This window comes from Azolla caroliniana, unplaced genomic scaffold (genome assembly GCF_043228905.1).
Source record: "Azolla caroliniana isolate FFs.n. ecotype wild unplaced genomic scaffold, voAzoCaro1.0.p SCAF_14, whole genome shotgun sequence".
In the NCBI taxonomy this organism is placed as follows: domain Eukaryota; kingdom Viridiplantae; phylum Streptophyta; class Polypodiopsida; order Salviniales; family Salviniaceae; genus Azolla; species Azolla caroliniana.
In genome coordinates this window covers 13,280,042-13,352,130 of record NW_028230449.1, presented here as the reverse complement: position 1 = coordinate 13,352,130, position 72,089 = coordinate 13,280,042, and the positions used below count along the sequence as shown (strand labels likewise).

At 44.2% G+C, this 72,089-nt stretch overlaps 3 protein-coding genes across 4 annotated transcripts in view; all 3 read left to right on the top strand.

The window, feature by feature from the left end:
- Positions 1-42,061: 42,061 nt before the first annotated feature.
- LOC147855511 (xyloglucan endotransglucosylase/hydrolase-like) lies at positions 42,062-45,610 on the top strand. The gene is made up of 4 exons (XM_087330675.1): positions 42,062-42,327; positions 43,025-43,125; positions 43,523-43,728; positions 45,080-45,610. The coding sequence occupies exons 1-4, from the start codon at positions 42,105-42,107 to the stop codon at positions 45,474-45,476; spliced, it is 927 nt and encodes a 308-aa protein (XP_087186801.1). The 5' UTR covers positions 42,062-42,104; the 3' UTR covers positions 45,477-45,610.
- Positions 45,611-49,633: 4,023 nt separating this feature from the next.
- On the top strand, positions 49,634-62,059 carry LOC147855510 (Metallopeptidase M24 family protein). Its single transcript, XM_087330158.1, has 16 exons — positions 49,634-49,827; positions 49,950-49,999; positions 52,932-52,992; positions 53,817-53,912; positions 53,996-54,145; positions 55,024-55,155; positions 55,310-55,437; positions 55,646-55,688; positions 55,830-55,913; positions 59,375-59,416; positions 60,078-60,148; positions 60,394-60,447; positions 60,524-60,629; positions 60,702-60,770; positions 61,591-61,734; positions 61,849-62,059. Exons 1-16 carry the CDS (start codon positions 49,708-49,710, stop codon positions 61,936-61,938), a joined length of 1,440 nt encoding a protein of 479 aa, XP_087186284.1. The 5' UTR covers positions 49,634-49,707; the 3' UTR covers positions 61,939-62,059.
- Positions 62,060-71,238: 9,179 nt separating this feature from the next.
- Positions 71,239-72,089, top strand: part of LOC147855509 (uncharacterized) — a 4,698-nt gene continuing 3,847 nt past the window's right edge. For both annotated transcript variants that reach the window (XM_087330123.1, XM_087330122.1), the window contains exon 1: positions 71,239-71,572. The gene's annotated coding sequence lies outside the window, so the exon portion shown is untranslated. The remainder of the gene's footprint in view (positions 71,573-72,089) is intronic.

Here is a 72,089-nt window from a genome sequence, read left to right as displayed (position 1 = left end):
GAGTCAACAGATTATACTCGCACCTATCCGTCGTATGGCTCTTGGATTGACAGATTACACATTGCGTCCTCATAGTGCATTCTAGAGCCGAGTGTCCGGAATTCAAGCAGGTTGTGCACTGTATTGCTTGCCGAAACCGGAGGTCTTCATCGGACGGTAACGCTCGTTGAAGTGCGCCCAGTGTGAGCCAGGAGCTTGTCTTTTCCATCTCTTTCACCCGGTCAATGACCTGGTCGATGGTACTTGTGCGGAAATCAATTACCGTGCAAACCGTGCGTAGGGGTTTCCGGAGCGCGTTTAGGAATATCGTCCGTAATTCCTCCTCCGGGGGTGCACGGGTAAGCTGACTATGCATCCGTTGAAACCGGATGACAAATTGGGGAATGCTCTTCCCTGCCTCTTGTCGGATGGTATAAAATATGCCTACCATTACGGTCTGGTCCACCTCCTTTTGAAAAAAATGCATGAATTTAGCTTTTAAATCTGCAAAGGTGTTGATGGTAGACGGGTCCTGCGTCTGGCGCCATCTTGTTGTTGGTCCCTCCAATGTGACGCCAAATTCCGCTATCTTAGAGCGTTCTTCTTCTGGGGTCAATCGCAAGGACACATGGTTGGCTTCCCATGTCTGTTCAAAGGCGTGCACATGAGCTTCCGCGTTCGGATCATCTCTATATTTGGAGTACTGGAACGGCATGTCGTCGTCCAGTATCGGTGCGCGGGTTGGTAGTGTCGGTGCTCGTTCCGGAATTTTCTCCAGTGTCGGTGGTCTTTCCCGATTTGATTCCGGTGTCGGTTGTTTCTCTTCCTTTGGTGACGGAGGCCTCTCCTCTTCGACTTCCGGTGTCGGAGGTCGTTCTTATTCTGCTGGTTCCGGGGGTTCCTGCGTTAGCACTTCCGGTTCCGGTTCCGGTGTCGGTAAGGTATCTGATCCTTCGTCCTCCGGTCCGCCCGGGGTTTCGTTGCTGCTACGGTAGTTCGTGTGCACGCTGTATTCCCCTTCGGAGTCCGATTCATATGCTGAAAAGGCCTTTGCTTCGCCTTCTCCGTTTGCCAACGCGTGGAGAAGGGATTCGGTTTCCCGGAGGCTGCTTAGGTTGCTACCGTTGTCCGGGTGCAATGTTTGTTGTAACCAGAGGGAGTCCTCCGCTACTCTCCGGATTACGTTGGAAAACGAGCGATCCGCTCTAATTTCCTGCGCCGCTTGCTGGAAAGCCTCGCGTTGTCGCGAAAATACGACGAGGATACGTGAACTTTGCTTGCCGACCGGTTTCCGGTTTGCATACCCGTTCCAGTTCCGGTTTGCATACCGGCCCGTTTCCGGATTGCTTGCCGGTTCCAGTTCCGGTTTCGATTTTGCTTGCCGGCCGGTTCCAGTTCCGGTTTTGCTTGCCCGCCGGTACCGGTTTGCTTGCCGGTTCCGGTTCCGGTTCCGGTTTTGCTTACCGGCCGATTTCCGGCTTTGCTTACCGGCCGATTTCCGGCTTTGCTTGCCAACCGGTTTCCGGCTTTGCTTGCCAACCGGTTTCCGGCTTTGCTTGCCAACCGGTTTCCGGCTTTGCATACCCATTCCAGTTCCGGTTTGCTTGCCGGCCGGTTCCGATTTTGCATACCAACCAATTTCCAGATTGCATACCAGCCCGTTTCCGGATTTGCTTACCGGGCCCGTTTCCAGATTTGCTTACCGGCCGGTTTCCGGTTTTAGGGAATTTGGCCACCATCATCCATCAAGACAAAGTGGTCAAAGTGCTCTTAGCACAAATGAAAAATGAGGGAGCTCAAAGTGTTTATATAGCCAGGGCCTTAACTTTCCTATCTATGTGGGATAGTTCTAATTTCTCTATCTAATCAAACTTCATTTTCTCATAACTTGATATGTATTTCTCCATTTTGTATATAGTAAAATACATTTTGAAGCTCTTGAGTATATCCATCTTTCTATAGTAAGCTACTAATCTAATCTATAATAATTATTTCATTATTTTTTTACATAGTGTGTGAAGATTCACACGACATTCGCCCCCACCAAACCTGCACATCCACCGGTATGTGCCAATTTTGGTGAGGATTCATTTTTGTTTACTATACTTTTTCATCGATGCTTAAGACTGAATCGTCAAAAGCTTCGAATCCAATTTCTATTCTATCTCTTCTCTTGAAGATCTTGATTCTTTTACCGGCAATTGGCAAGGCAAGTGGTGTACCATCTAGTTCTACTAAATGATATGTTGCATTATCTTCCACTTTCTTCACCACATATGGCCCAAACCATCGTTGTGAGAATTTTCGAGCCGTACTATGTTGGTTATCTAGGCTACTATCATAGACTAGCACCCAATCTCCTTCAACGATTTTCCTCGGCCGAAGTCGATGTCGTGTCGTTTATCGAAGTCTTTCTTGTTCTTTAGCCTTGCATTCTTTAGCCGCGCTTTAGCCACCTCTACATCTTCCAAATTCCGCTCTAATTGTCGAATCCTCAATGCTAGAAGATCTTCTCTACATATCTCATCTTGCCATGGCAATGCAAACCATGAAATAATACTTTGTTCTACCGGCATTATTGGCTTTTGTCCGAATATGAGCTCTGCCGGCATGTATCCCGTCACCGTGCTATGAGTAGTCCTGTCAGCCCATAATGCAAATGGCAATAGACGTGGCCATTCTCCTATTTTCCCATGGCAAGCTTTCACTAGAGCCTTCACAATCGGTCCATGTCCACGCTCCACCTTCCCATTTGCTTCCGGATTATACGCCATGGTAAGAGATAATTTGATTCCCATCCTCGAGAAGAATTCTCTAGCTTCATTGGCGTCCAACTCGCCTCTATCAGCCACTATCTTGCCGACGCATCCATATCTGCAAATAACATCTTCAAGAAGGAATCGGCATACCGATGATGTCTCCTTAGTTCTTAATGCTCGCCCTTCAACTTGATTGGTAAGATCCTCTCTCGCGAGCACAAGATACTTCATCTGCCATCGTCCCATTGGCATCATCACTATGTCCACCATCCACTTGTAATGCATAGCCAACGGGTAAGTCGGATGAAGTCCATCTCGATGGCGAATATTCGAAAACATTTGACATTCCTTACATGTTTCCACATAAGCTGCTACATCTTTGTAGATGCCCGGCCACCAATATTTCTCCTTAAGCTTCGCAAACGTAGCCCATATTCCTCGATGGCCTGCAAAAACACTATCATGAAATTCGGACATTAGTTTTTGTTGGTCTTCTAGCTTGCAGACAACTCTCATCGGAGTCCCATTCTTCTTTTTTGCATGCTTCCAAAGAGCTCCATCCTTAAGGAAATACTTGTATGCTTTCTTCCGAATTCGATGGAAGTCTTCCGTCGACCATGATTCATCTTTTTGGAGAGAACTCAAGTATTTCCCGATCTCCACGAATTTGCCTTCGTAGTCCTCTTCTATGAAAGTAATCTGTAGAGCAATCGACGCTCCGATTAACCTTCACCACTCGGCCACAACCGAGTAAGCACGAATCAATGCAGCAGAAAATAGGAACCACAGAGGAAGAACACGAATACACAGGGATTAACGTGGAAAACCCTAGACGGGAAAAACCACGGGAGCACAAGACTCCAAACCAAACACTATGCACAGAGAAGTATACAATGGCGAGCTGCAAGGCGACGACCTTGAGCTCGTTGTCCTCGCCACAGGCGGCGGAAATACACAGAGGCTTCGACCTCCTCGTCTCTCACGCTCTATCTCTCTCTCACGGCTGCTCTCTCTCTTCACTCCTCTTGAGTGGAAAAACAGAAAAATGAGAAGCAACCTAAAAACTGTTTGCCCTAAGTCATATTTATACACATATGACTTTGGGGCTATTTACAACTATAGCCTCAAGGGGCCTTGGCAAACATATTCACAGATATGTCCCCGCATCCGGATCTCGCTCCGGGTACATTCGTCATCCGGCTCCGAAGCCGGGGTCTTCATCATCCGGTTCCGAAACCGAAAACCGGGCTTGTCGACATTCATCTCCGATATCCGACCATCCCATCCGAAAGGGACCGTAATCCCAACAAACTCCCCCTTCACTTCGGCATGGGATGTCTCTCCAATCCAATCCTCTTCCGGCATGCTTCCAGCTTGTCGGGTGTGAGCACCTTGGTCAGCATATCCGACCCGTTCTCGTCCGTGTGGACCTTCGTCAGCACGAACTCCTTGTCTTCTATCCTTTCCCGGATCCAGTGATATCTTCGCTGGATGTGCTTCGTCTGGGAGTGATAGGCCGCATTCTTCGCAAGGTGGATTGCACTCTGACTGTCGCAGTAGAGTCGGTACTCCTCCTGTCGGATACCGAGCTCTCTAATGAAGTCCTTCATCCATATTATTTCCTTGCCGGCTTCAACAGCCGCCATGTACTCCGCCTCCGTGGTTGACAACGCAACCGTCTTCTGCAGCCTCGACTGCCATGAAACAGCTCCCCCTGCATACGTCATCACATACCCAGATGTGGACCGGCTGGTATCTGCATCAGCCGACATATCCGAATCGGTAAAGCCGTCGAGTTCGGGCTTACCGGAGCCGAATCGGAGGCACACGTTTGCCGTGCCCTTCAGGTATCGGAGTATCCACTTGGCCGCGTTCCAATGCTCTTTGCCGGGATTGCTCATGTACCGGCTCACCGCTCCGACTACATATCCTATGTCCGGTCTCGTACACACCATGGCGTACATCAAGCTCCCGATGGCTGAGGCATACGGCACTTTCATCATATCCTCCTTTTCAGCCTTTGTCTTGGGACTTTGCTTGTTGGACAGCTTGCAGTTTGCCGGGAGGGTCGATCCGACCGGTCTTGCTTCCGACATGTTGAACCGTTTAAGCACCTTTGTCACGTACTTTTCCTGTGACAGCCACAACTGCTTCTTGCTCCGGTCCCGGATGATGTGCATCCCTAGTATTTGTCTCGCCGGACCCAGGTCCTTCATTGAGAAGGTTCGGTGAAGAGCCTTCTTCAGCATCCGTATCTTGACCTGGTCCCGTCCGACGATCAACATGTCGTCCACGTACAGGAGGAGTATTAGAAAGTCTCCTCCTTCGAACTTCTTCACAAACACGCAGTGGTCGGACTGCGTTTTGAGGTACCCTTCGTCGGTCATGAAGGAGTCGAACTTCCGGTACCATTGCCGGGGAGCCTGCTTCAGTCCGTAAAGGCTCTTCTTCAACCGGCATACCAGGTGCTCCTTCCCTTTCTTCTCGAATCCTTCCGGTTGCTGCATGTAGATCTCTTCTTCGAGGTCACCGTGAAGGAATGTCGTCTTCACGTCCATCTGTTCTACCTCGAGGTCCATGCTTGCCGCTATGCTCAGCACCGTCCGGATGGAGGTCATCTTCACTACCGGGGCAAATATCTCGTCGAAGTCGACGCCCTTCTTCTGCTGAAACCCCTTCACCACGATCCTGGCTTTGTATCTCGGGGGGTTTCCGGCATCTCCCGGTTTCAGCTTGAACACCCACTTGTTTCGAAGTGCCCGCTTTCCTTTCGGCAACTCCACAAGTTCATATGTGTGGTTCTCATGCAGGGAATCCATCTCGTCCTGCATGGCACTCAACCACCTGCGGCTCTGGGTGTCATGCTTTGCTTCTTCAAAGCTCTCCGGCTCCCCCTCGTCGGTTAGCAACAGGTGCTCTGGTTCCGGAAATCTCCGGGGGGCCCTTCTCTCTCTTAGAGGATATCTCCGTTCCGGAGCTTCGGTAACCGGTTCTTCCGATTCTTCTTCGTCCGAATCCATTTCGGGATCGGGGCCGGTTCCGGTATCATTTTCATCTTCTTCGGCCGGTTCTGTTTCTTCACCGTCTTCGGCCGGATCCTCGAGTGCTAACCGGTCCCTTGCCGGTTGGGACTGCTCCTCGTAGAGTTGATCCTCACCGGTCGACTTGGAGCTCTTCATCTTCTTCTCCGACTCCCAGTCGGCGAGTGTCTTGTTCTCCATGAAGATGATATCACGACTCCGGAATATCTTCTTGTCGACAGGGTCCCATATTCGGTAGCCGAACTCGTCATCGCCGTAACCGAGGAATATGCATGGGCGGGTCTTTGGATCTAGCTTTCCTCTCCGGTCCTTTGCCACATGCACGTATGCGAGACACCCGAACACCTTCAGATGCCGGTAGGATACTTCCCTACCGGTCCACACTCTCTGCGGCGTGTCTCCGCCCAAAGGTACTGAGGGTGATCTGTTTATCACGTATGTCGCCGTCGACATCGCCTCAGCCCAAAACCCCTTGGGTAATTCCGCATGCGCCAGCATACTCCGGACCCTCTCCATTATGGTCCGATTCATCCTCTCGGCCAGCCCGTTCAGTTCTTGCGTCTTCGGCACAGTAAACTCGAGCCGGATTCCCTTCGAGCGACAGTACTCCTGGAACTGCCCCCGGTATTCCCCTCCGTTATCCGCTCGTATCGATTTCAGCTTCTTGCTGGATTCCCTTTCCACTCTCGCGTGGAGTTCTTTGAAGACGCACAACACTTGGTCCTTTGTCTTCAACGGTGCCGTCCACAGCTTCCGGCTGTGATCATCAATGAATGTTACAAAGTACTGGGCTCCGCCATGTGACTTCGTTTCTACCTGACACACATCAGTGTGCACCAACTCCAATGGTGCGCTACGTCTCGTCGGTGGCCTTGAGTGGAAGGAGGTTCGGTTCTGTTTACCGGCCAGGCAATCGGTACACTTCTCCAGGTGTACGTGCTTTACCGGTATCAGGTTGTCTTCGGCAAGCCTCTTCATCCCCTTCTCACTCATGTGGCACAGTCTTTTGTGCCACAGCTCACCGGCAGTGTCGGCTGCCACATTCAGCTCTTCCGGACATAATCGGGCATTCATCAGGTACAGTGTGTTGTCTTTCCGGGCCCGAACCACTATCAGGCTCCCCTTGCTGAACTTCATTACGCCGTTCCGGATGCTACCTGTGTAGCCTTCATCGTCTAGCCTCCCGGCCGAAATCAGGTTCAGTCGGACCTCCGGAACGTGTCGGACATTCTTCAGCAGCATTTTGCATCCGGTCGGGGTTGTCAACCACACGTCTCCTATACCAGCAATCCGGCACGTACCTTCGTTTCCCATCCGAACACAGCCATGCTCACCGGCTGTGTAGGATGAGAAGTATCTTCTCTCCGGGGTCAGGTGGAACGATGCTCCGGAATCGACCACCCAGGTCGTCTCATCGCCGGCAATGTTTAGTTCACCTTCTTCGGTGATGAGCATGATCTCCTCTTCACTTGCCGCGAGTGCCGTCGTTCCTTTCCGGTCCTGCCCTCGCCGATCCGGACCTCTCCGGTGACTTCTTCGAATCGGTGTCATCGGCTCCGTTGTCTTTTCGGTAATGCCGACATATCTTTCGGAAGTGCCCCGGCTTCCCACAGTGGAAGCATGTGGGCCTTCCTCTTGACTGCGACCGGGTCCCCGACTTCTCCCGTCTTTGCGGACTCCGGTTCCACTGTCTTCCCCAATCCGATTCGGTAAACAACATCTTCGGATCGGAGGCCGGTTCTTTATCTCTCCGACGCGCTTCTTCGTTCAGAATACTTGTCTTTACCGTTTGTAGGGACAAGTTATCTTCGGTGCAGGAGGTGCTGAGAGTTACCACCAAGTTTTCCCAGCTTTCCGGCAATGTACACATCAGAATGATGGCTTGCATTGCATCCTCCAGCGGGAACTTGATCGCCGCAAGCTGGTTCACGAATCCCATGAACGTGCTTACGTGTTCCACCATACTCTCGCCGTCCCGGTACTTGAGGTTCACTATCTTCCTCATCAGGGAGGTCCGGTTCAACGCATTCTTCCTCTCGTAGAGGCCCGACAGCTTCCGCCACATCTCATATGCGTTGGTGTCGTTCGCCACGTGTTGTAGAACGCTCACGTCTACGTATTGCCGAATGGTTGCAACGGCTTTCCGGTTCAGAAGCCTCCATTCCGACTCAAGTACCCCCTTCGGTATTTCCGACCTGTCAATCGGTTCGTACAGGTCCCGAACAATCAGGAGATCCTCCATCTTGATCTTCCAGTCGGCATAATTCTGCGCATTCAGCACCATCATCCCCGGCTGCCCGCTGCCGCCGCCTTCCATTTTCTGCAGCAGTCGCTCTGATACCAGTTTGTAGAGCAATCGACGCTCCGATTAACCTTCACCACTCGGCCACAACCGAGTAAGCACGAATCAATGCAGCAGAAAATAGGAACCACAGAGGAAGAACACGAATACACAGGGATTAACGTGGAAAACCCTAGACGGGAAAAACCACGGGAGCACAAGACTCCAAACCAAACACTATGCACAGAGAAGTATACAATGGCGAGCTGCAAGGCGACGACCTTGAGCTCGCTGTCCTCGCCACAGGCGGCGGAAATACACAGAGGCTTCGACCTCCTCGTCTCTCACGCTCTATCTCTCTCTCACGGCTGCTCTCTCTCTTCACTCCTCTTGAGTGGAAAAACAGAAAAATGAGAAGCAACCTAAAAACTGTTTGCCCTAAGTCATATTTATACACATATGACTTTGGGGCTATTTACAACTATAGCCTCAAGGGCCCTTGGCAAACATATTCACAGATATGTCCCCGCATCCGGATCTCGCTCCGGGTACATTCGTCATCCGGCTCCGAAGCCGGGGTCTTCATCATCCGGTTCCGAAACCGAAAACCGGGCTTGTCGGCATTCATCTCCGATATCCGACCATCCCATCCGAAAGGGACCGTAATCCCAACATAATCAACACCCGAGCATAGGAACTTGCAAAGAAATCCAGGCCAACATCATCTTCATCAGAATGTCGATCTTCTTCTCCGTCGTATCTCGCTCGTGATAGCATGTCTGCAACGACATTACGCTTCCCAGCTACATGACGGATCTCCGGATTGAGTGATTTGATATATGCAATCCAACGCAACATGGCAATATCCGGTGTATTACAACCAGATATCATACCCAAATTTGGTAGGCAATCTGTCTCAATTATGACTTCTGCTCCAATAAGGTAATCACGATCAGATTTGATTGCCGAGACGATCCCCCATAACTCCCTCTTCACTTGGGCATACCTTCTTTGCCTGTCACTTAACACTTTCGCGCCAAACCGAATTGCATATCGGTTGCAATCTTCATCTTCTTGGTTGATAACCCATCCAATTCCGATTGGACTAGTATCCACAGTCACGAAAATGGGCTTGCCGTATGAATAGTCCGCTTTCCGTAATGCAGGTGCCTCCATCAATAATTTCTTCAGCCTTCGGATGGCGATTGTATGCTCGCTCGTCCATTCGAACATCCGCTTCTTCTTTAGTAGACCATATAATGGCTCCGCAATGTGGGCGTAGTGTGGAATCCAAATATGATAAAACACGCATGCTCCAAGGAACCTTCGAACCTCCGTTTGGGTTACACATTCTTCTTTCATGTCTTGAATTGCATTCACCTTGGATGGTGAAGGCTTCCGACCGTATGCTCCACACAAGTGACCTACCACCAAGATCTCTGGTTGCCCGAATGCGGATTTTTCTCCCGAAAATGTCAAATTCGCATCTTCGAGCCTTTGGAGCACCTTCTCGCAATCTTTCATATGATCCATGACGAACTTTCTACATCCATCCTTATCTTTTGATTCATCCTTCTCTTCATCCGAACATCCTTTTATCGGAATATCATCTAAGAATGGCATCGTGATATCCGGGATGCAATCCTTCAAGACCTTGTTCATGGCATTCACCATATGAGCCACCGAGTTTGTTGCGCCTTGAGGTAAGGTACACATCCGCACCAACCCGATTGGAGTTCTCATGGTTGTAATGTCACGACTGTCGACCGCCAATTGGAATTGATCGTAGCCAGAGTAAAGATAGCCGATGGAGTAGATGGACCGGCCCGCAAACGCCTCGGCAAATTCATCCACACTCGGACCGATTCCAGCATTCCGAATTGTCACCTTGTTGACGGGTTGAAGATCTTGAATGAATCGCAACGATCCATTCTTCTTTGGCACCGTGAACCACCTATTAGAATAAGGAGCATTCGACGGTTCTAGAATTCCCATCCTCACCTTCTCCTTTAAGAGCTCGATCAACTTCGGTAGGTGTGCTCTCGGAACCGGTATCGGTTTCAAGTTCCAAGGCACATGCGGCACCGTGAAGATCACCATCGGTTCTACCGTCCTTGGATTAGCACACCCGATTTCTTGTGGAAAAAACGCGAAAGCCTTCCCATGTCTTTCAAGCATTCCACGAAACATCCGCTCCTCTTCAGGGAGGAGGAAATCCTCCCTTCCAACTCGTAGCTTTCCCTTCGTCTCTTCAGTGAAGATGTGACCAATTGTATTTGGGTTCCTTAAGCTTGGATCTTTTGCAACTTCCTTCATCTTTTGCCAGCTATCTTCCGGTAGCGGAACTGCAACTGGCTTGATCTTCCTATCCACGGTTTTATATTTTGTGTTGACTTCGACTTCCTCTATCAAGATGCCTCGATGATATTCATCGATGATAGTATACATGTTGACGGAGTTAACCGAAATCACATGTCGATGGTGAGGATAGCTCAAATCCACGACTGCCTCGATTTCGCCGATGGTGTCGTTAAATGAGGCTTCCTCCAGAATATATGACACGAATTCTTCTTCTTCGATTATGCTTTCTTCTTTCAGCACCTCCTCGAAGTCTTGTATCTGACACTTTTCCTTCTTGTTGAGTAGTCTAAGTTTGCATGCGCCGCCAGGTGTGACGCATGTTGCTTCTCCTTGCAATCCACGCACTTTGCTTCCTTGTGGGGACTTATGATTGCTCGGACTATTTGTGCCCCATGCTTCAATAGTTCGCTTTAAAAATCCGAGGATTCGCCTCCAAGGCTATCTCGGTTCCTTTCATGATTAGCTCGAACCGTCAGGAATTGAACGGATCTTTTACTATCAAGACTCTTGACGCGCGCGAAGGCTGCTCCATTATCGAACACCTTGGTCTCCATCCGGGACGATGTTATATATGGTTGTCCTAGGATGACGGGATGTGAAGCCGAGTCTTGCACGAAGAAGTGTTGATCAATCTCTACATCCCCGATCGTGACTTTAACGTTGGGGCAAGCTCCGTACAAGTCCTCCGTAGCCTTCGTCGCCGCTCGAATCTTCCATCCGTGGTTTGTATTAATCGGCCATCTTCCTTTCTTATAGAACTCGGTCGACATGAGGTTGATCTCAGAGCCATGGTCAATCAAAGCGACCACGGTCTCTTTCTTCTCCCCGATCTTCACCGGTGTCTCCGTTGTCGCTCTTGCCCAATGAGGCCGCGAGTAATGGCTATCCGCCACCACTTCTTCTTCTTCCTCCTCTTCCGATCTTGCCATGGTTATGGCACTTGTTTTGACCTCCTCTGTCGAATACAAGTGTATAATGGACGTATTCACACTATCCCTTTGTATAGATCAAGTTTGGGCCATTTGTGTAATTAGCATAAATGGTATTTGCCCTAAGTCGGTCACTATATAAAGTGACCTTGTAACCTCTTTGTAAGGTTGGGTTGTATTATTTGTTTCTATGAAATAGAAAGTCTTTTTGTGCCTCTCTCTCTCTCTCTCTCTCTCTCTCTCTCTCTCTCTCTGTGCAACAACCTTGAAACTGTCATACGCAGGTACTCACCCCAATCGAATGCTGCTTGATCTTCCGCATCGACACGGCCTTGTCTCCAACATCTGGTATCAGAGCTTGCACAGTATTCGGTTCCTCAACCCGTTGTCGGCCGTCGTCTCAGCCTGCACAGCATTCGGTTTCCTGCGTCATTCGAAGAAGAGAGAAGAAGAAGAAAAACGAGGCTTGCATCTCATCGCGTTAGATCATCTTCGCCTGGAGTAAGCCAGCCGGTTGTACTCTGTTCCTTGTGATCGTAACCGCTCGAGGTGAAATCCCCTTGTGCAACATTGACACGATCGTGCTCCACTCGGTTAAACGGCATCCGAAGAGGTCATCAAACGCTGCTCGCCGCTCATTGTAACCACTCGGTGCAGATCGGTCTCAAGACAACAACCCCAATTCGTGCTTCATCCGGCTGATCGACATTCGAGAGGATCAGTTGGATCCGTCTCTCTCGTTGCTGCAGTCACCCGAAGCAGAATCGGTCCAGACAATCGGATTCAATAATCGGTATTTGGCATATATATTCGGAAGCGAACCGGGCTCACTCCGACTCGGCAACATTCGGGAAGACCAGTCGGTTCTGTCCCTCAAGTTACCGGAGTCAATTCGAGCAAGTTCAACAATACATATATCCGAAGCCGAACCGACTCGGGTTCAAATCCGACTAGAACGATATCGGGTGAGCCAACCGGCTGCACTCCAACAAGGTTCGTAGTCAACTCCGAACCGAGCTTCGTCAACCGAAACCAAATTTGATGGCATCAACATCCGGCTCGTCAGAAATGAGTCTACGAAAGTTCGATGGATCGAACTTCAACTTCTGGAAGGAGCAAATGCAGGACTATCTCATAGTCAAGGGGCAAATCGATCCCATCGAAAATGAAGAACCTCCAGAAGGATACAAACCAATTGAGTGGCAGAAGCTGGACAGAATCGTCCGCGCCACGATTCGGATGCACCTATCGGAATCGGTATACTTTACGGTGCAATCGTGTACGACAGCATTCGAACTGTGGAAAACACTGTCGGACACCTACGAAAAGAAGGTCGCTGCAACGAAGATGTTTCTGATCCGGCGCCTCTACAATTTGCGGATGAAAGAATCCGATTCGGTTCAAGCACATCTCAATGAGTACGAAAGCATAAGCTCCCAAATCTCGTCACAGGGGACGGCAATCGAGGATGAACTCAGAGCAATGATACTCATGAGCAGCCTTCCCTCATCATGGGAAACTTTCGTCACAACCGTGTGCAACGCGTCAACCACGGCTGTTAAATACTCCGAAGTCACGAGCGCAATCCTGACCGAAGCAGCTCGGAGAAAGTCTTTCGCCAAAGACTCAACAGACGACGCTTACGTAGTACAAGGTTCGACAGACCGATCGAACATACGAGGAAGAGATTCCTCACGGCCGCCGAACAATCAGCGAAGACGGAGCCAGTCACGGGATAATCGAATCTGCAACTATTGCAAGAAACCCGGACACATCAAAGCCGACTGCCGCACACTCAAGAACAAGAACGACAAGTCTCAGAGATCAAACAAGAAGAGTGGCCGGCATGAGGAGATCAATTACGTCAGCTTCTCAGCTGATGTGCTACCAGACGACCCGAATATACTATCAATCGAAAATCCAGTCGGATCAGAAGTTCTACTCACGACTGAAGAATCGAGCACATGGCTCTTAGATTCGGGCGCGTCATTTCACGTGACTCCTCATCGATCCCAATTTCGGCAATATACGATCCGTCACTCCGACTCAGTTCGAGTCGGCAACTCGCAACACTGTGACATCATTGGAATCGGCACAGTAGAGCTCAACCTTGCAGGTGGCTCTACACTTGTACTTCACAATGTCCGACATGTACCCGAGCTCTCAAGGCCATTGATCTCAGTCGGACAACTAGATGCAGACGGCATTCGTGCCGGTTTCTCTTCGGGAGGGTGGACACTCCACAGGGGGAACTTCCTGCTTGCCAGAGGACCCAAGATACACTCACTGTATCCGTTACATGTTACGCTCAGAGAGGGTAACCTGTTTTTGGTGGATATTCCTGTGTCATCACTATGGCACAGAAGATTAGGACACCTCAGCAAGGCCGGCATTACGCATCTATCTAGAGCCGGATACATCCCTAAACTCTCCTTCTCGGACCATCAATTTTGCGAACATTGCCAGTACGGCAAACAAGCAGCCGCATCACACCCGACATCAGCACCAAGAGAATCGAGACCTCTTGATTTAGTCCACTCGGACATCTGTGGCCCAATGCCGCATCAGTCTCTCGGCGGTGACTCTTACTTCGTCAGTTTTATTGACGATTCGACTCGAAAGGTGTGGGCTTATCCAATTCGCACCAAAGATCGTGTCTTCTCGATCTTCTCCGATTGGCTCGCTATGGTAGAAAATCAAACTGACCGAAAACTGAAATGCTTTCGGACAGACAATGGGGGAGAGTTCAAATCAGAAGAATTTGTCAAATTCTGCCGACAACGCGGCATCCGACGTGAATTTACGGCACCACACAGTCCGGAGCAAAACGGGATTGCCGAACGCATGAATCGGACAATCCAAGAACGGATAGTTTCCATGCTCCAACATTCCGGACTGTTGGATGGCTTCTGGGCAGAGGCTCTACTCACGGCAGTACACATAATCAATATGTCGCCAAGCAGACCTCTAGGACTTCAAATTCCTCAGGAACTATGGATCGGCAGTAAGCCGAATTACGACAAGCTGAGGATCTTCGGATGCGAGGCGTACGCCCTTATTCCGAAAGATGATCGCCGAAAACTTGCACCTCGGTCCAGGAAATGCATTTTCCTTGGATATGGATCCGACGGCGAAATGGGATACCGACTCTGGGACCCCGAACGCAGACAAATCGTTCGAAGTTCGGACGTTGTGTTCAACGAGTCGGCTATGAATCCATCAGTCAAAACACCGATCGAAGTCCGAAGGGTAACATTTTCCGATGTGCCGACCCTTCAAGAAGGCCCCGCTCTTAACACACGGTCAGCTTCACGGGTAGCTGAACCTTACACTACCGACTCGGACAACTCTGACTCGGCACAGCAGAATAATTCGCTTTCGGACCATCCGACCTCGATACCCGATGCGACCAGTCCAATCATACCTCGACGATCCGAGAGACTGTCGCAACCTCCGGAGAGGTATTCTCCTGGAATTTTCTTCACCGACGCCGGCGAACCGACGTCTTACGAAGAAGCATCGACATCTGTTGATTCAGCCACCTGGCATCTGGCGATGGAGTCGGAAATGCACTCCATTCGGGCAAACAAGACTTGGGATCTGGTCGAATTACCTAAGAATCGACGGGCTCTTCCTTGCAAGTGGGTTTATCGACTAAAAGAGACGTCTGATTCGACCACCCCAAAGTACAAGGCCAGATTAGTTGCGAAGGGCTTCCGACAAGAATATGGCGTCGACTTCGACGAGATTTTTTCACTAGTGGTGAAAATGACAACCCTTCGTTTTCTACTCGGCGTAGTGGCAGCCGACAACTTGGAGCTGATTCAGCTAGATGTCAAAACAGCATTCCTCCATGGTGATCTTGAAGAGGAAATCTATATGGAGCAGCCAAAAGGCTTCGTGGCAACTGGCCAAGAACATCTAGTCTGCCGACTTAGGAAGAGTCTATACGGCCTCAAATAGGCACCGCGACAATGGTACAAGAAGTTCGACGACTTCATCCAATCGATCGGCTTCTCAAAAAGCGATGAGGACCATTGTCTTTTTACCAACACAGCTCAAGATGGATCACCCATCTTCCTCATCATTTACGTGGACGACATGCTAATTTCTGGACGCCACGCGGGCGAACTTGCCGATCTCATTCGGCAACTGCGGTTGAAGTTTGCCATGAAGGACCTCGGTCCGGCACGACACATACTTGGCATGAAGATTAGTCGGCATCGCGATCAACGACATCTTTTTTTGTCTCAGACCGACTATATCGGACGTGTCTTGGAACGCTTCAACATGCAATCAGCCAAATCTGCTTCAACCCCGCTCCCCATGAATCTTCGGCTCTCTCAGCGAGACTGCCCGACATCCGGTCCGGAGGGGGAAGATATGAAGTCGGTACCGTATGCACCGGCAGTCGGCTCCCTTATGTACCTGATGGTCGCGACACGGCCTGATATTTCTCATGCCGTAGGAGTCGTTAGCAGATTTATGCACAATCCTGGCCGATCGCATTGGAACGCAGTCAAGCATGTGTTCAAATATCTGGCTGGCACAAAAGACCACGGCATTCTTTTCGGTCCGAACTCAACCTCAGGCGTAGTCGGTTACACCGACTCGGACTTCGCCGGCTGTATAGATAGTCGGAAATCAACAACCGGATACTGCTTCAAATTCGGCAATGGAGCAATTTCGTGGAAGTCGAAACTTCAGGAGTGCACAGCGACCTCAACGACCGAAGCAGAATATGTAGCTGCGTCCGACGCTGCAAAAGAAGCTTTGTGGCTCGGCCGGCTGGCGCACACGTTTCGGCAAGTCGACCATGACTCGGCTCCAGTTGTCTATAGCGACAGTCAAGGTGTTGTTGCCTTGTCGAAAAATCCGGTTCACCACAACGCCTCCAAACATATCGACGTTCGATATCACTTCGTTCGGGACTGCGTCATTTCAGGGAAAATCGGTCTAGAGAAAATATCCACAACCGACAATGTCGCAGATGGAATGACCAAGTGTCTTTCGGCAGACCGCTTTCGGTCCCTTCGGCATCAGATGGGCGTAACAACAAACCAGTCCGGTTAGAGCCGGACACAGCGCAGGATGGTTTCGGACAACCGACATCAGTTCCTTAATGATCGGCTTCAACTCTTCCGACCCGACCAGTCCGGTCTTCTGCCTTCGGACCCTGCCGACTCGAACAAAACTGATATGTCCGAGAACCTAGGTTTATACCTGTAATCTTAGATAACCCATGTATACGCCCATTACGGGGGAGTGTCGAATACAAGTGTATAATGGACATATTCACACTATCCCTTTGTATAGATCAAGTTTGGGCCATTTGTGTAATTAGCATAAATGGTATTTGCCCTAAGTCGGTCACTATATAAAGTGACCTTGTAACCTCTTTGTAAGGTTGGGTTGTATTATTTGTTTCTATGAAATAGAAAGTCTTTTTGTGCCTCTCTCTCTCTCTCTCTCTCTCTCTCTCTCTGTGCAACAACCTTGAAACTGTCATACGCAGGTACTCACCCCAATCGAATGCTGCTTGATCTTCCGCATCGACACGGCCTTGTCTCCAACATCCTCTTCATCAGATTGTTGTCGCTTCCTCTTAATAAGGTCCACGATAGTATCATGGAACTCCTTCTTCGCGATCCCAAGTAGCTCTCTCAAGGTAAGGTCGACATGACTATCTAAAACCTTCTCCTCAAGGACCTTCCGCAAGTTAGTTGTTTGTTCTATGTTCGACCTTAGCTTGTAAGTCGGTGCCGCTCGTTCTTTTCCTTTCTTCGTTGATTCTTCGACTTCCATCCGAGCAGGTTGGCTCGATCCACCGGGCTTCATGTTTGTTTCACCAATCTCTTTTCTTGGGATAGGTTGGGGTGGCCCTTCTTTCCCTCCGTTCCTCGTGTTAGGTCGCTTTGATGTGCCATCTTCTTCACCAGTTCTCTTCCTCTTCTCTTCGACAAGGGCTTCATAGGTGTCACACACAACCTCCGCAAAGCTTGTGTTTTCGTCGATTGGATCTATCCATCCGGTTGCTCGTCGCACGTTTCGGTCAGCAAGTTTTAGATCCTCCGAATTGATTTTTCCTTTTTCTTCGCACTCGAAGACCGTTGGCCAAAACCCAGCTCCTGGCTTGATCATTTTAAGATTCTCTTTTCCAACTCATATCCCAGCCGAAGCGGCATAGTGCATAGCCTCCACGTGCCTTGCATCTTCTTCTTCTACAATCTTTTTGAGCCCACCTCTTCCGAAGTTCACTCGTAGTGGCTTCCGGGTCTCGCTTGAGTGAATCATGTTGCCGTCCAAATAGATGACATTCTTGCAGATCGCATCTTGCAAGTCAACACATTCCCTTCGTGAGTGTTCAAAGCTATCGCACCACACACATCTATACGCTTCTTTTCCCTTGGGCCCGCCCCGACCTAAGTTGCTAGCGATACCGCTTCAAACTTCTTGGAGAGCTCTTCGATTATAGACTCCTCCATTGCTTTCTTGTCGAAATTGTTGATCGGCTTACTAGGCTCAATCATCGTAGGTGCCTTCTTCCACAATTGTGGATTCTCGACCTCAGCTTCCTCTTGCCATTGTCGCCGCTTATCAAAACAGCTGCAAGCCTTCTTCACCGCCGCCCAGTCCGCTACCAAACCATTTGGTTGTGTTTCATCCTCCAAGAAACTACCCAATTCTCGCCGATCTTTCACACCATTGCCTTTAGGAATAGCAAGACTTTATCTCCGTCGAGAACTCGTTGCTCGACACTCGGAAGTCGGTTGTACTTCTGGTCGAATTCGGCATAAATTCCCGATGCACATAGATTCTTCCCTTTCTTCTCGATCCAATTCATTAACGCATGCCGAGTCATCCGCGATGCGTCTTCAAGCATGTATTCAGTGAGAAGAGCCCTTTCGAACTCCGCCCAAGTTGCATGCTCGTTTTGGATCTCCATCACGCGCTCACGGATCCCAGGTTCTACCACACGCTTAAAGCTTGAAATTTGTTTTGGATCATGGACATCTCTTTGTTGCATCTCATTCCGGTAGGTAGCAAGGAAATTTGTGATGTTCTTCCCACCAAATCTTCCAACTGTCTCCACAGTTCGGTCAACAGCTTTGTCGACTAAAGCCTCCCGATCTCTCTCTTTCAGCATGAATTCGACGACGGACACCATGCCTTTCGTCAATTCTTCTCCTTGAGTTCCACTTGTCGAAGCCATCTTCGTACTTGATATCCTCCTACTGCCTCGCTTCACGTCGGGTTCACCAAAGATGTCGCGAAAATACGACGAGGATACGTGAACTTTGAGGCAAGACCCCGGGGCCTCCGACCAGAGGATAATCACATGTGTACGTTTATATTTTTAACAATTAACAAAAAGAAGAAATTTAATCATTTTCATTAACAAAGGAAAAAGAAATTACAATATGTCCCAAGATTGGGATTTAGAAGTTTTAGGTTTACTAAGATTAATAGAAAAGAAAAATTAGGGGGTTTGAGAGATATGGCTTCCGTAGGGAAGATTAGGATTAGGTTATATGAGTATTATGGCTTCCGTAGGGAAAATTAGGGTTTTTGAGTGTTATCGCTTCCCTAAGATAAGAGAGTTGAGAAGGACAAGAAAAATTAAGATAATATGGAGAGTCTATCCTAGTGTAGGAAAAAAAATGGAATAAAAATGGAGTTCTCCCTTGATCATAACTTTTTTCCACTCTTTGTTGCATGGCCTCTACGTTTAGTTGCCTAGCTTTTTCTTTTGGTTGCATGTGACTGTCCACATGACCTTTACTTTTTCCATGCACTCCCTTCTTTAGTTGCTTGCGTCCACATGGCCTTTACTTCAGTTCTCTTCACTTTACTTTAGTTTGTTGCATGATCCAATCTTTCATCCGTCCGCGTCCAACATCATCCGGTAGCCGATTCCATTTTGCTTGCCGGTCGGTTCCGGTTCCGATTTTGCTTGCCGGCCGGTTCCGGTTTGCTTGCCGGTTCCGGTTCCGGTTTCGATTTTGCTTGCCGGCCGGTTCCAGTTCCGGTTTTGCTTGCCGGCCGGTACCGGTTTGCTTGCCGGTTCCGGTTCAGGTTTTGCTTACCGCCCAGTTTCCGGCTTTGCTTGCCGACTGGTTTCCGGTTTGCATACTCGTTCCAGTTCCGGTTTGCATACCGGCCCGTTTCCGGATAGCTTGCCGGTTCCGGTTCCGGTTTCGATTTTGCTTGCCGGCCGGTTCCAGTTCCGGTTTTGCTTGTCGGCCGGTACCGGTTTGCTTGCCGGTTTCAGTTCCGGTTTTCCTTACCGACCGGTTTCCGGCTTTGCATACCCATTCCAGTTCCGGTTTGCTTGCCGGCCGGTTCCGGTTTTGCATACCAACCAGTTTCCAGATTGCATACCGGCCCGTTTCCGGATTTGCTTACAGGGCCCGTTTCCAGATTTGCTTACCGGCCGGTTTCCGGTTTTAGGGAATTTGGCCACCATCGTCCATCAAGACAAAGTGGCCAAAGTGCTCTTAGCACAAATGAAAAATGAGGGAGCTCAAGGTGTTTATATAGCCAGGGCCTTAACTTTCCTATCTATGTGGGATAGTTCTAATTTCTCTATCTAATCAAACTTCATTTTCTCATAACTTGATATGTATTTCTCCATTTTGTATATAGTAAAATACATTTTGAAGCTCTTGAGTATATCCATCTTTCTATAGTAAGCTACTAATCTAATCTATAATAATTATTTCATTATTTTTTTACATAGTGTGTGAAGATTCACACGACAGCTTCTCCTTTGCCTTTCGGCAAGACGTCGAGTTTGATCTGTAACCAGGTCGTGCGTTGATCTAGACATCCATCCGTGCCATCGTTCGCTGCAAAAACAAGAATCGTGGTCGCCAAAAACTGTGTTACTCTTCCGGCCGGACAATGGCCTAACACAAGGTGTCTACGGGAGACACTTCACCAAAGGGTGTTACGGCAACCGGATTAGACTTCAACGCTTAATCCGACTTAGTTAAGTTACTTATTAGGATCATCTTCATAACATGCGTAAGATATAACAATTAAGACAGAACGGCAATTAACACAGAGATATAACAACGCTTAAGCTTTCATTAATTAACCGCTAACTATTACATTGTATCCGGGCCTTTAAATAGGTTTCCGGTCTGTATTACAAAACGGTGCCATCCGCACCTGTTCGGGATCAGTCCGGATCCGGAACGGCATACCGTTTCCAGTTCGTCCGTCCACACTCATAGCTTAATTACAACCACATTCCTACTACTTAATTAGCTCTCCGTTTCCCACTCTGGACTCCTTTGCCGGTTGGTAACAGGTCCTAAGTCTTCCGCTTGCCGTCGTCCCCTCGCCCCCACCAGCTTGTCACCCCGGGCTTGCCCTGTCAGTCTTCGCTACTTCAACAGAGCTACCAAGATCTACGAAGCGAGTGTGGAGAATCCTCCTCCGGCCTCTCTTGCCATTCCCTGACTTCGACCCTGTGCAGTCCACTACGCACTTGCCACCTCGTTCCCGACACCTCTCTTGTGCCGTCCTCCGCTTCCTTCGTTCGGCCCCGCCCGCGCCGAACACCGTCCCGTAGTCACACTTCGATCCGGCCCGCGATGGCCACTTGCGAGACCCTTGTTCTGTCCCAGGTGTGCCTTTCCGGCCTGACACACCTCCCCGTGTTTGCCCCTACCGGCTCCTTCCGAAACCTCGTGTCGTTGGGTCCCGTTCCCTGCCGCCACCAACCTTATCCATCGGTCTTACGTTGCCGCGTTGGCCGATCAGCCGAGGTCTCCGGATCGGTGTGAGGGTCCCATAGGACCAGACTCCGTTTCTATGCTTGCCAAAATTCGGGTGACCTTTGTTTGAGTCCCTCCCGGACTCTCCTCGTGTCTTCCGCGTAGTCGGGTCCCGTTTCCCGCCGCCACCTTCCTTCTCCCTCGGTCTTACGTTGCCACGTTGGCCGAACAGCCGAAGTCTCTAGTTAAGTGTGGGGATCCCGTAGGACCGGACTTCCTTACGCCCATGGCCTTCGTCACCTCGCCGCCACCGTCAGTATCTTGGTCTTACGTCGACCGCGTTGCCGACTGCCGAAGTCTCTAGAACCGGTGTGAAGGATCCTCCGTAGACCGCCGATCCGTAGCCCTTGCCTTCATCACCTCGCCGCCACCGTCAATATCTCGGTCTTACGTCGACCGCGTTGCCGATTGCCGAAGTCTCTAGAACCGGTGTGAAGGATCCTCCTCGGGCGTTCGTCGCCTTCTTGACCCTATCCCGGGTCGTCCTTTTCCGCATGCCGAGAGGGCGGTTTACTCCGCACCCTCTCCCGTGGTACCGACGTACCGTGTCCTCGGCCTCTTCGTAGGCCTGCTCTCTTCCTCCTCCCGGAATGGTCATCCGGGAGTCCGCTCCGCCCGGTTCTCGTTCGGGTTCGTTCGTCTTTCACCGGATTACCGAGTCCCATTCTCCTGTCGCCACTGATCTCTCTTGTCGGACTCACGCCGGCACTCAGGCCTACAGTCGGATCGGTGTAAGGAATCCCATAGGACCGGCTTTCATTCTCCTTCCAAATCTCGACCTTCGCCCGGTCGGTCTTTCTCCCCATGTAAAAGAGGGCGGTTGGTCCCGCACCCTCTTCCGTTTCGGCACTTTCATGCCGAATCCGGCCCCGTCCGAACAATCCACAATCGGATCACGCTCCACCCATATCGGAATGCCGATCTCTTCATGCCGCTTCCGTCCTCAGCCTCCTCGCATGCCGTTTCCCATCCGACTTCGCTGGCATCGTGCCAGGACTCCTCGGTACCGCCATCCATCTCCTCGGTCTTACATGGCCATACGGGCCCGAATGCTGAGTTCTCCGGAATCGAGTCTGTGGGCTTTCGTCCGCTCCTTCCCCGTATCGTCTCGCCGGTGATTCTTGGCCTTTCTCCGCCGCCTTCCTCCGCTTGGGACTCACGTGGGCACTCGGGCCCGACTGCCATCATCTCGGGAGCAAGTGTGGGAAGACACAAAGAATCGCTCGTCCGTTGTCGAGTTATTACGCAAGTGCGTGTGGAAACGAGGCAGGACCGCGGGGGTCTCGAACCAAAGAGCAAGCGAGGGAGGAGAAAGAGAGAGAACCGGCTACGCAGGACCGGGGATACACAGGGACACGGCCCTTCAGCACGGAGAACGCAAACAGACACCGACACAGACAGATGCGAATGACTAAATATGTATATTAACAAAAATGGCTAACACGACTACAACCCTCGATGGGGCACAGGTTGGTTACAGCCGAACAGGCCGGCGAACAGATGCCGATGCTTGTTCGCTTCGACGCACAAAAGGGGTAGCAGGTCGGAGGTGCTGCCGGAAGCACTCGGGCGTTCCTCGAAACAGCGCGAGCCTCCTCGGAACCCTGCACAGAAAGCTATGGAGCTCAAGAAGGAAGGAAACAGAGAGAGAAGCGTCCAGAAACGGTCTGACAGCACTTCGTCCTCTCTGCGCGAGATGCCTGCAACAGCTCTTTCCTGCTCCTTATATAGCCCGACGAGCAGGCCGTCATGTCAGCTTTATTCCCTGTCCCTTTTGAACAGGGATCCGCTCCGTTCTTCACGCATCCGCGTAGTTACGCCGCCGACTCGTACCGTTCCTTAGCTCGCGCGCGCGACCGAAAAGACTGTTCGCGCGGTCTTGTCTCCACTTGTGTTAGGGCCCGTTCCTGCCGATTATCCTCCTAATTCGCTTCTATGTACTACTTGGAGCGTGCGCGCGTGAAGAACCGGTTCCCACGCCTCGGTGCGCCGATTCCGCTTATGGACGGTTTTCTTCACGACATCCGCCCCCACCTAACCGCGCATCCTCCGGTATGCGCCAAGAGAGTTGGGACGGAGAAAACCGGCCCGTCTTCATTCCTCGCCCGTCGGTTCTTCCTCGTTTTCGGATCGTTCGTCACTGCTGACTAGGAGAGCCGGGTCTGGCTCGTCGTCGTGTCGCTTCTTGAACGCTTTGATCCGCTTCCCTGCAACCGGTATCGCCATTCTCGTGCCGTCGAGTTCCGCCAGGTGATATGTCCCGTTGTCATTGGCGCTCCGTACCACGTAAGGCCCGAACCACCTTCGTGCGAACTTCCGTGTAGCTCGGTGCTGGTTGTCGAGGTTGCTGTCGTAGACAAGCACCCAGTCACCTTCTTCGATTTTCTTCGGTCGGAGCCGGTGCGTTCGGTCGAACCTGGCTTTGTTCTTCGTCCTCGCCACTCGGAGCTTCTCCGCAGCCAGTTCCACGTCCTCCGGTCTCTGCTCGAGCTGTCGTATACGCGCGGCCAACAACTCCTCCCGGCTCATCTCGTCCCTCCAATCGACCGTTGCCCATGAGGAGATCGTCCGTTCCATCGGCATGATCGGCTTCTGGCCGAACATAAGCTCCGTCGGCATGTACCCGGTTACCGAACTGTGCGTGGTCCGGTCTGCCCACAAAGCATAAGGTAGCAGCCGCGGCCAGTTACCGACTCGGCCTCCACATGCCCGAACCAACGCCTTGACGATCGGTCCGTGTCCGCGCTCCACCTTTCCATTCGCCTCCGGATTGTACGCAGTGGTGAGCGAGAGCTTGACTCCCAGCCGGTCGAACAGCTCCGCGGCTTCTTCGGCGTCCAACTCCCCTCGGTCAGCCACAATCTTCCCGACACACCCGTACCGGCATATCACGTCCTCGATTAGGAACCGACATACGGCCGCGGTCGTTTTGTTCGGAAGGGCCCGGCCTTCGACCTGGTTCGTCAGATCCTCCCGCGCTAGGACCAGATACCGCATCTGTCCTACTCCCATTGGCATCGTTACCAGATCTACCATCCATTTGAAATGGATGGCCGGAGGGTACGTAGGGTGAAGCTCGTCTCGATGTCGGACTATGGAGTGCATCTGACAGCTCTCGCAAGTTGTCACGAACCGATGCACGTCCTGGTACTGCCCCGGCCACCAATACTTCCCCTTCAGTTTCTCAAACGTAGCCCATGTTCCACGGTGTCCAGCCCAAGGGCTGTCGTGGTAGGCCGCTAGCAGCTCCTCCTGATCTTCCTTCATTGCCACCACCCGGAGCGGGACGCCGTTCCTCTTCTTCGGGTGCTTCCACAAGTATCCATCCCGGAGAAAGAACCGGTACGCTTTCTTCCGGATCCGGTTGGCCTCGTCCTTCGTCCATGACGCATCGGGCGTCATTGTCTTCAAAAACCCACCGATCTGCAGCCACTCCCCGTCGTACTTGCTCGCGTCGAAGTCGTTAAGCGCCGGAGTGCTTGTTCCGTCGGTTGTCACATACGCAGTCTCGAAGAAGTCCACGCCGACCTCTTCGTCCTCCGAAACCATGCCGCCTTCGTCATCGAATCTCGCCCTTGAAAGCATGTCGGCCATGGCGTTGTCTTTCCCGGAAATGTGTCGTATTTCCGGGTCCAGGGACTTGATGTACGCTATCCACCTGAGCATTGCCAGGTCCGGCATCGCGCATCCGGAAACCATGCCAAGAATCGGCATGCAATCCGTCTCTATGATTACCTCTGTCCCGATCAGATAGTCCTTGTCGGCCTTCACCGCCGAAACGATACCCCAGAGTTCGCGTTTAACCTGGGCGTATCCTCGCTGCCGCTCACTGAGGACCTTCGCGCCGAATCGGATCGGAAACCGATTGCCGTCCTCGTCTTCTTGGTTGACGACCCACCCGATTCCGGTCGGACTCGTGTCAACTGTTATGTACACTGGGGTGCCCTTCCTGTAGACGGCCTTTCGGAGCGCCGGTGCTGCCGAAAGAGCCTCCTTCAGCTTCCGGACCGACTCCGTGTGCTTGTCTAGCCATTCGAATCTTCGCCCTTTCTTCAATAATCCGTACAGCGGCTCCGCGACGTGCGCGTAATGCGGGATCCATATGTGGTAGAAGGCGCATGCTCCCAAGAATCTTCGTACTTCCGTGACCGAGCTGCAATCAGGCTTCATCGCGGAGATGGCTTCTACCTTTGCCGGAGACGGTTTCCGGCCATATGGTCCACATAAATGTCCGACCACCATGATTTCCGATTGCCCGAAGGCTGACTTCTCCCCCGAGAAGGTGAGCCTCGCATCCTCTAACCTTTGCAGCACCTTCTCGCAGTCGTCGATGTGCGTCGTCACGAATCGCCGGCATCCGTCCGGCCCGATCGTCTCGTCCTTCTCTTCTACCGGGCATCCCTTGATCGGGATGTCGTCTAGAAACGGCATGGTGATGTCCGGGATGCAGTCCCTCAGCACCTTGTTCATTGCATTCACCATGTGGGCCACCGAGTTGGTCCCTCCTTGCGGCAGCGTACACATCCGCACTAGGCCGAGGGGAGTTCGCATCGTCGTAATGTCTCTGCTCTCCACGGCTAGCTGGAACTGGTCGTACCCTGAGTATAGATCACCGACCGAGTAAATCGACCTTCCGGCGAAGGCCTCCGCGAACTCGTCTATGGTCGGTCTGATCCCTGCGTTCCGAATGGTCACCCTATTGACCGGTTGCAGGTCCTGAATGAAGCGCAATGATCCGTTTTTCTTTGGTACGGTAAACCATCGGTTTGAATACGGGGCGCTCGACGGCTCGAGGATGCCCATATCAACTTTCTGCTTCAACAGCTCCATCAACTTCGGGATGTGAGCTCTCGGAACCGGAATTGGCTTGAGATTCCACGGTACATGCGGTACCGTGAATATCACCATCGGCTCTACGATCGTCGGGTCTACGCACCCGATTTCCTCCGGTGAGAATGCGAAGGCTTTCCCGTGCCTTCCGAGCATTCTCCGAAACCGGTCTTCCTCCGCCGGTAGTAGGAATCCGCCCCCACCGATTTTGAGCTCCCGGAGCGTCTCGTTGGTGAAGGTGTGTCCTATGCAGGCCGGATCTCGTAAGCTGGGGTCCGATGCAACCCCTTTGATTCGCGACTCGCTGCCCTCCGGTAAGGGCGCCGCAACTGGCCTCACCTTCCGGTCCACAGTCTTGTACTTGGTGCTAACTCGGGCCGTCCGTTCCGACTCGAGCCCTTGACCGAAGTCCGCGATGACTTCGTACATTTCTTCGGAACATACCGGTATCGTCCGGTCTTCGTTAAGGTCTTCTTCGACTACCTTCCCCAGCATTCCCAAGGTGTCGTCGAAGGAGACTGCCTCCACGGCTCCGTTGATTTCTTCGTCAGGGCCGAGAACTCCGCACGCTCGAAGTCTCCCCTCCGTCTTTGTTTTCTCTCGGCCGGCGATGCCGACCATCGTACATGCTCCGCTGTCGGAGAAGCAAAATTTCCTACCTATTGTACACGGTTTTATCGTACAGATGTGGGGTTCTCCCGGAGCACCCGGACTGTCGCGGCCCCACGCCTTGGCAGTCCTCTCTAAACATCCTCTCGGTTTTCGGAACCGAGGGAGTCGCGGTTACGTTCGTGGTTCGTCCGTACCGTCAGAAACTGGACCGAATGGCGCCCGTCTTGGCTTTTGACCCTCGCGTAGGCCGAACCATTGTCCAGCACCTTGGTCTCCATTCGCGCCGCCGTGATGTACGGCTCTCCCAGTATGACCGGATGCGAAGACGTCTCCTGCACGAAGAAGTGTTGGTCAATCTCGACGTCGCCGATCTTGACTCGCACATTCGGACAGGCCCCGTGCAGTTCCTCGGTGGCGCGCGTTGCTGCCCTTATTTTCCACCCGTGCTTGGTGTTGATCGGCCATTTGCCCTTCTTATAGAAGTCCATGGACATCAAATTGATCTCCGATCCGTGGTCCACCAAAGCTATCACCGGTTCCTGGACATCGCCGATCTTCACCGGGGTTTCCGTGGTCGCTCGGGCCCAGTGTGGTCTCGAATAGTGGCTTTCCGCCCACTCGTCTCCCAGCGCCATGTCGTCTAGGTGCGTCGTCCGCACTTCCACCGGTCTTTCCGGTTCTGTCTCCGTTGACAGCCTCTTCCGTTTCACCAAGTCCACGATGGAGTCGTGGAACTCCTTCTTGGCGATTCCCAGCACCTCTCGTAACGACAGCTCCACCTTGCTGTCGAGGATCCGTTCCTCCAGGACCTTTCGTAAGTCCGTGGTCCTTTCTATCTCCGTCCCCAGACGGTACCCGCCCTTCTAGGGTTTATCTTGCGTACCGGCCCCGCCGGCTTCGTCCCGTCGTGGCCCGGACCGGGTCTCGTATCGTTGTGAGGGCCCGGTCGTCCCGGGTTTCCCCACCCGCTTCTCTTCTACCAGAGCCTCGTAGTTCTGGCAAGCAGCTTCCACGAAGCCCGTCTTTTCCTCGACCGGGTCGCTCCACCCGGTCATCTCCCGTACCCGTTTCTCCGCACGGTCCGATTCCTCCCTTTTAAGCCTTGCACCGGCAAGGCCTTCCAGCATCGTCGGCCAGAATCCGGCTTTGCTTTCCCTTCGGGCCTCGCCGCCCCCGACCCGAATGCCGGCCGACGCCGAGTAGTGGACGGTTTCCGCGTGTCGGGCCGCCGCCTCTTCCATCAACCTTTTCATACCACCTCGCCCGTCGTTTTGGCTCAGGGCCCTTCGGGTGTCGCTGGCATGCACCCGTCCTTCCCACAAGTACACCACCCTGTTCCTCAGCGCCTCCGCGAAGTCGCCGCAGTCCTTCCGAATGTGGCCGACTTCATCGCACCACATGCACCTGTTTCCTGCCGCCGGCCGTCGGTCACGAGCCGGTTTGCCACCTTCCCTTCGGGCTTGCGCGATTTGGAGGTCCTTTATCGCCCTCGTCAATTCCTCCAGCGCCGCTCCTCCGGTTGAGCCTCTGACTACGCCGGTCGAAGCCGGACCGGTTTCCAACCACTCTCGGGTCTCTTCCTTTCGCACCTGTGGCGCTGGTTCGAGCTTCCTTGCTGCGACCGAGCCCGACCCGGTTGCCCCGTTATCCGCCCATTCTCGCCGTTTGTCGAAACGGCCACAGACTTTCTTGACAGCCGCCCAGTCGGTAGTGAGCCCGTCTTCGGTTTCCAGCAAGAGGCCCACTTGCTCCCGATCCCGCTTGTCGACCGACTTGACAAACAGCAAGACCCGGCTCGTGTCCAGGATGGTTCGGTCGAGCGCCGAAAGGCGCGCAAAGTTTTCCTCGAACTCCCGGAGGAGTGCCGACGCGTTTCTTCCCTTCCCCGGGGACTCCACCCATTCCATGAACCTTCGCTTCGAAAGCCGGAGCGCGTCGTCCAGCCCGTATTTCTCTAGGAGCCGACCTTCGAACTCCTCCCAGGTACGGCTCTCCGCCCGCACCTCGAGCACCTCCGCATGGATGCTCGGCATCGCCACTCGGGGAAATCCGGCAAGACGCCTTTCTTCCGGAATGTCCCGCATCAGCATCTCTGCACCGTAGGACGCCAAATACTTCGTGGCATCCTTCCCATCGAACCGGCCGATCGTGCCGACGACCGCCTCAATAGCTCTGTCGAGGGCACCGGTGCCCTCGCGCGCGTTTACAATCCGATCCACGGCCGAAGCCATGGCCTCTGCAAGATCCGACCCCCTCATCTTCTGCTCTTCTGCCGCCTCCTTCACGTCGGGTTCACCAAAGATGTCGAGTTATTACGCAAGTGCGTGTGGAAACGAGGCGGGACCGCGGGGGTCTCGAACCAAAGAGCAAGCGAGGGAGGAGAAAGAGAGAGAACCGGCTACGCAGGACCGGGGATACACAGGGACACGGCCCTTCAGCACGGAGAACGCGAACAGACACCGACACAGACAGATGCAAATGACTAAATATGTATATTAACAAAAATGGCTAACACGACTACAACCCTCGATGGGGCACAGGTTGGTTACAGCCGAACAGGCCGGCGAACAGATGCCGATGCTTGTTCGCTTCGACGCACAAAAGGGGTAGCAGGTCGGAGGTGCTGCCGGAAGCACTCGGGCGTTCCTCGAAACAGCGCGAGCCTCCTCGGAACCCTGCACAGAAAGCTATGGAGCTCAAGAAGGAAGGAAACAGAGAGAGAAGCGTCCAGAAACGGTCCGACAGCACTTCGTCCTCTCTGCGCGAGATGCCTGCAACAGCTCTTTCCTGCTCCTTATATAGCCCGACGAGCAGGCCGTCATGTCAACTTTATTCCCTGTCCCTTTTGAACAGGGATCCGCTCCGTTCTTCACGCATCCGCGTAGTTACGCCGCCGACTCGTACCGTTCCTTAGCTCGCGCGCGCGACCGAAAAGACTGTTCGCGCGGTCTTGTCTCCACTTGTGTTAGGGCCCGTTCCTGCCGATTATCCTCCTAATTCGCTTCTATGTACTACTTGGAGCGTGCGCGCGTGAAGAACCGGTTCCCACGCCTCGGTGCGCCGATTCCGCTTATGGACGGTTTTCTTCACGACATCGTTTTACTCCCTTGTCCGTAGCCACCGACTCTTCGTGGTCGGCAGTCGTCTTCTTACCAATCGCGCAAGCCCCATCTGGGCTTGCTTCTCCAATGACCGGGATCTCGGGCTGACATGCCCGAAACCGCTGGTCCCAACGTTCCGATTTCGCGATCGGTATCTCGGCCTCGTCCTTGGCCGTTCTATCTCTACAAGTCGAGAGGGTGTTTCGTTCCGCACCCTCTCCCGTGGTACCGTCGTGCCGATCTTCCGCCGTCGCATGGGGCAAGTCCGTCTCCTTAGTCTCGGCTTGCGGCCTCCGCCTTTCCTCTTCCTCGATCATCGCCTCGAGAGCTGCGTACGCCTCCGCAATCCTGGCCCCAACGCCGACCCTTGCTGACTCTCTTGGTCGTTCGGCCTCTTCCCGCTGTGATGGCACGCCGTCGCGTACCTTCCTCTTAGCCTTCTCGGCTCGCTCATCATCTAGCCGTTGGCACACCCTTCCGACCTTCGACCAGTCCTCCGTATGCCTTCAGGAGCGCCTCTTCGAAGGCCTCCCACGAACTATGAGCCTCCCGGAGCTCCTTTATTTCCGCATGCATCCGGACATCCACGACCCGACAGAAGAACTCCAGCCTCAACGCCTCGTCTACGCCACGCTCCTCCATTTCCGCGTTGTAGGCTTCCAAGTAAGATGGGACTTTGTCCTCGTTGAAACGGCCAACTCTTTCGACCACTCGCTCAACCGCTTGTTGCGCTGCTTCTCGCCTCATCGCCACTCGTGCCGACTCCAACACCACTTCGGCCACCATCTCCGCAAGGTCGTCGTCTTCCGACTCCATCCTCCCTTGCCGCCTTTCACGTCGGGTTCACCAAATATGTCGCGTTGTTACGCACGTGCGTGGAGAAAGGCGAGACCACGGGGGTCTTGGACTAGAGACTGATGGAGCGTAGGAAGTCGTGCTTCATTGTTTCTGGGGCATCCCAGAAACACACCGGAAGCAACCGAAGGGAGAGAGAGAGAGAGAGTGTGTGTGTGCTTAACACTGACTCACGCACACACGCACACACACGCACACACAGCCCAACCCGACTCACGCCTTATGTATAGAAAACGCAGGAGAGGGTAAGCACCCGACACCAACAACGACGCGAATATACACCGACAAACATATGTATGAATATATATATATATATATAAAGGGAAGAATACATTCCCGGCGTCGAGCCGGACTGAGGTAGGTTACAGTAGTCGTCTGCTGTCAAGCCGCCGTCGGGGAGCTCTCAGCTCGTCGCGCCGAGCGGGGTCTTGCACAGGAGGCCGAACCAAAGCAAACCCTAAGCAAAACACGCAGAAGGAGAAGAAGAAGAACCTAACTCTAAACCTAACGGTATACCCTCTAATGCAAAATGGGCAACCCTTTCACAAAGGGCGTTCCCTTCCTTTTATAGAACAAGGAGAGGGATGCGTTACAATGTGGGATAAATCTTGACTTACATGGGATCGTCTGTCCCGACTTGACTACTCTTCGGTGCCATAAAGGCGCCCTCGATATTCACACTAAATGTACATGGGTGCGTACACACGCTGCACCCCGCCGACGTAGCCAATGTTTCCCGGTTTCCGCCTCTGGCCGAAATTCTTCACGACACCGTATGCAAAAGAATTATTTGTTCCAAAAATAAGAGTGGAACATGCTCTTTATTGGTTAGGAGGTCATTGAGGACGATGAAAGGCCGATGATCTCTTGGAGGGTCATTGTGTTTCTTTCTTGTGATCTTCAATGATGGCTCCTAATTGTGCCTTTCTTTGATCTATATTTATTTCATTCTCCCTTTGTGCACCAATTTTCTCTACAAGTGTCTTACATAACTGAAATTTGAATCATATTGACCCTCTGATTTCATATGCATGAACCGCCCACTTGTTTGTCTGTATTTCTACAACGACATAATTATGTTTGTTGTGTGCAAGTCTAATGAAGGTGTTAGTTTTCATCATTTTTGTTTGAAATAGTTAGATAATCTTTAATCAACGTGTCATTTAAACTTTGGGTCTTGGTATTTGTTGTGTGTAAGGCTTCTTTATTCTAGCTTGTGTGAGTCTCCTAGGGCTATAGATGTGGGAATAGAATAGGTGCAAGAGGAGAACAAAAACAAGAAAAGATAATACAAAAACAATATTAGAATAGAACTTCTTTAAGCACCTTTGTCACGTACTTTTCCTGTGACAGCCACAACTGCTTCTTGCTCCGGTCCCGGATGATGTGCATCCCTAGTATTTGTCTCGCCGGACCCAGGTCCTTCATTGAGAAGGTTCGGTGAAGAGCCTTCTTCAGCATCCGTATCTTGACCTGGTCCCGTCCGACGATCAACATGTCGTCCACGTACAGGAGGAGTATTAGAAAGTCTCCTCCTTCGAACTTCTTCACAAACACGCAGTGGTCGGACTACGTTTTGAGGTACCCTTCGTCGGTCATGAAGGAGTCGAACTTCCGGTACCATTGCCGGGGAGCCTGCTTCAGTCCGTAAAGGCTCTTCTTCAACCGGCATACCAGGTGCTCCTTCCCTTTCTTCTCGAATCCTTCCGGTTGCTGCATGTAGATCTCTTCTTCGAGGTCACCGTGAAGGAATGTCGTCTTCACGTCCATCTGTTCTACCTCGAGGTCCATGCTTGCCGCTATGCTCAGCACCGTCCGGATAGAGGTCATCTTCACTACCGGGGCAAATATCTCGTCGAAGTCGACGCCCTTCTTCTGCTGAAACCCCTTCACCACGATCCTGGCTTTTTATCTCGGGGGGTTTCCGGCATCTCCCGGTTTCAGCTTGAACACCCACTTGTTTCGAAGTGCCCGCTTTCCTTTCAGCAACTCCACAAGTTCATATGTGTGGTTCTCATGCAGGGAATCCATCTCGTCCTGCATGGCACTCAACCACCTGCGGCTCTGGGTGTCATGCTTTGCTTCTTCAAAGCTCTCCGGCTCCCCCTCGTCGGTTAGCAACAGGTGCTCTGGTTCCGGAAATCTCCGGGGGGCCCTTCTCTCTCTTAGAGGATATCTCCGTTCCGGAGCTTCGGTAACCGGTTCTTCCGATTCTTCTTCGTCTGAATCCATTTCGGGATCGGGGCCGGTTCCGGTATCATTTTCATCTTCTTCGGCCGGTTCTGTTTCTTCACCGTCTTCGGCCGGATCCTCGAGTGCTAACCGGTCCCTTGCCGGTCGGGACTGCTCCTCGTAGAGTTGATCCTCACCGGTCGACTTGGAGCTCTTCATCTTCTTCTCCGACTCCCAGTCGGCGAGTGTCTTGTTCTCCATGAAGATGATATCACGACTCCGGAATATCTTCTTGTCGACCGGGTCCCATACTCGGTAGCCGAACTCGTCATCGCCGTAACCGAGGAATATGCATGGCCGGGTCTTTGGATCTAGCTTTCCTCTCCGGTCCTTTGCCACATGCACGTATGCGAGACACCCGAACACCTTCAGATGCCGGTAGGATACTTCCCTACCGGTCCACACTCTCTGCGGCGTGTCTCCGCCCAAAGGTACTGAGGGTGATCTGTTTATCACGTATGTCGCCGTCGACATCGCCTCAGCCCAAAACCCCTTGGGTAATTCCGCATGCGCCAGCATACTCCGGACCCTCTCCATTATGGTCCGATTCATCCTCTCGGCCAGCCCGTTCAGTTCTTGCGTCTTCGGCACAGTAAACTCGAGCCGGATTCCCTTCGAGCGACAGTACTCCTGGAACTGCCCCCGGTATTCCCCTCCGTTATCCGCTCGTATCGATTTCAGCTTCTTGCCGGATTCCCTTTCCACTCTCGCGTGGAGTTCTTTGAAGACGCACAACACTTGGTCCTTTGTCTTCAACGGTGCCGTCCACAGCTTCCGGCTGTGATCATCAATGAATGTTACAAAGTACTGGGCTCCGCCATGTGACTTCGTTTCTACCTGACACACATCAGTGTGCACCAACTCCAATGGTGCGCTACGTCTCGTCGGTGGCCTTGAGTGGAAGGAGGTTCGGTTCTGTTTACCGGCCAGGCAATCGGTACACTTCTCCAGGTGTACGTGCTTTACCGGTATCAGGTTGTCTTCGGCAAGCCTCTTCATCCCCTTCTCACTCATGTGGCACAGTCTTTTGTGCCACAGCTCACCGGCAGTGTCGGCTGCCACATTCAGCTCTTCCGGACATAATCGGGCATTCATCAGGTACAGTGTGTTGTCTTTCCGGGCCCGAACCACTATCAGGCTCCCCTTGCTGAACTTCATTACGCCGTTCCGGATGCTACCTGTGTAGCCTTCATCGTCTAGCCTCCCGGCCGAAATCAGGTTCAGTCGGACCTCCGGAACGTGTCGGACATTCTTCAGCAGCATTTTGCATCCGGTCGGGGTTGTCAACCACACGTCTCCTATACCAGCAATCCGGCACGTACCTTCGTTTCCCATCCGAACACAGCCATGCTCACCGGCTGTGTAGGATGAGAAGTATCTTCTCTCCGGGGTCAGGTGGAACGATGCTCCGGAATCGACCACCCAGGTCGTCTCATCGCCGGCAATGTTTAGTTCACCTTCTTCGGTGATGAGCATGATCTCCTCTTCACTTGCCGCGAGTGCCGTCGTTCCTTTCCGGTCCTGCCCTCGCCGATCCGGACCTCTCCGGTCCGTGGCTCCCCGGTATGCACCGTTTCTCTCCGGTGACTTCTTCGAATCGGTGTCATCGGCTCCGTTGTCTTTTCGGTAATGCCGACAATTCTTTCGGAAGTGCCCCGGCTTCCCACAGTGGAAGCATGTGGGCCTTCCTCTTGACTGCGACCGGGTCCCCGACTTCTCCCGTCTTTGCGGACTCCGGTTCCACTGTCTTCCCCGATCCGATTCGGTAAACAACATCTTCGGATCGGAGGCCGGTTCTTTATCTCTCCGACGCGCTTCTTCGTTCAGAATACTTGTCTTTACCGTTTGTAGGGACAAGTTATCTTCGGTGCAGGAGGTGCTGAGAGTTACCACCAAGTTTTCCCAGCTTTCCGGCAATGTACACATCAGAATGATGGCTTGCATTGCATCCTCCAGCGGGAACTTGATCGCCGCAAGCTGGTTCACGAATCCCATGAACGTGCTTACGTGTTCCACCATACTCTCGCCGTCCCGGTACTTGAGGTTCACTATCTTCCTCATCAGGGAGGTCCGGTTCAACGCATTCTTCCTCTCGTAGAGGCCCGACAGCTTCCGCCACATCTCATATGCGTTGGTGTCGTTCGCCACGTGTTGTAGAACGCTCACGTCTACGTATTGCCGAATGGTTGCAACGGCTTTCCGGTTCAGAAGACTCCATTCCGACTCAAGTACCCCCTTCGGTATTTCCGACCTGTCAATCGGTTCGTACAGGTCCCGAACAATCAGGAGATCCTCCATCTTGATCTTCCAGTCGGCGTAATTCTGCGCATTCAGCACCATCATCCCCGGCTGCCCGCTGCCGCCGCCTTCCATTTTCTGCAGCAGTCGCTCTGATACCAGTTTGTAGAGCAATCGACGCTCCGATTAACCTTCACCACTCGGCCACAACCGAGTAAGCACGAATCAATGCAGCAGAAAATAGGAACCACAGAGGAAGAACACGAATACACAGGGATTAACGTGGAAAACCCTAGACGGGAAAAACCACGGGAGCACAAGACTCCAAACCAAACACTATGCACAGAGAAGTATACAATGGCGAGCTGCAAGGCGACGACCTTGAGCTCGCTGTCCTCGCCACAGGCGGCGGAAATACACAGAGGCTTCGACCTCCTCGTCTCTCACGCTCTATCTCTCTCTCACGGTTGCTCTCTCTCTTCACTCCTCTTGAGTGGAAAAACAGAAAAATGAGAAGCAACATAAAAACTGTTTGCCCTAAGTCATATTTATACACATATGACTTTGGGGCTATTTACAACTATAGCCTCAAGGGCCCTTGGCAAACATATTCACAGATATGTCCCCGCATCCGGATCTCGCTCCGGGTACATTCGTCATCCGGCTCCGAAGCCGGGGTCTTCATCATCCGGTTCCGAAACCGAAAACCGGGCTTGTCGGCATTCATCTCCGATATCTGACCATCCCATCCGAAAGGGACCGTAATCCCAACATTAATATACTTTACTCATCCCTCATCTTGTGTTCTTCATAAGTCTCTCTCTCTCTCTCTCTTCCTCTCACACACATACACACACATATCACTTAATCTTCCGCTTATTAACTTAATCACATAATTAGGTACTAATTAACCCTTGCTTAATTAATCTCCTAATTCTTAACATGGTATTAGAGCATGTGGTTTAGCACATCTACTAAGCCCACCCAACTCTTCGTAATTGTGTGTTCGAAACGCCGACGACAAATTCCGGTCATTCGCTACTGTAGTGCCGCTACGTAGCACAAGTACGTGATCGAAGAAAGAAGAGCCAACAAGGAAGACACAAAACAACATGAACACACAAATGGGTAGCTCGCTCCCTAGCGCAAAGCTAGACCGGAGCAATTATTCATCTTGGGAGTACAAGATGAGACAATACCTCGTCGGCCAAGGGTATTGGAGCTACATCAACGGCGCACTCGAGAACAAGCCCGACAACACAAACGCCAACTACCCAACGTGGGAGCAAGAAGCAAGTTGGGTAATGTATTGCTTGGCAACATGTGTCCACAGCCATATACTTAGCCACATTCGAGACGCCAAGATGCCTAGAGAGGCGTGGGAGAACTTAAAGAAAATGTCTACCGCCAACACGACCGCCCGCAAACTTCAACTCCGGCAAGAGTTGAATAACATGAGACAAAAAGACATGTCTGTGTCGGACTACACCGCCAAAATCAAGAGCATTTGTGACTCGCTTGGCTCCATCAACATAAACGTCAATGAAGACAAGATGGTTCAAGTATGCTTGGGCGGCCTCGCACAACGATTTGATCCATTACGGACGGCAATCTTGGTCAGAGAAAACCCTCCTTCGTTCTTCGACCTCCAATCGATGTTATTGGTCGAAGAAAACCACGTCCGAACCAAAACCAAGGCACCAGAAGGACAAATGTTCTTCTTGAATTCGGACGATGGTCGAGGAAGAGGTCGTGGTGGTAGAAGAGGAAGCCATCAAGGAACCTTCGGAAGAAGGGGGATCTTCCAAGCCGAACAAGGTCGACAAACGAGGCCCGCAACTTGCAATTATTGCGGCAAAATCGGTCACCATGAGGTGGAGTGTTGGAAGAAAAGAAGCGAGTCAGCGTCGACAAGCCGACAACTCACAAACTATGCCAACAACTCTGAATATGAGGATTACGGTGGACTATTCGTAATGTGACATAAAGCAAACTCTATGACGGCCTCCAACTCCGCAAGCACCTCCAATCCGGAAGACGTGTGGTTCGTAGATTCCGGCACCTCACATCACATGACATCCCACGAAGCCGTGGTTTCGCGATTTATGAACGCCGGATCGACCCGGCTTTATAGAGTCCGCTTCAACAAAGAAGGATGCTTCATTGAGAAAGATGGTCAAGTTGTAGCTAAGGGGCGGAGAGAAGGCCAGATGTTCATCCTCGATTCGAACGAGATGAAATCAGCAATGTACGCTAAAGGTCTCAAAAATGAGATGAACATCGAGTTGTGGCACAAAAGAATTGGCCACATCAACCTCCAACGGCTCCGAGCTATGCAAACAAAGGGAGTCGTCATCGGACTTCTGACATTCGAGTCGACCGAGTATGCGAAGCGTGTCAACACGGCAAACAACATCGATTCCCATTCCCGAAGGAGAGCCATGCGAGAAAAGGCCTCCTCGACATTGTACACTCGGATGTATGGGGACTGGGTCAAACGCCGACAATCGGCGGATGCCGATACTATGTAAGCTTCATCGACGACTACTCCCACTACGCGTGGATCTACCCGATGAAGAAGAAAAGTGAAGTGCTCTCCCACTTCCAAAAGCTCAAGGGGCAAGTCGAAAAAGAAACCGGTCGGCACATTTGATGCCTACGATCAAATGGAGAAAAGGAGTACTTCTCCAAGGAATTCACCTCCTACCTCCAAAGTGAAGGCATTCGTAGAGAATTCTCGTGCCGACACACACCCCAAAAAAATGGAGTCACCAAAAGGAAGAATCGGCAAATACTCGATGTAGCACGTGCCATGATGCATGAGAAGCACATGCTGAATTTCTATTGGGCCGAAGCGGCATCCACGGCCGTCTATCTCATGAATCGACGCCCCACTAATGGAGTGCATGAGCTAACTTTATACGAGCTCCTCGTCGGAAGGAAGACGATCCTATCGCACCTCAAGGTGTTCGGAAGCATTGCGAATGTATGCATCCCGAATGAACAACGACAGAAGCCCGACGCGAAGTCAGAGGAATGTATCCTCGTAGGATACTCGTCCGAGAAGAAGGCATACAAGTGATACAACCCTTCTACCCGAGCGGTTCGGGTAAGTTGAGACGTAGTCTTCGACTAGTCCGCATCGTGGTACGCACTAGAGGCAACTTCGACTCCGACTTCGGTAGACCCAGAATCTGCCGAACAAGAGGTAGAAGATGGAGATCGCTTTGAACACATGTTCGAAGAAAGTCCGATTACAACCGAGCTTAGTGGGCCACAAGAGCCCCCATGCGACCCAAGCACGTCGCAGCCAACTACAAACTTGGACAAGGGCAAAGGTAAGATGCCCGAATACGAAGTCGATCACCCCGACGACAATGATTCGGATAGATCTGATCCCTCACTAGATAGTGAGTTCGGTGTAACCATCATGCGGACACCAGGAGTAAAGAAGGCGCTCACATCGGCGAGCGAAAAACTTCGACGCTCATCTAGAGCTAAGAACCCCGTCACACAGCTCGGCTACAATGAGTATATGGCCCATCACTATGCCTTTGCGATTAAGGTAGCGGCGGAACAAGAGCCCAAGAGCTCCACCAAAGCGGCTCATCACCCACGATGGGTGGAAGTAGTCGGCCTTCGCCCACACACTACAAGCCTTCATCACCGGCTTGAGGGGGAGGACCCGAGATTGCCACGGCGAGGAAAGCCAAAGGTCGGACGGAAGCCACACAAAAGCCGACATTGGAAGCTGGACAACGCCGAAAACAACGCCGGATGTCGAACGCCTCACACTTGAGTTTGAGGGGGCGTGTTGAGAGATCAAGCTCAACTTAGTTTAGTTAGTTAGTCAACATATATAATTTAGTAGTTACCTATATAGAATCTAGTTAGTGTGTTGACCATAAAGCCTTAAATAGGATTTTGTACTCAAGTGGGATACATTGTAGATCCACCACTCCATGCTCATTTAATATAGGACTTACACGTTGTACCTATATTCTCCTAGCACATGTGCACCCTTGCAAATGAAACCTATATATACCTCATTGAAGGTATTTTTGTATTTGATGATAGTTGATGATATTTACCTTTTAATATACTTTACTCATCCCCCATCTTGTGTTCTTCATAAGTCTCTCTCTCTCTCTCTCTCTCTCTCTCTCTTCCTCTCACACACATACACACACATATCACTTAATCTTCCGCTTATTAACTTAATCACATAATTAGGTACTAATTAACCCTTGCTTAATTAATCTCCTAATTCTTAACAGGTTTTAAATAATTAAACGGATATGTGGAATCCTAATGGACACAAGTGATGTTGTCGTGTAAACATACATGTGTGTGGTATTGGAGTGGGATGATAGGGGCCTTGGACTAGGGACGACATGAATGAAGGTGGGACTCGAATGATAGAAGAACTTGAATGTTCGGAGAACTCGAAGGAGGTCTTGGACGTTGAGGGGACCTGAACATAGCCAAGAACTTGAACGTAGATGACCATGTGAACGTATACCAAGTTTAACACCCAAATTACACTATTAGCAAAAATGAGTTTGTTTTACAAAAGTGACGGGTTGGTGTTACCGGTTAATGGCTCAAATAATGCAAACCGAAAGGAGAGGGAAATCCTATGATTAATGGTATAACAAACAAGATTAGTTCATGATTAATAACATACACCAAGTTTAACACGCAAATCACACTATTAGCAAAAATGACAAGTCAAAGTCATCGGTTAATGCCACAAACGTTGTGTTGTCTTGTGGAAAGGTTACCTGCTATTGGAAGTTGCTTGGAACCCATTGTCATACTCATTAATGCTCATGATGTGGTTCGTAAATTCCACCATCATTATACATACAAGCCTGCTATCACTTGAAGTCAGTGATAAGAGGAGTGGATCATGTCACAAACCCTGAATATGACATCTAACGTACAAGAGTTAGAGGGTGTGTTATTCTAAGGTTTAGAGATTGTGTATTTGTAGGTTGATCTACTTAAGGCTCTAAGGTTGCATGTTAATTCACGCATTTCTTATCATTGGTATAAAAGGAGTTCTTCAATGTAGCTAATTCTCGTGAAGATCAACACAAGTTATCGGATACAAGCTTCTTGTTTTGACCCTTGTGACACCTTAAAGCGTCTCGTTGGCCTACTTGTTATACCACTATATATAATAGAGTTACAATTATCTTGTTATCCCCTTGTCACAAAGCAAGTTATCTTGTTTTATGACACCTTAAAGAATCTTGCTTACCTACTTGTTGTACCACTATTTTGCTTTCAAGTGATATAAATTTATTTTACCTCGCTTTTGGTTTAATGTAGAACCCTACCCACAATGTTTATATTAACCAAATAATCTATTGTTTGACAGAACGAGTCAACTATTGTTTTTTATTTGATCATAATTTAAATGAAACTGTTGTTTTTCTATGGTCACCTTACGACTAGAGAGTTAGAGCCTAATAATATGTTAAGTTATAGAGCCATTGACACAAAAGAATTAGAGTTCAAAAGGTCAAAACTAGAGAGAGCCACGCAAATAATGAAATACTCTAACTTCAATACTATGTTTAGCCAAATGTTTACCAGGCGACAACGAAACCGTGGCTTAATGACTTAACGGCTTAACTGATTCGATTCAGTTTGGTTCAATTCAAGTTCAAGTTTTTTTTAACGGTTCAGCTTTGGTTCGGTTCGATTTGGGGGTGAATGGTTCGATTTCAACGATTAAAAACCATAGTTTAAATAGTTTAATGTTTTTTAAATTTTTCTAAAACAATCTTTTCATTTGTAAGCCTATTTCTCATATTTTAGGAAAAACTTTAAAATTTTGAAAATTAAAATTTTAAATAATGAAAAATTTAAATTTTAAAATTTGAATTTTGACCTAAGTTGAAAACCAAAACTGAACCACGAAATTGCAGTCTTAATGGTTTAATGGTTTAACGGTTTGGAATTTTTTTAATGGTTTTAGTTAGAATGGTTTCGTTGTTCGGTTTGGTTTGGTTCAAGTTAAAAAAATGTTAAACTCTTGTCAAACTATTCGGTTTTGACAATCTCGAACCAAACTGTTGCCTATTGTTACAAATGTGCGTAAGCATGCACCATGTAATAAACCTAAACACGTTATGGATCTTCTCGACGATCTCCACATTCACTTTACCTTGAGGAATGAAAAGTGTAAAAGTGAAGTTGGATTGAAGGGCATTTGGAAGAATGGTTGCACCATCACATCCAACCAATGGTCAAATGTAATAAGCTACGATATCAATCATCTAGTATTATATTAGTCTAATGTTGGCAATTGTAACATGTGATCCATCCAATGTGTGACTGAAAGATGTTCTTCATGATGGCAACACTCACTTGACCTAGAACTGGAATGGAAGGAGGTCCAATTATTATTAGCACCTTCTAAAAGAATGGAGGGATATATAGTTGCAAAAGTTGACAAAGAAGAGTGAAAAGGTAAAGGTAAAGCCATCGAAGGGCACTTTGAACAAGTACTTTGTAGATGTAATGAAGCAACATATATAACCTTATATTACTTTAATGTTGTTAACAACAAATTATAATTAATTTATCCTTCATGTTGTAAGCACACGTTTCAAATATACAATTAGAATAGAGAAATATGTTAGGAGTACAAGGTGAAAAGGCGAGTTTAAAGACACTCAAAGACACTTGGAAGAAGTTTGATTGCACCATTAGGTATGACAAAGTGCAAGAAGTCATAAGAAGAAATATCTACAAGATTGTATTATTACACAATGCTTGCAAGGCTCTTAGACACCATTCATATTCTTCATATAACTTGTTATATTTTTGGGTTGTGTGGGGTCACGATGTGTACTAGTGATAACCATTGAACAAGTTGTTCTAAGTTTGTTTGTTGTTGAATTTATAAAGGAACGTGCAAGGTGGTCTTGCTCATGCACAATGCACAATGCACATCTCTCTCTCTCTCTCTCTCTCTCTCTCTCTCTAGAATAGGCCACCCTTCTCTCAATTCTCCGTGCTCTATAAATCAAGTATCACATTTGAAAACTATGATCTCCCATTAATATTATCATTACAATTAGCACTATGGACAAGTCAACATTGTCACAAATGAGGAAATGGATGGGGATGGGCATGGCTTTGGTGGTGGTGATGATGATGGCATTACTTCCTAATGTCGTATTTGCAGCTCCTCCTTCTGGTAGTCTAAGTCCTTTCTGGCAAAATTATTATGTGGGTTGGAGTCCTGAACGCACCAGCATCACTGATCGTGGTTATACCCTTAAAATGTGGCTTGATAGCTATAGCGGTAATTCTTCTTCTAATTTGTAATCAATATGTTATATACACACTTTACTTGTGGTCTCTTTCAAATAACTCAAGTGTTAACTACTAATATGTATCCTTTAAATCTCTCCTTCAAGCATATCGGTTAGATCATATAACTTTGACCTATATAAAGTCGTGTGTAAATCCATGTTATAGAGTAACTCTTAACATCTCAAGTTAACATGTATAAAGTTTAGTTGTACAATATCTAATCTCGATGAACTGCCCTTAACATCATATTTGGCTTGATAAATCTAATCTTCAAACAAGTTATTAGTGATAATGATCGACATACCCTTAAAATCTCAAGTATATTTTTAAGATCAAGTAATGGTAACTATTAATATACCATTTAAATCGTATTTCCCTCTATTTCAAGTATATTATCTGGAAAAAATAAAAGGCACTTTTGCATAATTTAATACTAGAAACATGTTTTCCTCTCCCTTTCCCAAGGTTTTTAGATTATATCACGTATCATGTCTATGTTCTGTAATTATATGTCCTATATTACCGAACATTCACAATTGTGTGAAAACTGATATATATGTGCTAATCTTTACATTTGTAAATGGGATGTTCCTATCTTTGCATGTTGTGTAAATAATATGTGTTAATCTTTTCATTCACAATGCATACCACTAATAATTGTCTACATGATAAATTTGTGTATGTAGGTTCTGGATTTCAATCATACAGTAGTTACCTTGGCGGGTATGTTAGCACTCGAATAAAACTCGTTCCTGGATATTCGGCTGGTGTTGTGGTTGCCTATTATGTAAGTGTGGCCAAGAAATGGCACTGGCTACATATTGCCAATTAACATGTCATTAAGATGTGTTATAGCCTCCATAAACATATGGATATGTCCAAAATAACGACAAATCAAGTACACCAACATATGCGGAATTTATGCTTCTTATTTACATTAGTTGCATTTTCGCATATCAAGTATAAAACCATATCTAGCAATTAACATGGGCAAGTTGCTTTAAGTTCAAGACGCTCCCTTTGGGTTTGATAGTGGTTTCAGATCTCCAACTCTCAAGATACATAGTAGAGATTTAGTCATAAACTTTTTGTTCTATGTCAATTTAGACCAAGTCCAAATATTTTTTACTAGTAAAACGATATTATTGTGCAACACTAACTTGAACCTTTATCATGTTTTGTAGATGAGTTCTCCAAGAACTAGTACCACAACTGATTGGGATGAGATTGATTTCGAATTCCTCGGAAATGTCACAGGTCAACCATGGATATTACAAACCAACCTTTTTACAAGTGGAAAAGGAGACCGTGAACAACGTATATTCCTTTGGTTTGATCCAACCACATCCTTTCATACTTACTCCATCTTGTGGACTCCTCAACAAATTGTGTACGTACCATTCTAACCTAAATATCATTTCAGTAAGTCTAGAATTATTGAAGAAGTCACCATTTTGCACGATTTGATCAATGAAGTAGTATAAAAGAAATTTTGTATATGTCCTACAAAATATTTATATAAATGTATTACTACATTGTTTTTTTCCACGAAACAAGCCTTGTGTGCATAAGCTCAATGACAATAATAGTAATGGTATAAACTTAGCAAACTCATTTATGTAGCTAGCAAACAAGATATTAACTTGTAGTTCAACATAAGGCTTCGAGAAATAGGGAAAACATAAGAACATATAATGAGGATCCAAAAAGACCCAATTCTAACAATGAAACAAATTGCTTATGAAAATATCCAACTCATGAATAAAGTAAAATCATGATGTGTATGCTTCACAACCCTAAAACAAATTTTAACAACTTCCATGATGCAAGCGAGCAGTGACCTAAATAAGGACCGCATATAAAAGGCTTAGAGAAACAACCTGCCTCTAGAAGTAATATGATGCTAGTAATAGTATATGCATCAAAATCTATTCCACAAAACCCTGAATATTATTAACCATGTTTAGGAGAGATTACCTACATAAACCACAATCATGTATATCTCTTAGAAAAAACATTTTGACAACTATGCAAGACATAGAGTATTATAGGAGGCCGTTACATGTTGTGGCATGTTCATGATGGGAGTAAATAAAGGAACACAAATTCAAGAAAAAGACGGAAAAGTGGGAGAAGGAAACTTTACCTTATTTTGCCCTCTAAAACTTCAAATTGGTGTAGAAGAGAATAGTATTTACTATTATAGTTTGCTAAATCTGTGTTCGAAAAAATGTTTATAGTGCCAAAATTTTATAGAAATATTAATGGGGAAAAAAGTCTAAAGTTGAGCATATATTTAGAAAATGATTGGATTTGTGTTACCCCACAATTTCCAACATTTATGTTCCATCGTCAGTATCGTTGATTGATGATGCAGATACCGTTTTTAGCTTACAATTATCAAGGGGGTTGTGAGCAATGTGAAATATATCCATGGCCCCCTTAAAATGTATGCCAACAAAAGTTATTACAAACCTCCAATGAAGATGTTGCCATTGAATTAGTGTGGCGCCCAAATAAGTTTCATGATTCCAGAAATAACAACAAAACTTTCAAGATTATATAATGCTCATTGAAAGGCAAATGCCAGAACTTACTTAACCTTTTAGAGTGATATATATACATACTACAACATTTAGGAGGCTAAGAGCATGAAGTTTAAATCACCTTTAAAACAAACCTTACAAAACTTTAAGAATATAAAGCTAAAGAGATTAATGTGTGCATCGCTTTATGTGCAGATGGTATGTTGATAGTGTTCCCATAAGAATCTTTAGGAATACACCAACCACAAGTGCGACATATCCAAAACTTAAACCCATGACAATTTATGGTAGTGTGTGGAATGGAGATTCATGGGCTACTAGGGGAGGTCAAGACAAGATCAATTTTGTATATGCACCTTTCGTAGTAACTTTTAGCAAGTTTTACGTGGACGCATGCAAAATTGGTCAAACGACACTACCTACATGTTACAGTAATCCATCAGGCAATTGGTGGGCCAACTATGCTCTTAGCAACACAGAGAAGAAATCATACACCTTCTACACGAAGAGGTATACGGTTTATAACTATTGCAAAGATTATCCTAATCGTTTCCCAACTCAACCACTTGAGTGCAAAGACACTCCGTGGTGATCATCTACAATAATATGTTTCATCAACTCATACGCTTGTGTATTCACCCAATCCATATATAATATGCTCATCCTTTATTTCAGTTTAACAAATTCATTTAAACAATGACAATATAAATCAAACAATTATTTCCACAATGTTATCATTTCTTTTCATATTGTTCACTTTCTCTTAAGACTTTGATAGATTAATCCATTACAATGATTTCCCCTTCATATGCTTTATGTTTCCAAAAAAAAAAAACATACTCCTTTAGTTAAAATATACACAAACTCGAGAAGGCTGAGCCAAGACTATCCTATCCTACACAAGAGATCTTGCTTCTTTATCTTACACTTACACATATGGCTCTAGCCATCCTTTCATGCACATCACCTACATTCACTATCCCACATGCCATGTCTTTCACGCCCCTCGTTCATCTAATGGGAGGGGGTAATAACCATTTGGGTACTTCATACTTCCATAATATATCCATTCCATTTGATGTGGCCATCAGTGTAGTACACCATTGCTTTCGAAAATTCAGCCTCATTAGTTATGTAGCATCATTAGTACCATCAATCCGCTCATATTGAGCTCTTAGTGTAGTTATTAATGTGTGCTAGATTAGCTTCATCGATTCAGCTGGGGGGCGTTTGTGTGCTGAAAATACCCTGGTACACCTTGTTGTCCATATATACCATATAGTAATGGGGGCAAGCAACCTCCAAAAATCTCCAAGTTTTTGATTCTGTGCACAAGTTGTAGGTACCCTGTTGTCAGTGATCAGCCGCACAATGTCATTCTCCCCTCTGTACTTAGCATCACATGTGCTATCGTATTTCGCCGCATCATCCTCAAGACAAATCCAACAAGCATGTTGTTCTTAGTTTGACATACTTTTACAATACAATTAATAATGACATTTGTATTTTTCATTGTGAACTAAAAAGTGTATGTCCTCTTGGATTGTTATTTAAAGATTATGAATCCCTTGTGTTAAACATCAAGTTCTTTCCCATTATTTTCCTTAATATCCTTGAATCATAGTACACTATCGATTCATTTGCATAAGTAGATACATAATGTCACCTGGATTTTTCATTGTGAACTAAAAAGTTTATGTCCTCTTGGATTATTGTTTAAATATTATGAATCTCTTGTATTAAACATCAAGTTCTTTCCCATTATTCTTCCTTAATATTCTTGAATCACAATACACGACAAATCATTTGCATAAGTATATAATGTGTTTGGTTTGTTGACAACACACCAATAGTCAATTTAGACAAAGCTAAATTTCTTAGAGCATGTAGTTTTGATTTCCTTTTGAATGCATTGTCATCTTTGCTATACGAAAAAGTTGAAATGTGGTTATACTACATTGCAAATGGTTGACATGTTTATTCATGAACATTAGTGTGTGGTAAACGATCAACAATGGATTAAAGAATGACATCATTAAAGAGCATGTGCATGTATAAAGGTGAGTCTATAATTAACTCACGAGTAAAACCTCATGGTTACAATAAGGAAACTTCAAAAGGAGATTAAAGATTATAATAATATCATTGAGCCTCTCATGATGCCTCACTAGTTAGAGGAACTTTGATAGATTGAAATAAGAGACCATGCAATGAGGGGTGGTGTTGCAATAATACTTGCTTGCATGTGAAACATGAGTGAGACCACCATGGACTTTGTTGGGAATCAAACTCAACCTAAGTCTAGTGTATGAACACACCTTTCTTGAGAATGTATGAACACTCATAGGTCAAAGGTCACCACTACTTTCTAACATTCACTATGTGGCATAGAATCATATTCTATGACACATAACCAATGAGTTTCCACATTCTCCATGACACATGAGCTTCTATAGTTGTTAGAGAATGAGTGAGTGGTTTAGTGAGAGGGTGACCTCATATAAAGCACCTTCCTCCTACTTTGTAAGCGTCGTTAATCATCCATGTAATGTTATATCCTTGTACTTGTTATTCTCTACTCCTTGTCAATATACATCTTGAGTATTCTATTTTCCTATCTATCTTGTGCCTCTCCTCTTTCACACACACATAACACACATCTCTAATCTATTCCGTTGTATAGAATCACTCTCGATTCTTTACAGACATGAACAAGAGGGGATGGGATTGGTCAAGTTGATGGTGTCAAAGTGCTTTGCCACTAATAAAACACTCTAACATGAAATTCAAGGACCTAGTTTCCATCAATTTTGAGCAAAATTCTATATCTTCATATTTCACGATCCTTGTTCAATTGCGATTTACACCAAAACAATAGGATTACTATAAATCATTTTTTATGTATAGTAAAATAACATATTACATCAAAAGTTCACAATTGAAATATTTACAACGAGATGAGATCTCAACCCTCGTTAGATGGAGTGTTTTTTATGGCAAGAAGTAGTTAAGATAGAAGAGTATATGAATCACATGTAGAGCTTTGAGGGGAAATCCTTGAGATTCGGAGCAACGTCCCAACAAATAACCATGTCGCCTATTGTTGTTGTTGGTCTTTATACACCCTCTTGAGCCCAATTGAAATCTCAACAACATTTTTGTTTTATGCTAAATTAAGATCCTTGACAACAACCTCCATTGTCCCTTCTTATAGGCTTTTGGCGCTACTCATGCATATAAAACTAATCAATATTCATGGATCGAGGCATACAAAATGACCTCTATACCATAATGCTTTGATTGAGTTTTACGTTGAATATGGAAAATAGAGGATGCTTGGTCATTGTAAATGTGGGGGTATATTGGATGCATGTGATGACCCAAAGGTGATATCGGGAGATGTTGAATATGAACATGATGAGGAAGATTGATTTGGTTTGAACATATGCAAATTCATGGTATGCTTCAACTATTGAGGAAGTGTTCAATCAAGTCTATCAAAAGAAGGATTCATGGCTAGCTATTGTCTTACACAAGACGGGTTGGGGAAGGATAATCATCTCCTTTCCATCATTTTGTATTTTTTAGTTGATATGGTTTTTTTAAACTAATGGAAGGATATGTTTAAAATAAAATAAAAACTAATCAATATTCTTTTGGCATGCCCCTTGCCTTTTCACTATTGCATGCACCTATATTTATCTTCTTAGTACACTAGGTGTAAAAAAATGTCGATCACCATGTCCATCCATGACCCAGTGAAGTTCACGTAATGCCTCTCATGGTCTAAACAGGAATTAAACCCATAACCATATCATTTTGAGAGTAAGCTCTTGTCGATAGTACTAGATATCTTTTTGTTGTCTTGAGCTTCATCCTACCTCATGTCCTTCTTGTTATACTTTTGCCTTATCCTTCAACCTTTCATATATCTTGAATCAAGATGCTTTAACTTTCACAAGCATCCCACATCACACAACGGGGGAAATGTTATGACATGGGTAGCTATCATGGATACATACGAATGTTTGGTTAACCTAGGCTGAGGGGAGGTTCTTGTGTGAAAACTATTAGTATGAATACCATTGTAGTTAATAGCCAAACAAAACAATAAAACCAATAACACAAAGGGCTATTCTATAACAAGAGCAATGTTGGAGGAGAGATAAATAACTACTTTCATGTTGATGTAACAAAGTGATTAGTTGGTCAATATGGTCATCCCCCAAAAAGTATGAATAAATTCACCCATCCAATAATGGTGTTGGGTAGGCCTAATACACTCCGGTCCCACACCAAAGATTGTGTGGCAAAATTCAACCAGCCACCCGAGAATTTCCTTCTAATCGTGAAAGAATCTTCAAAATTCTACAAGGAAAACAACACGAAACTTATACATATGTATTGATCAAACATTTGTTACTCAAAATAAGGAAAAGAAAAAAGAAAAAACTCAAATCGAGGTTATAGTGAACAATGTTGTCTTTTCTCGAGATTCACTACCGAGCACAAGGTAAAGACTTGGTGCGCGAGGAACTTGGTCTCGTGAAACCCAAGTGTGAGAGCCTAATATACATACATACATACATACATACATACATACCTACTTACATACATATATAATAATTATATATGTATGTAGTGTAGTATGTTTGTTTGTATGTATAATACATATGTATATAGTAATTACAAATTTGTATTATATATGTACTGTATCATGTATGTATGTATGCATGCATGTATGTATTATGCTACATGTATACTAATGAAAGAGGAAATCAGAAGATTTTTGGATTTAGCTCTGTTTTAAGCTACTAACAACAATGGAGACCTTCAAGGTTCCCATGGAGTTACACTCTCACAATCGATCAAAGCTATTGGACTCTCTCCGTAGTCATCTTCTATCTGAGAAGCGCCCTTTGTCAGGGTTTGCTCTGTTGCAGGTAATTTCTTTGTCCTAATCTTTTTTTTACTTAAAGATTAATTTTCTCATCTTCCCGGCCTACAATTATGATTTGTTTTTTTTTTAATTTAAAATTTATATCTTTATCTGAATTTTTTGTAGGGAGGAGAGGAGCAATACCATTATTGTACTGATTCCCTTTTGCTCTTCAGGTAAACAAGCATTTTTAGCTTCTTTCAAAAACATAAATTTTTTGGCGTTCTTAAAATGATGAGATCAAGTTTTCGTATAGTTAATTACATCCAACATAGGTTAAGCTTGAAATTAATGATTCAAAACATTGTTCACATATTTCATAGCTAGTTTATTGTACATGGATTTGTGATCCTTTGCTTTACGATTTATCTGATAGCTAGTTTTTCATATATACCCTTTTTGTGAGAGAGACCTTGGTAGCTAGTTTATTATGTTTGTCTTTGTAAGAGAGGAATTTATCTGTTAGTTTTTTAAATATTTATTTTATAATGTATGAATTTGTGAGAGAGGCACTCTTTTGTTTAGACCTAAGATATTAATTTCTCCATTATAATAGAATATAGCCATTTTTCAATGATCATATCACCCAATTGCTGTTGTGGCTATAGTTATGTGCTCATAAAGTTTTCCAATTCTTCTTGAAGATGCACATGCTCAAGGGGTTTCATAAATTTATTTGGTGATTAATTTTATCATGTATGATCTATAAGAGGCTGGTGGTCATAAGTTATGGAGTTATGAAGTCTTTTGATGATTACGATCACTCTAAAGTAGTCTTGGAAACCTCATTATTTGTTTGATGGCATAATTTTATATAATTATCTAAGCTCTCATGGTAAATATGTGCTATCCCAGCACATCCAATATTCCCTTTAGAGTGAGGCCATATCAATTTGATAAGGTAGCCATCTATCTTAGCCATGCGTTTGGCATCATGCTTCCAAGTTTCAGCCAAAAATATAACATCAATATATTGCACTACATCTCTTAGTCTTAACCCGTTATCCCATGGATATCCTCTGCATTTTGCATCATGCTCCCAAGTTTCAGCCAAAAATATAACATCAATATATTGCACTACATCACTTAGTCATAACCCCTTATCCATGGACATCCTCTCAACTCCAAAATATGATTTTCAAAATTGAGGTATCTATAGTCCCATGGGTCATCACTTCCTATGCATTTTGAATTCCTTTTCTAGATGCATATGCTTGCTTTCTACGTTCTTACTCGTCTGGAGTTCAATCCTCCATTATAAAGAAACTGGTGCCCTTATACACCCTACTACTATCTAAAATGATATCTCATTTGCGTTTATCTAGGATTGCACAAACAATAAGTCGACAAAATGTTCCTTCTAACCTTTTCTTACCAACCCTATGTGTAGCATATATGGTAACATCTTGCATAGCATCTCCCATAGCAAAGTGATCTTCAAAGAATTTTGAATATTCTCTGCAAGAGAAAGTGCATTCTCTGATTCATACTCTTACACGCGTCTAATAATAATTCTCTGAATCATACTCTTGCATGCCTCCAATAATAATAATGTTCTTTCTTCTTTAAATTTCATATTGCTCTTTTATGGAAGTTGATGAGGGGTAGGTTTGTCTGTAGTAGGAGACGAGGGTGGAATAGAGAGTTGGCATAGAGGATGAGCTTTGAGTAGCTGAAACAAGAGGGGAGGACGTAGGTGGGCCAGTTGAAGTAGAGGAAGGAATTGGGACCTTCCACAAAAAATTCTGGAATAATTCTTCATGTGACTCTAAAAAATGAACATCTCTAAAATTGATATTGATTTGGTACCCAAGAATTCTGGATTTCTTGATCTTGGACTCAACTTTAGTCCACTTAGCATCTAAAATGTGGAGAAATGCATGAAAGCATGAGCATGACCATCTTTTTCCAGCCAAGAGTCAATTGAAGCTTGTGTGGGTGCTGAAGATGAAAAAATAGTTCTAGCCTTAGGATTCGGGTCAGTCCTTTAATAATATTGTATGAAAGGTTGTATTACAACAAGCTGATCATATGTGATTCCCAATCTATATAGTTCGTTCCATCTAGAATCTTTGGGAAGTTGAGGAATGGTGGAAAGATATAATAGTGGCATTGGAAGCCATAGAGTCCCTCCTATAAAGCTTCAAATGAATTGTTGTAATCATGTGCACCTACCTACTCCACCCTAAATGATAGTTTAAGTGGGACTATGTATGGATGTTTGGAGAGCCTCTTCTATAGGGTGGGAGGGATGGAAATGAGAAAAAAGTTATAGATTGTTGGCTGCTCAAAGAAAATTGTGTTACGAACTATAGTAAGGTGCGAAAGAGGTAGCAGCAGCAGAAAAATAAACTAAACAAGGACTGTATTCCGTAGTGCGACTCAACGCCTTTAAATACAAGAATGAGAGTGGGGTTTGTAACAGATTAATTTATAGAAGGGGATAAAATATACTTGGGAGCATAATGAGTTAAAGTAGTGGAGTAGTGAAGAAAAGAAACAATGTAGTAAATGCTGTAATGAAGTAGTGGCAGGTTCAGAAAGTCGAATGAAATAGATGTTGGAATAAAGTGAACCTAGAGAAAGAGAGAGAAATATATGAGAGTGTGGAATGGAGAGATTAGTTTTGAAGAAAGACCAAAGAAAGATATATTTACATCTTTTAAGAGGTCAAAATGGCCTATAAGACCAAACAAGAGATTACACCTTAAGAACTAGAACAAGAACTAGGTAAACCTGTAGAGTTTACGAGGAGAAAAGGATATGCATGCTACATGTGTTCAAAAAACTTAAATAAAACTATTATTGAGAAGAATATATCTTACACAAACGTTCTTTTGAAGGATAATGTCTATCTAAGAGATGAAAGGAATGAGAAATGGGAGCAATAATATAGATAAATCCATTGAAAGAGTTCAAAATGACTCTAAAACCAATATTGTGCCTTTAAGCTATGAGAAATGATTGTTTGTTAAACACATAATGTGCAATAAACTCTACTACTGTTAAGAGTATGAAAAAAAAAGGGTAAATTCTCGCTTTCATAATTATTTCTATGTCAGAGTCTATTGTTTGTTATCAGGTGCTCAGTTTTCAACTTTTTATCAGGCAGGAAAGCTATTTTGCATATTTATTTGGAGTCAAGGAGCCTGGATTCTTCGGTGCTTTGGTGAGCATAGGCTCCAAACTTCTACAAAAACCTTGTTTGTTTCTTAATCTCATGAGAAAATGGGGTTTCCCTTTTCGTAAATAAAAAGTGAGGTATATTAGGAAACTGCCAGTTCCTGATGTCTAATTTTATCTTACCTATTTAATGGATTAGATGGAGATAATTTAGAATGTTATGATGGAGGCCAACTCTTTGAAATGTTTTTCAGTTTTCATCCTATTTACAAGTTTTACTTCTCTCTGATGATTAATATCATGGATGATTTTGTTCTGAAAAAATGGATGCTAATCATATTGACTCAAGAAATCGAGGCAGAGGAGTTCAACAACATTGCTGGAGCTAAATACATGCAAAGGCTTGGCAAGCAACCAACACATAGGTCTGATTCGGAAGGGTAGAAATTTGGTGTAAAACAACTTTAGTGTTGTAATTTCCTTCTAGGTTGAAATTCTGAAGGCTGAACTCAATCTTTGGAGTGAAACTCATACATCCAATATCCATTACATTCCACTTTGGAGTGCCGAGTGAACACCAGTAACTGGTGCTTCCTTTAGAATGTGGAAATCTTTGATGATTGCCACACATGATGGCCTATTATTTAAATCAACAAGCAAACCTAACTAGGAAAGCCTATTCAATGAATAACTCACCTATCTGTGTCTCATTGCTGATCCATATCTTTTTTCCATAATTTTTTTGTACATACCGAATCACATCCATTTAATTTATTTTTTTCATGCATGAGTCATACATGTCAAAATGCTTCATATTAAAACCCAATTCGTTTTTACTTATAAACACATACATTAAATGCTGAATTTCAGGATGTTGCAACGGGCCAATCGTATTTGTTTATTCCCAGGTTGTCAGCAGAATATGCTATTTGGAGTGGGGAAATACTCCCACGAAGCTATTTTAAGGTAAAGTAGCAAAGTTAACATTATCTTAAAAAAATGATTTATCACCTCATATGTTGACATGAGAATGGTATTTTTTATGTCAGGATAACTACAAAGTTGATGAGGTTTTTTATGTCGATGAAGTTGTAGTAACCTTGAGGCAACTTAACCAAGGCTTAGAAAATCCATTGCTATATTTGCTCTATGGCTTGAACACAGATAGTGATCGTTATTCAAAACCTGCAGATTTTAAGGTAAGGAGAGAATTTATAAGATATTTCCATTATGCAGATTGAGAGGTTTCATAATTGGTCTTTCTATTCATAAGTATTGATAATGAAACTAGAGCAAAGAATGCATGCAAAGCTCTTCCAGATCAGAAACAAGACGTTGGAATCTTATTTCTGTTTATTGGATTTCATTGCATATCTAGTACGTTGATTTGTTGCTTTGCTTGAACTATTATGTCTAATGACTTGCATTGTTGATTTCTTGAAATATAATATCTTTCCAACGGGAGAATCATGGGGATAATAATGATAACTACATCTATCCAAATTAATAAATGTGGAGCAAGAAAGGGAAACATCTATCCAAATTAATAAATGTTGATTCCTGCGTAAAATGTTACCTTGAGAGTGCCAAACTTGCGAGTACAAACTTCATTAATTCCTGCATTGAAAAAATGAACTGTAGTATTTAAACCCTTCATTTTTCATTACTGTTCACATATGCCTAAGCACAGATCCTTGAATGGATTGTATTGATTTGTGGGTGTATCTCCCCTATGCCTCCAAAGCATTATGTAGGTACAAAATTCATCGAGGCATTATGTAGATACATATGAATGTCTTTTGTTTTTTATCCCTCCCTTCAGGATTGGAGACCACCTGACCTTGTCTTGTGTATTACTGTTAAGATTCCAATTTGAATTTTACTATCATGAAACCAATTTTAATAAATGGAGATTCCAAAATGTTGGGTATCTCGCGTCATAATGGAACTTTGACCTCGGATATAGAAGAAAGGAGGCTGGATTCCAATTCAATTTCTGAAATGCCTTTTGGTATTTCTGAATGAAGCTGAAATGTCTCTTTGTTACTTTTCTTGAATAAGTTTGTCTCTTGTACAGGGAATAGATGAATTTGAAACAGACTGTGAAACATTGCATCCTATCCTAACTGAATGTCGTGTGATAAAATCCCATTATGAACTGGATTTACTGCGGTACATCAACAAAATTAGCTCTGCTGCACATGTAAAGGTAATATGGAAACCTACTTGCATCAATTAAAAAATATATTATTAGAAGGATAGAGTCAGAAGCTCATAAATGAAAATATAGAATGTTAACATTCTTCCTGCAGTGAATCTCAAGTGAGCTGGGTTATGATTAACTCTTTGATTTCATTAAACAGGTGATGCAAACTGTACGGCCAGGAATAAAAGAATATGAGCTAGAAAGCAATTTTTTGCATTATGTCTACACAAATGGTGGTTGTAGACATGTTTCTTACACATGCATATGTGCCACTGGTCACAACAGGTTTTTGTGTCTTGAAAATGATTTCGGAGTATTTTTATAGCCTATACACCAAGCTTATTGATGTAGTAGAGAATCTAAACGTCTTAAGTAAATATCAATAATGAAATATATAAAAAATGGGAATTTATATTCTATTTGTTGCAGTATATCCTTTATTGTTTTTCTGAAGTTTCCAAGCAATAAGCTCTTTTGGTCTGGAAAATTGCAGTTCAGTATTACATTATGGACATGCAGCAGCCCCAAATGATCGGGTAAAAATCACACGTCTGTCTAAAATCTTGATTAAATACGGATATTTATATGGAAAACTTAGCAATATTCTAGATTCAAGCTTCAGAAAAGAAAATCAAAATCTCGCATTAGCTTATTACTTCTTTTTTCCAACCTTACAGACTATTGAGGATGGCGACATGGCACTTTTGGATATGGGAGCAGAATATCATTTCTATGATTCCGATATAACATGTTCATATCCTGTACACTTGCTATCATTTTTTGTCTACAGTTTAAATTCTATTCTCATAACACTTCCTAATCCAGCATATATTAAAAGCAGTGTTTATCTCACATTTTATTGCAGTGTATTATGAAAACGTTTCAAATGTATTTTATATGTCTGGGTTTAGGAAAATATTGGAGGTTTTCCTAAGGATCATCTCTGTGCATTCTAGCACCTATACTTGCATCCTCTCTCTCAATGTGATGGATTTCCAGAGACTTTGAGTACTACCACCAGTACCCATACTCAATTCGGGAGATTCACATCTACCAACTACCACATGATCATGATTCATGACTGTTCATTTTTTGGCAAATTAAATGCTTCTGAAAGAAGGTACCTGAGCTGAAGGACATGCTTGTTTTAGGAGAAGGTTCTCTACAATGGATTGTATTTCCACATTTTGGGATATCATTGAGGAGAGTAGATGTTAAGGGCATAGCCTTATGAAGACGACTAATTTCCAGGATTTAAGGTTAGGATAAATGGAAAACCAGTTATCCTTGGACTCGGGACAAACCCATAAAGACTAGTAACATGTGAGAACACGTGGCTGTTTGTGAGTCTATGGAGTTCAACTATAAAAAGCGAACTAGTGATCACCTTCAATACAACATCTTAGAGATGCCACTGGAACTCTGTGGACGAGGCAAAGTTCTTGTATTTCAGATCTGTTGTTACAAAGCCATATATAATAGCATGGTATACCGATGGGGTTTTGTATTCGTCTCCTTGGAGTCGATTAACAAGTGATTTTCTCTTCAATCCAGAAATCAAAAAAGCGAAAAATCTCGGTATCTTTTATTTTATTTTCAACAAACTATACTTTTTTATTTGGCAATCATTGATAAAAAAGTAATATTTTCATTGATGTTTTTATGATAAACCTATTGAGATCTCTCTTGCACATCATGTTTGTAACGAAACATAAACCTCTCTCTATTAACGTCTTAAAAGGCGTTAATATATCTTTCTTTCATTCCCTCTCTCTGTTTTCTTTATCATGCATCATGTTTATCCACTTATTGAACGTATATTATAATCATTAATCTATCTTTATTTCTTTTCTGTGCATCATGTTTTCATCATTCCCTCTATGATGGTCCATGCCTTACATGGTGATTGTCCGCACTTCATGTGATGGTCATCCTCGTAGATGCATTGTTTTCTTTCGTGTGCATGATGTTTATCTACGTATCAAACATACATTATAATCAGTAATCTATCTTTCTTTCTTCTCTGTGCATCATGTTTTCATCGTGCCCTCTATGATGGTCCATGCCTTACAAGGTATTTGTCCTCACTTTATGTGATGGCCATCTGTGTGGGTGCATTTTTTTCTCTCTTGTGCATCATGTTTATCCATGTAGAGAACATACATTATAATCATCAATGTATCTTTCTTTCGTTTCTGTGCATTATGTTTTCATTGTACGCTCTATAATGGTCCATGCCTTACATGGTGATTTTGTGTACTGCACATGTGAAATGCCATGATTTTAGGCACTCACCGGTGAAATTCCGTATAAGGTGTTGGCCATGTGCGAACATGCACAAGATTGTGTAACATGTGTGTGCTTAACACATGCGTTTTGGTTGCAATGTCCACCGCATAAGGTTGTAATTGTGAATGTGCTCATGGGTGTCGCTGAACACATTTGTACCCATGTGGGTGATTGTCATGGAAGACAGATGATCATAAAGTGCATTATAAATCTTGATACACAGAAGAAAGGAATAAAGTTTTAACAATTATAATGTATGTTTGATATATAGAAATATGTGATGTACATGAAACCAAAAAAGAGAAATTAGTGATGAGTGAATAAAATATCAATAGGTTTATTGCAAAATAAAATCAATGAAAATTATCCTGATTAATGAATGATTGCCTAATAAAAAAGCTTGTTGTTTATAAGAAAAGAAAAAATACCAGGAGTTTGCAGTTCTGTGCAAACCTTTAATTGTCGATCAAGCTGACCTCCAATGATACCATATAATGAGATGAACAATAGTGCTGTGTTTAGGTTGGAAACCTGCATGTTCCACACCTCTCTTGTTGTCTTTCTCAGCCCATTCACTCAGTTGATGTTCAACAATACTACCTAAAAACTTAGCCACAGAAGATCCCACCATAATTGTGTGATGGTTGGCGATCCAATGCTGATTCCCTCTTATGTATAGTTTCTTCCAGTTATTGTGCCAAACTTGAAGAAAACAGTGTGGTATATTACCTGGTTTAGTAATGTATATATCCAGTCTTTAGTTACTAAGGCCAGTCCATTGACCATTTCTGAGCATACAGATGCAATGACCTTTGTCTCTCTATCAAGTTCATACTGATCTTCATTTCCTTTTGAGGATATTGTATTCCCTTGGTTCATTTGTTCATGCATCACTTGACCTCAGAGTGGCCTTAAGCTTGCATATGGTTGCCTTAACATCCATCATTGAACTATGCATTATTAGATTTACATGTCTTCTCTCCTTGATGTAAATTTTTTGGTCTCACGATTCATTTTGGCCTCTCAAAGGTATCAATGGTATTTGATTTCTCTGCTTCGGAGACATTTCCATTCTAGATCGACCTATGCTAGAGATCATTTGAAGACAAACGCTACAATATACCTAACTTGAGAATCTCACATGTGCCAAAAACCAGATTCCCTCGTTTCTTCTCTTTTCATCTTATTTACTTTTATATTTACTGTGTAATATTTATTTTATTTTGATTTGTTCTCAAAGATGAGACAACACTCAAGATGTAATCTCTTATTTGGTCTTATAGGCCATTTTGGCCTCTTAAAAGATGTTAATATATCTTTCTTTCTTTCTTTCTGCCTCTCTCATAGATCACAATTGGTCTTCTGTGGACTTTAAAAGTCTATCTCTTGCTCCATCATTCCTTCTCATGTTACAAGTCAATCAATGGCTACACAAGTAGGGTCTTCTCAACCACAACACTCAAAAGGGGTTACAATAGATTGGGCAATCACATTTTGGCATGCATGTAGCCCCCATCCATCTGGATGATGACCTCATCACCCAACACCAAAGGTTCCTCCTCATTCCAGAGAACCCTCCATATTGGATTGGTCCATGTTGGAGATCTTTTGAGGGCTAAAGTTTCAGTCTAAGTTTAAAATGGGAAATGTGGCGCTCTGGTATCTTAAGCATTTCCACTAATTAGGCCATTTTGGCTCTTAAAAGATGCTAATAATCCCCTGGCCCCAAAAAACATTAGTCTAACATGCTATTTCATAGCATTTGTAATGTTTAACATGTGAACAACATTGAGTTCAAACTAATTAGTTGGTAGCACTAGTCGTTTACCTTCTGACAAGTCTTTTTGAGATAAAGGGTGCTAGTAGTTTTTTAGGAATATATGCTGTATGCTGTCTTATTGATTATTATTTTTTGGTTATAAATTTTAAACAGGTGAATGGAAGTTTCACTAAAGACCAACGTGTCATATATCAGGTTAGCATGTGAAATTTCATCTCATTGTCCATGCTTGTATCCAGATCACTTTGATGTGGACCCATTGCATTATCCTAAGACTATGTTTTGAGCCAATTTTCTTTAGAAATACTAAATCCATACCCATAATGAATGGCCACCATTTGAAAACCTATTTTTATTACAGGACTTCCCCTGACAATAAATTTATTTTAAAAGGTCTTATTCATAATAGCAATAAACAATGTTTCAAGCCTCTTTAAATGGTTTCTGAAGAAATGCTTGCCCAAAAACAGCATCTGTTATGTTTTCATGAAGGTCTAGAAATAGAATATAATTGTAATTCTAGTCTATTATGCCTCTTATTGCTTTCAAAAGACAACGTCAAATTTAAATTTTCATTTTTAAGTGCACAAAGTTCACAAATTTCAACTCATCAGGACTCAAGGTAATGGCTTTCAAACATATATTGTATCTCTCTTGCTTGGAAACCTGTTAAACATCTCCTATGCACTGGGTATCTACATATGTAGTCTTTTGTTTTTGTCTCACCATGGTATATACTACAGACTATAGTAGGTCCTGAGAGCTGTGTGATTTCTACTCTATTCTTTGAAATGAGTGTGTAGAGAAACTGTTTGGCAAAATAAGTTAACATTTTTCACATCCTTCTTTTCTTTAGGGTGTATTGGATGCTCAAAAAGCAGTCTTGGCAGCAATTAGACCAGGCATCAGCTGGGTGGAGATGCACCTGTAAAAGAACTGATTTATTATCGTCTCTAGAAATGGTTCAATTTTTTTGAGGAAAGGATTGTGCTATTGATGGTGAAGATGTTGTACTTCTAGGCATTAGCTGGAAGTTAGAATGAGTAATCATTTGTATAGAAAATTTTCAATATAGATGTTTCTCCAATGTTCACTGATTATGTATGGCTTATCATATTTGTGCTGGAGCAGACTTTAATCTTTTCAATACTGACTTTGCATGTTCACTACAGGTTGGCGGAAAAGAAAATTTTGGAAGCATTACTGAATGCAAATATTTTGATTGGGTAATTGAAGTTCAGACACATTAAATTCTAATATCCAAAAAAAAGAGATGCTTATCATGGTTGTAAATTTGTACAGAGAGATAGACCATATGGTTGCAAAGAGACTTGGAGCCACCTTTATGCCTCATGGATTAGGTCATTTTCTTGGTCTTGATACACATGATCCAGGAGGCTATCTGAAGGTACACTTGATATAAATGTATGAAGCTATCAATTCTTCATTACTTTAAAATGATTTATTTCTCTTGATTAAGGGAGTGGAAAGGCCAACAGATCCAGGATTAAAATCCCTCCGCACAGCAAGAACCCTTGAAGAAGGAATGGTAGAAATATCCTGCTTTCTGCCTGTTTGTTGATATTTTTATTGTAATACAGTATATTTCTGGCTTCCTACCTTAATGTGATGTGAAAACTGACAAAACATATATGCAACAAAATGATTAGTACTTCACTATAATTTTTCTGAACACTAGAAACATTGGCTGAATCAAAATATAAAAATCAAATGCATATCTATTGTGATCTTAATGGTGCTAGTTGCAAGGATATCCACATCATCCACAAAGAGGGAATGCGTGTCTGCATGTGTGCATGCATGTGTTCAATACATGCACACACATTTCTAGGAGTCCTTGGTGATAGCAGTGCTAACATAATGTAGTAGATGCAAAAAAGACTGATAACGTTTGAGGGATTTTTGTTGATGCAAGAAAAATTAAAATGTTTGAGAAACCCACACGGTTTAATCCAATGTCTCAAACCACCAACTCTTCTAAGAAAGACATCTAGATTCTTACAATGTGGGTATCATTTGAAAAGGGTGATAGTAGTGGGGATGAATAAGCTGTGACCTGTTTTTATTATTTAATAACGAACCACTATTCCATTTATACCCCTCATATTAACAATATCTAATATACTGTCTTAAGATTATTCAAAACTATTGGATTTTCCTTCAAGAAATGCAAGCTGTGCAGTTTAATGAAAATTTGTTAGTAGTTCAGAGGAAGGCGAATATGAGGTTATATTTTAAATATGATTCAAAATATAGAGGTCTTAAATTCACTCATTATAGGTTTGCTACCATTATGGAACATATAGTGCAAAAACATTGGTCTTCTCACTCATATGTTCATTTTTTAGGTTATAACTGTTGAGCCAGGTTGCTACTTCATTGACATACTACTGGATGAAGCAATTAGCAGCCCAGATACTTCTTGCTTCATCAATCAGAAAGAGATTGAAAGATTCCGAGGGTTCGGTGGTGTGAGGCTTGAAGATGACATAGTATGTAACCTAATCATTAATGACATGTTTTCCATTCATTCAATTCATTGAGAGTTTGCAAACCTATATCCATTTTTACGGATTCACTCGTTTAAATGGTCATGTAATGAGTAGGTTGTAACTGCGACTGGGTGTGAAAACCTTACAAAATGTCCGCGTGAGATCAGTGATGTCGAGGCAGTTATGGCTGGTGGCTCTTGGTGACAATCTACTATTCTCGAACCAAAAGTAATAATTAATAATAGATCACAATATCTGTGGTGATGTTTGATTGTATTTGATGTACACATTCCAAGTGCAATGAAAGCATGTGTTTTTGCTCAAATTAACTTGTTAGAATGTCTCAATTCACTATCACTTGTTGATATGTAGAAAGGGTAGAGTTTGTTTATGTGTCGTCCGACTCTACCAGATGTTGATATGGTGGCTGGTCTAGATATAAGATACATACATACATACATACATACATACATATATATATATATATATATCACACACACACTCTCTATCTCTTCCCATATACAAGAGTGTTAGAAAATAGTTGAGAATGGTAATAAGGTCTTCCAGTTTGGAATCATATATAGGTTACAATCATTGTGAGGTCTTCAGGTATGGCACTTCAGGTGTTCTGCTTTATACATTTGAAGTGATCTTTCAGTAATTGATATTTAGTTTGACAAGAATATTATCTTGATATCTCGGAAACAGTAGTAGGAATATAGGTGACAATGGTCATAAGTTCTTCCCTTACGGGATCAAAGGTAGGTGATTATATTTGTTAATACCTATCTTCAAGTATGTGACCAGTGATAGTTCTTTAAGATCATCTACCATATTTATAAGTGCTAATGTATTGTTATTATAATGATCTAAAATTCAAAATTTGAATCTTACATAGTGCTTAGTTCACTATATTGCTCTTAATGTAGGGATCAGCAACAGTTCTGTTTAGGTTTAGCCGGTTTGGGGTTCTCAAACCTGAACCAAACCAAACCGATCCATGAATCGGTTTAGGCTAAACCGGTTTGTGAACCGGTTTGGGACTATCTTCCATATACATAAATGTATGTACCTATAACCAAAATAAAATTCATAGAATAAATAGTGTGCAATATCAAAGAAAGAAATAACAAATGTATGTAACTATATCCAAAATGTTGCTGATTCCTAAATTAAAGTTAGACGAAGTCATGGACACCTGTGTATCTTGCTAGGTATTACATGCCATCCAATTAAAAGAGACTATAGTGGGAACGCTTGTATCTTATACATCATTTATAAAGTTGCTACATGTATAGAGATTTGGTGCAGTAAACCACACTTAGCAATCTTTGAGGCTCAAGGCCAATGGAAGATTTAGTATCAAGTAGCTTCCTTTCATGGGCATATAAAGAAATACTATCCTTTTATTTTAACAATGTTGACTTATAGTGGTATAATATTATGATAGAGTACTTGCAACATGTATTGGTAATTAAGGCAAGATATAGATTTATTATTACTAGTGGACCATTTGGACACGCATATTCTACCCTTAGGTATGTTCTAGAAATGTTGTACCTAAAGTAAATTTGTGGTATATACATATGGATAAACAATGCCAATCTTGTGTTCCCTCTTTAAACATGTTGACATTATACAAATATAAACTAATTAACCATACTATTAGCCATAAGGTACAATCAATTTACTAGTGAGGCTAGAGATATGCTCAAATTAGCTTGCCAATAAAACCATGTTCCATGTTTTGGAACTCTCATGATAACCATCTCGGTCTATTATGCACAATGTGTGCATGTGAAATTTCAAGTGGTAATTATGTAGAAACACTAAATATAGCTCAGAAACATGAACATCGATTAGATAATAAATCATTCACACATCACTAGAGTTTCTACAAATGTTTTCATGCCATTTTATTTCTTGTATTCGAATGCCATTTGAAGTAGTCTGAGAATCCATATAATATATATCCATTAGACACTACCATCTATGAAAAGCTGGCAATGCGAAATGGTGGGTGAACAATTTCTTCAATATATTCTATTCTCTAGATATCACATTTGCCAATCTTCTTCTAGATTAAACGTTTGTTGAATTATCAAATACACATTTATAATATACTCCATTGATCAGATTTGTAAACACTTTGAGAAACCTTTGGAACCACTCTGGCTAGGGATATGTTTCTAATGTTGTGGTGGACATCAATATGTCAACGACATAGATGATTACCAAGACATTATAGTATGCTGTCTTTGTAATTAACAAACATGAATGCAATTTCAGTGCAACTGAAAGAAAGAAAGATATACCAACAGAGAAAAGAATGAATATGAATATGAAAAACACTTTCAGTCCAATTCTCTGAAAGGAAATATACTTCAGTATGATTGGAAAAAACGTTTCTTTTATTTTTGAATCCTGTCACCATGTCTTCCTTCAATGCTTGTAATGAAATTCTGTTTGTGGACATCCTGGATATACACATTTCAAACTTAGTGTGTGATAGAGACAGGTCAATCAAGAATAGTGTTTGCGGACTGCTTTTTTTGGCGTTAGATAGGCAAGCAACAAGCCTTACAATTACTGGATATAGGAACCTAAGAAAGGAAATTAATATAGTATCTGCGATTAGTAATTACTTGAAGGCTGCAGGCAGCAGGACTCTCTCTCTCTCTCTCTCTCGTCTGTATGGAGATTCCTGAGTCGTCACTCTGTGTGGAGACTATACTCGTGAGTCGTCAATGATCACTCTAGTCTCTATTATCTAACCTAATTCAATCCCATAAACGGTTCAGCCGGTTTGGTAAGGCCCAAGCCGAGCCGAGCTCAAACCGTTTAGGCAGGCTCAAGCCTAAGCCGACCCAAGCCGGTTTATGCTTGAGCCTAGCCGTTGTCAATCCCTTATCTTAATGTCAAGTTCAATTATTTAGACGATGAGCCCAAGATTCAACTCTTCACTTTAGGCTTGAAATGACCGCCTAATTAAATCCCATAAACGGCTTAGCCGGTTTGGCAAGGCCCAAGCCAAGCTCAAACCGTTTAGGTAGGCTCAAGCCGTTATAAATTGGTTTAGGCTTGAACCGAGCAGTTGTCAATCCCTATCTTAATGTCAAGTTCAATTTTTTTAGACGATGAGCCCAAGGTTCAACTCTTCACTTTAGGCTTGAACTGACCGCCATATGTTTTGGAAAGCGTAATCGTTACAATTTATTTATTGAATTTTTTTTTATATTCATATGTTGCTCTAGCTGACAATGTGTTGGGCAATTGCTTTGCCTCCAAGAATGCGCATACAAGAGACCACTAGGTTTGCAACTCTTTCAAACTAAAGAAATCGTTGACATTTTCAAGGATGCCAAATTTTTGTTTTATATTGTACATGTGGAATCATATCTTGCACTTTTTTTTATATACATATAACAACTTTTTACCCATTTATTTTACCAAAAAGGTTATTATTAACCGATATGGCTTGTTTATATTGTTAATGTTGTGGCCCACAGGCATGACCATAATTTATCCTGTGGTAAGTTGTATCATAGTATTATACACACCAGGATAAAATGTGAGGGTTAACCAAGAGTGTAAAGAAGGGATGATTACTTGTAATCCTAGGAATTGAGACAACCTATAAAGGATACGTGTGAACTTGCCTGGGGGCCTTAGGTCTGGCAATAAATATGAGGCCTAGCTACCCTCATCGGTCACCTGATTCAACTACGTCGAGACTCTTGTAACGAGCACGCCAATACTAGGTACAACTCGATGCCATGGAGGTGGTATGGGATGCCAATCAAGGCTCGAGTCCGTCTACGACTCGATGCCATGGAGGTGGTGTGGGACGCCAACTACATGGTGGTCGGGTGGATCAACACCCTTCTTTTCCACTCTTTCTCTTATCTATCTATCATTTATTTCCTTATTTCATGCTTACATTAGAAATAATCTCTAACAGTTAAAGTAGTTCCTACCCTCTTCCCTTGTGACATTGCCTCTCCTCTCTTCATGGGGTTTGAGTTCTCTTGTTAATTGTGATTGCTTCGAAAATTTGAAAGTAAAATGTCATCTCTTATTTGGCACAATCATTGAACCAACACAATTAGTGTAATTTTCCTAACAATGTAGGGTATGTTGTCACTTGATTTGCAACGACAACTTATTTGAGTAGACAATCATAAGTTGGAAAGACTATTACCTTCTAGTTGTTATTGCGAATTCCAAGTTTTGCTATACACAATATGGATGTTGTGGTTATGAAGGGGTTGTGAAAGCAACCTTGAACAATGATACCCTTCAACAACCACTTTGGTGTCTTCATTTTTAAGGTTTTTCACATATTCATGACTTTTTTTTTTCAAGTTTATATATAAGCTTGACAACGCGATGATAGAAAATAATCGTTCTTTCATATCATATCCTTGAGAAAGTTTTAGATTATTTACCTAACTGTTTACATGGGCCACATAGTTTTCACTAACTTTCGTGGATTGGTTAGAAAATTCTGGTTCATAAAATACTTTATAAACTAATCAAGACAAATTTGCCTTTCTTTTGTACAATATGTTTCCAAGAATAAAACAAATGCATATGGCCGGTGTGCTTTTGGAAATTGTAAAGAATATCACTCTAGTATTGTGCGAGCCAAATAAGATTTTCCCTTGGGTCAACATAACTAGAATGTTGAGATCCCACGGTCCACCCACACACACACACACATTGATTGTGCTCCTAGTTTAATTGATTGTTTCATTTTGGGGGTCAAAGAAACGAGGGATATATTGAGGCTCAATCCTAACTAATTATGGGTTTATCGAGCAACAACTACAAGATATAACATTGATGCAAGGTTCTTTACCTCTACAAACTAAAGAGGAACCGCGGGTTTATTGGTGTTTACGAGGTCAAATGTCATTTTTCCACGTGACAATTTATCCCTTCTATCTTTACTATGCTAAGTCTCTTAAGTGGTAATCATCTAGGCCTAACAAGAATGGGAAGTACATAACTCTAATTATGGATGATAGTAGATCTTAAAATGTAGTTGGGAGCAAAGGTCTTCATTTGCATAGTTTTGATTGAGAGTTTGCCTTTGGGATTAGCTCTAAATGGGCATAGATTAGCAATGGGTGATTGCTTCTTTTGCATTGTTCAAGTTGAAGATATTACTCATCATTCCATACAATGTTTGATTGCTTGTCACATTTGGAGTTACATTTCTCAAATTTGACAAGTTTGGTCGTGTTGTTGTTTGACATCGAGACAATGGGTTTTTGCATAATTCAATTAAGTTGACCCAAAATCAAATATGGAGATCGTTCGTCTATTTCCGCAATATTGAGAATTGTGTTATAATTGGGATATGCGCAATGGTTTTGTATTTGATGGTAGGCATGGAGCCAAAGCTTATATACGAAAGTTGAACGGAGTACTAATGTGGCAAATTTGTCTATTTGAGCAAGTAGAAATTCTTTCCTTGGTGAAGTGTTTGTCTCGCCCAATGGAAATTCAACATGTTCTAGTACTTGTGCATTGGTGAGTCGTGACTAGACTCGATTTTGGTAGCATTGTGGTATTTTTCACACACATTTACTAATATAATGGTGTGTTTTCACCAGAGAGAGAGAGAGAGAGTCAATGTGTGTTATATCACAAACTAAAATGGCCCACGAAACCCAACAAGTATTATTATGGAAGTCTTATATTATATGTGAACATGGATTGTAGATCCTGATCCTATCAAAGTACAACCAGATTGGCACATATGTACTCACGAAAACACATGGCTACATAAGGGTAGTTGGGACCCTTTGCATTGGACATGGCATGATCCTTACGCGGGGCAAGGAAGCAAACCCATCCCTTTCTTTCAATTCACAACTAGATTGGGTCGCCATATTCTAGCTGCTCAAACCGCCCGAGAGTCGGCTACTGCAAAGGTTTGGCACACATATCATGTTCCTCACACAATTATCACCAAGTTTTGGAAAAAAATATGGAAACAACAACACGCATGACGAATCACCACTTTCCAATGGCTATTAATACATAGGTCACTACTGGTTGGTGCATGGTAGCGTGAGAACCTTAGCTCTCCTAATTGTGTAGCATGCCCAAATGCAATAGAATCAATCCGACACGCTTTGTGGAACTACCTAGAGTCCGATCAAATATGGCAGGGGGTTGGCCACTTATTGCAATTATGCTAGGTGCAAGGCTTAATCAAGTGGGGAAATATATGTTGGCTATCATGGCTAACAATTGGCAACGATTTGGTTCGGTTCGGTTTGGGAGGATCCAAACCAAACCGTTTAATTTTTTTTGAAACATGAACCGAACCGAACCACGAAACCGTTAAACCGAACCGGTAAACATTTTTCAAATCATTAAACCATTAAACCGTGGTTTCGTGGTTCGGTTTCGGTTTTCAACATAGGTCAAAATTTTTAATTTTTAATTTTTTTAAATCTATAATATTTCATTTTTTTAAATTTTAAAGATGTTCCTAAAATGTGAGAATAAACTCTAAAAATGAAAAGATTGTTTTAAAATGTTAAGTAATTAGGTAATTAACTAGGGTTAATTAGAGACTAATTATATGGTTACGTTAAGCAACGGAAGATTAGTATGATATGCACGTGAGAGTGTGTGAGAGGAAGAGAGAGAGAGAGAAAGTTACACTTATGAACACGAAGATAAATGGGGGATGATTGACTATATTGAAAAGTGTCATTAACATACAAAAATACCCACAATGAGGTATATATACAACCCATGTGCAAAGGTGCACATGTGTGGGTAGAACATAGGTACTTATGTGTAAGTCCTACATTAAATGTACTAAGGAGTGGAGGATCTAGAATATCCCACTTAAGTACAAGGTCCTATTTAAAGGCTTAAGGTCAATACATTAACTAGATTCGATCTAGGTAACTACTAAGTTACATGTGTTGAGAAACTAGATAAAACTGGTTGAGCTTGATATCTCAACAAAAAACAATTTTTTTAATTTTTTAGAAATTTAAAAAAAAAAATTTAAAAATTTAACAAATAAAATAAAAAATAAAAAATCATTAAACCGTTCAAACCGCGGTTTTTGACTGTTGAAACCGTTAAGCCGTTAAACCACAGTTTCACGGTTTGGTTCGGTTCAAAACGAACCGTTGCTGATTGTTAATCATGGCAAGCTCCACTTGATAGATACGAGCATCAGGAGGAGGGGATGATTTTGGTGATAAAAGCACAAGAGGTTTTTTTCTCCACCATCGACAATGTCCACTCAACTCCTATCAATGCCAAATCTGAAGTTGTGTTGGAATTGGTTAGCCCAATCACTCTTTGGACTCTATGGAAACAACGGTGTAGACGCCAACCAAACCGTGCAACCAATAGTGTTAATGCAAGAGATATGGAGTGAAGTTGTAGCCACGCTAAAAATCCAATATGATGGCCTCCAGGGCAACTTCGATGGAGTTGAAAGACAACGACTAGACTTCATCCAGCAATGGTCGACCTCCCCCTTTATTGAGTCGGTGGGCATCCACATAAGATGGACTTATCGCGTCCCTACAGGGATTTGTATATATTAATCTCATATGTAAAATTTTATAACTAATGGAATGAGTTTTTTTTTGGCAAAAAAAAAAAAAAAACCAATAAAAGAGCTTTGGACATTATAGAGTATTATTGAAGTAGCTTTGCTATATTCCATTCTTTACATTATCTTTTAGCATTTGATACATTCAAACAATTTTGACTTCAACAATCATGTTTTGTTCACCGACTCTTTGATTTTTAGGTCTGCCCATTCTAATAGGTTTAGCTATGTGAAATGCTTTGTAAAGCCATTAAAAATTCCTTGAAAAGCTCTCTTTTACTAAGAAAAAAAACAAGGAATTTATTCGTTCTCTCTATTGTACTTCAAGTTCCTTCTTAATTTTCTCTTACTTATCATTAATAGAGGTTGCGGGAGCTTTGTTTCACCTCGAGGTTTGATGTAAGAAAATAAATCAAGACGAAAGAAGATTCCAAAGGTAGCATCATCATGTGTGGCCATCATTCGAGATATATTTGTGAAATCAAATACTAGGTTCTAGATCCACCACGTAACCATGCTACTACTGGGCACAATATTGATGCTTATTTCTTGGGGAATTGCTTTAGGCATCAATATGGTGAGTGTCATGAAATCAACAATAGATCTATAATGGACCTCAAAAGGCTTCACTTTATAAAGAAACAATGATTTCCATTGAAAGCGCCTTTCCTTTCATGTACAAGCAAGACGTGCACACTTGAAATGTGTCCCTTTAAATCATGACTCCTAAGAATATGAAGCACCGCTTCATTTTCCATATGGATTTTCTAGATATGTGAGCACATTTATGCATTGTGTATACGTGTACATATATACATATGATATATGAATAAGACATTGAAACATGGAATGAAAACGATGAAGGCATTTTGGGAGAGATGTGCGCTACCCCTTACAAATTCCTGTAAAAAGCTACGTCCTCCCAAAATCAAGGTTGAAGGTGAGATGATTTGTGAAGACTGACAACATATAAGCATGTTACTCTTCAATGTGAATAAACACTTCCTGCATTGTGTGCATTGATTGCCAATATATGCACGATACCGCCCTCCATTGTCAAATCAAATATTATGCGAGTGAGTGCATGCCATTGTCAAATCAAATATTATGCGAGTGATGTGCTTCATGTAGCCGCATGATTTGTGTGTGATTGCATGACTTTGCATTCGAGTGTCACCAAATTCATTGAGCGTTCGACTAGACCATGTGGACCAACATTATGATCATGGAATGTGCGTGGTGGGCGACGAATCATTGTATTGCAAAGCCACATAATGGGCATCGATCATAACACATATTTGCACATCCATGTGACGTGGTCGAGAATGGGGCGTGGAGAGCTACGTGACTACTAACTACTGTAGACCCACGTTTCCCACATCTCGTTTAGTGTTTTTTGCTACATTTGATGAGGATCTCCATTTCAATGATTGAGCATACGGTGCGGAGAGGGTGGTCGACTTAAATTTCATACGATGGAGGCCGCACGATCCATATACATATACGGGAACATGTCTTGGAATCAATGTTCATGATGCGCGTGGAATCAGTCGTGGAATCAATCATTCAGGTGGAAGGGGGAGAGGGGGGGATGGAATGTGAATCTAGGCGAACAACAACGGGTGGCCGGCGACACAATTCAAGATGCACAAATTTTGGTTTGAGATTCTGATTTCTTCATTCAATTTCTTGTGTATTTGTATTTGTAGTCTTTGTATTTGTATTTGTATTTGTAGTATTTGTATTTGTATTTGTAGTATTTGTATTTGTATTTGTAATCTTTGTATTTGTATTTGTATTTGTAGTATTTTGTGTTGTGCCCTGCCCCTGCCCTCCCCCTTCCCCTGTCTCTCTGTCTCTGTCTCTGTCTCTGTCTCTTGTTTTTGTGTGTGTGAAGGGATGTGGATGGATAAAACCACAGACATGGGTAAAGATGAATGAAGTATTTGCCCAATTTGGACTCTTTCTTCTCCTTCTCCTCCTCCTCCTCTAGGGATTCCATACACCCACCCACAATTCTGCAGCAATTGTTTGGAAGCAGAATCTTCTTCTTCTTCTTCTTCTTCTTCTTCATTTCTAGGGTTTCAAGTACTCCCTCAGAATTTTGCAGCAAAAGCTCGGAAACAGTATCCTTCTTCTTCTTCTTCTTCTTCTTCTTCCTGAAGTTTGCAACGACAGCATCGGTTTCAGCTGATTAAGTTTCATCAATGGTCTCCATCACTCCTTCATTTTGATCGGGTCAGAACATTCAATTTATCTTCGTTTCTGAGGTTTTTCTCTGTGAATTTATGGGCCTTTTGTTTTTACTAAGATGGTACTATATAGTGTTTCTCTACATTTCATGAGTTCTTTTTCTACAAATTATGATAAATTGAGATTTATTTCTATGGTTTTTCTATTCACAAAAATCTTGTTTTTTCACCATATTTCACGAGCTTTCTTTGCACAGAAAATATGTTTCAAGGTATTTCAAAAAATTTATTGATACAGGAAATTGATACTTCCGTATTTTTTATTATTAGTTTTCTTTGCACAGAAACCCCTATATTTTCTTATTTATCTCATGAGCTTTCTTTGCAATTGTATTTTTTTCTAGAATTTCCACGATCTTTGGTTGCACAAATTATATTTTGCTATGTTTTTCATGAGCTACCTTTACGAACAAGTTGTGTAAGGTTCTCAAATTTTCTATCCATTCCATGATCTTTGTTTGCAGAAATTGTATTATTTTCAAATTTTCAATTGCTATCACTGA

What these genes read in the sequence shown, in the direction of transcription:
- LOC147855511 (XM_087330675.1), top strand. Translation starts at nt 42,105, where the DNA reads ATGGACAAGTCAACATTGTCACAAATGAGGAAATGGATGGGGATGGGC. An exon ending in GTGGCTTGATAGCTATAGCG is followed by an intron (nt 42,328 to 43,024) that starts GTAATTCTTCTT and finishes TTGTGTATGTAG; the next exon opens with GTTCTGGATTTCAATCATAC. An exon ending in TGGACTCCTCAACAAATTGT is followed by an intron (nt 43,729 to 45,079) that starts GTACGTACCATT and finishes CTTTATGTGCAG; the next exon opens with ATGGTATGTTGATAGTGTTC.
- LOC147855510 (XM_087330158.1), top strand. Translation starts at nt 49,708, where the DNA reads ATGGAGACCTTCAAGGTTCCCATGGAGTTACACTCTCACAATCGATCA. An exon ending in GATTCCCTTTTGCTCTTCAG is followed by an intron (nt 50,000 to 52,931) that starts GTAAACAAGCAT and finishes ACTTTTTATCAG; the next exon opens with GCAGGAAAGCTATTTTGCAT. An exon ending in ATATAACATGTTCATATCCT is followed by an intron (nt 55,914 to 59,374) that starts GTACACTTGCTA and finishes AATTTTAAACAG; the next exon opens with GTGAATGGAAGTTTCACTAA.